This window comes from Myotis nattereri (assembly GCF_964212035.1).
Source record: "Myotis nattereri genome assembly, chromosome: X".
NCBI lineage: Eukaryota > Metazoa > Chordata > Mammalia > Chiroptera > Vespertilionidae > Myotis > Myotis nattereri.
The window spans coordinates 118,817,389-118,882,738 of NC_138078.1; the positions used below are offsets into that span (position 1 = coordinate 118,817,389).

The 65,350-nt window shown below is 42.8% G+C and overlaps 1 protein-coding gene and 1 pseudogene across 2 annotated transcripts; both read left to right on the forward strand.

The window, feature by feature from the left end:
• Window positions 1-598: 598 nt before the first annotated feature.
• Window positions 599-40,801, forward strand: OCRL (OCRL inositol polyphosphate-5-phosphatase). Its single transcript, XM_081081304.1, has 18 exons — window positions 599-710; window positions 797-958; window positions 6,995-7,096; window positions 7,855-7,969; window positions 9,100-9,216; window positions 9,319-9,506; window positions 11,773-11,884; window positions 14,399-14,508; window positions 15,977-16,112; window positions 19,392-19,502; window positions 20,334-20,499; window positions 20,766-21,001; window positions 31,025-31,048; window positions 34,664-34,780; window positions 36,344-36,428; window positions 37,314-37,441; window positions 38,190-38,301; window positions 38,483-40,801. The coding sequence occupies exons 1-18, from the start codon at window positions 625-627 to the stop codon at window positions 38,608-38,610; spliced, it is 2,235 nt and encodes a 744-aa protein (XP_080937430.1). The 5' UTR covers window positions 599-624; the 3' UTR covers window positions 38,611-40,801.
• LOC308511284 (V-type proton ATPase subunit e 1-like) lies at window positions 31,469-31,711 on the forward strand (annotated as a pseudogene). The gene has a single exon. The product of its transcript is annotated as a V-type proton ATPase subunit e 1-like (transcript).
• Window positions 40,802-65,350: the final 24,549 nt, after the last annotated feature.

The following is a 65,350-nucleotide window of genomic DNA, read 5'->3' on the forward strand; positions in this document are numbered from 1 at the left end:
CCAAAAATTTCTATATGTGACACGGCACCAGAGTTAAGTTAGGTTTTTCAAAATGCTGACACGCCGAGCTCAAAAGGTTCACCATCACTGTCCTATGGAGTGGTTTTATGGAGTCCATGCCCACTGATCAAGGTGCACTCCTGATCCTTTCCGTGGCATGTTAGCTCTTCAGGAGCCAGCTTAGCAGTCTGGTTTAAAAAAAAAAAAGCAAGCTCCAAGGCCACACTGCCTTGGTTTGAATCCCAAATTCTACAACTTACTAGTTATATGACCTTGGTCAAGTTGCTCAACAACTCAGAGCTTCCATTTTTTTTTCTGTAACATGGGAAGATTTTAAATAGCACTGACCTCACGAGGTCTTTCTGATAATTAAGCAAGATAAGATATAATTCCTTACTATCAACCAGGCATTGTGCTAAATCTTCAATAAATGTTAGCGCTCATTATTTAAGGTTCAAATTAACTGTTCTAGTTAATGTGTCAATGCTCAAATCAAACCCACTGATCAAAGCAAAGCCCTATTTGTCCTGGATAAGTTGCATGTTATCCACCCCCGACCCCCTGGTTTGATGATGGATTCTGTGTCCTTCAGGGCTTCTTGGATTTGAGGATAATTTTTCAGTTATGAATTTGGAGAAGAAAAATTCACAAAGTCAGCCTTTTGGGGTTCACCGGGAACCTCCACCCCCACCCCCTTCAGTGAGCAGAATGTAAGTCCTATGTCAAAACATATTTCCCATGTAGAAGACTTCTATTTTAGGCAGTTAAACTTTTGGATTTCTCATTTATTTGCTAGGCTTCCACGTGACAAAGAAGCTACTAACAAGGAACAGCCCAAAGTGACCGATACCATGCGGAAGCTCTTTGTACCAAATAACCAGTCTGGGCAGCGGGAAGGTCTCATCAAACATATCCTGGCAAAGCGAGAGAAAGAGTATGTCAACATTCAGACTTTCAGGTAGGTCTGTCTTGCACTACTGAAGTATAGCAGAAAATGGCCTTTTGATATTTAAGGTATTAGTTTAATTAGCTTAATTAAGAATCAAGGCATAATGAAAAGGAATGGTTAACTGATTCAAGCCCCTATGTCACGCGTGTCAGAGGTGACACGCGAACTCATTTTTTTTGGTTGATTTTTCTTTGTTAAATGGCATTTAAATATATAAAATAAATATCAAAAATATAAATCTTTGTTTTACTATGGTTGCAAATATCAAAAAATTTCTGTATGTGACACGGCACCAGAGCTAAGTTAGGGTTTTTCAAAATCCTGACACGCTGAGCTCAAAAGGTTCGCCATCACTGCCCTATGTCTATCCAAAATAATACAAATGCCACAATTTCCCTTGGATTTTCTAACTACTAATGATACTATGTCTACTAATGTTTCTGTCTACTCTTAGGGAACCAGATCAAGCTTACATGTACTAGAGCAGTAATTTTTAACTGGTATACTTCAAGAATTTTTAAAACATGCAATACCCAATTATTTAGTCAGGGACACTGACCTCTTTTCCATTAGATCATCAAATAAAAACATGACAACAGCCAACACAACAAAGCCGTCTAGTGTGAATGAATCAAAATTATACCTATTTTTCATCAGAGACAAAAGTATATTGTTTATCGTGCTGCAGAATTTTAGTAATTACTTTATGTGCCACGAGATGAAAAAGGTTGAAAGTCACTGTACTAGAGAATTGTCCCGTAGCACAGTCCATAAGCAAGTGTGTTTATCTATCTGGCCTGCTGAATTTTTTTCCCACCAATATTGGAAAATTAAAGTCCACCATAACCACTAGATCTTAACTTATTTACTTTGGTAGTTAACTAAAGAACATTTTACCTAATCCTCTTGGTGGGGAGGTATGTCAGATCAGGGGTGGGCAAACTTTTTGACTCGACGGCCACAATGGGTTCTTAAACTGGACCGGAGGGCCGGAACAAAAGCATGGATGGTACATAGATAGTATTTGAAACCAGAGAGACAATGTGATTGCATAGAGAGCTGTGCTATCAGATAGTATATTAGTTCACATTTGTAGTTTGCCCATGGCTGTCTTAGATTCTTTCCTCTATATTATATTTTTCATGTCACCCTTACATGTTGATATCTTCTTTTCTGGATGCAATGTGTGGTATGTGGTGTGGCATGGCCTGGTGTGTATTCCAATGTACAAAGCAATAACACTTTTCTTTATTTGTGAACAGCATGTACCCTTCTGTTCCAAGATTCCAGTCCCATCTGCTATCCCATTATGCCTCATTTATTCTAATTCAATCATAGTTATATCCCTATGCTAAAACCTTCAGTTCCTTATAGTCCTCATGATGCTTATATTTGTATGTAAACAGTTAAGACAATCAGAAGTTTTCCCCCACAAAACTATATCTTACTTCCAGGATTACAGATACCTGTAATATATGTGACACGGCACCAGATACCTGTAATCCTGGAAGTAAGTTTTTTAATTCAAGCACTAGTGGCCCAGGGTAGGGGGTCCCTCAGCCCAGCCTGCACCCTCTCCAATTGGGGACCCCTTGGGGGATGTCTGTGGGATCAGGCCTAAACCAGCAGTCGGACATCCCTCTCGCAATCTGGGACCACCGGCTCCTAACCGTTCGCCTGCCTGCCTGCCTGCCTGATTGCCCCTAACCCCTCTGTCTGCCTGCCTGATCACCCCTAACCTCTCTGCCTGCCTGGTCGCCCCTGACTGCCTCTGCCTCCCTGATCGCCGGAGTCCGGGGTGCAGGTGAATGGGATTCCTGGCTGGGAGGCTACTGACAGCAAGCTATCCAACGGCCGATTCTGCAAGGAATGGGGCTCCCTCCTCCCTCCTGTCAGGGTCTGGTTTGAAGGCCAGTCACGCCCCCAATTGCATGAGACCAGAGTTCCACCATCCCCCAGCCGACCGTGGCCCACAGCCCCCTCCTGCCATGGTATCCTGGGGACCACAGCCCCCTCGGCAGTCAGTGCTGGGTCACTGCGGCACCCATGGGAGCGGGTTGGGGGAGGGACCGAGAGGTCAGCAGTTAGGCCCACTCGCCAGTTCCCGCCCACCTGAGCCTGCTGCATGTGCCACCTGGCATTTGGTCGTCCCTTAGGTCGATTTGGACATTACGGACCCTGGCTCTTTATATATCTATATAGATAGATAGATAGATAGATAGATAGATAGATAGATAGCTGTTACAAAATAGTTATCCATATATATTTTTTTAATTTTTTTTATTAAGGTATTACAAATGTGTCTTTATCCCCCCGTTGTCCCCTCATCCCCCCAGTCTTGCCCTCACCCCCTGTTGCCTGCATCCATCGCTTATGCTTATATGCATGCATACAAGTCCTTTGGTTGATCTCTCCCCCTAATCCCCATCCTCCCCTACCTTCCCTCTGAGGTTTGAGCATCTGATTGATGCTTCTCTGTCTCTAGATCTGTTTTTGTTCATCGGTTTATGTTGTTCATTATAGTCTACAAATGAGTGAGATCATGTGATATTTATCTTTCTCTGACTGACCTATTTCACTTAGCATAATGCTCTCCAGCTCCATCCATGCTGTTGCAAACGGTAGTAGTTCCTTCCTTTTTTCTGCGGCATAATATTCCATTCCATAGATGTGCCAAAGTTTTTTAATCCACTCATCTGCTGATGGGCACTTAGGCTGATTCCAAATCTTAACTATTGTAAATTGTGCTGCTATGAACATAAGGGTGCATATGTCCTTTCTAATTGGTGTTTCTGGTTTCTTGGGATATATTCCTAGAAGTGGGATCACTGGGTCAAATGGAAGTTCCATTTTTAGTTTTTTGAGGAAAACTCCATACTGTTCTCCACAGTGGCTGCACCTGTCTGCATTCCCACCAGCAGTGCACGAGTGTTTCTTTTTCTCTGCATCCTCGCCAGCACTTGTCGTTTGTTGATTTGTTGATGATAGCCAGTCTGACAGGTGTGAGATGGTACCTCATTGTTGTTTTGATTTACATCTCTCAGATGATTAGTGACTTTGAACATGTTTTCATATGTCTCTTGGCCTTCCTTATGTCTTCTTTCAAAAAGTATCTGTTTAGATCCGTTGCCCGTTTTTTGATTAGGTTGTTTGTTGCTGGGGTCCAGCCCCAGCAGTCCAGGGGTTCCCAAAGGTGTGGACGGAGTCGGCGAAGAATGTTTTACACAGAGACAGCATTCAGAACTCTCTAGCTTTCCTTAGTCTCTGTGGATCTTCCTGTGCCTGGCTGAAGCCACAGAGAGAGATCCCAAGGCAAGCTGAGCCTTTATTTTGTAGTGAGAGATAAACAAGGTAGTGGTTACCAAAGTTACACTGTTCTTGTGAGTTTCACTTGTTTTTGTTCTTGTGAGTTTCACTTGTTTTTGTTCTTGTGAGTTTCACTTGTTTACACCATGGTTATACTTCCGGCACTTCCTCAGCCCATTAGCTTCCCAGATAAGATCTAGGGGAGTGTTGCAAGGTCAAGCCTAATTATGCTAAGAGGACGGTGCCCTCTAAGCTGGGAATTGTTTGTGACTTTGCCCACAGGTCAGTCCGAGGCTTAACCCTATATCGGCTCCCCACAGTTTGTCTTCCTTTTGTTAAGTTGCATGAGTTCCCTGTAAATGTTGGAGATTAAACCCTTATCAGAGATATCATTGGCAAATATGTTCTCCCATGCAGTGGGTTTTCTTGTTTTGTTGATGGTTTCTTTTGCTGTGCAGAAGCTTTTTATTTTGATGTAGTTCCATTTGTTTATTTTCCCTTCAGTTTCCATTGCCCTAGGAGCTGTGTCAGTGAAGATATTGCTATGGCATATATCTGAGATCTTGCTGCCTGTGGATTCCTCTAATATTTTTATGGTTTCCCGTCTTACGTTTAAGTCCTTTATCCATTTTGAGTTTATTTGTGTGTATGGTGTAAGTTGGTGGTCTAGTTTCATTTTTTTGCATGTGTATGACCAAGTTTTTTAGGACCATTTATTAAAGAGACTGTCTTGATTCCATTGTATGTTCTTGCCTCCTTTGTCAAATATTAATTGAGCATAGTGGTTTGGGTTGATTCTGGGTTCTCTATTCTATTCCATTGGTCTTGATATATAGCTTGATATCTGGTATTGATATCCCACCTACTTTGTTCTTCTTTCTTAAGATCGCTGCAGTTATTTGGGTTTTGTTTTGTTTTGTTTTTTATTCCAGACGAATATTTGGAGAGTTCTTTCTAGATCTGTGAAATATGCCGTTGGTATTTTAATGGGGAGTTCATTGAATTTATAGATTGCTTTGGGTAGTATGGACATTTTAATGATGCTGATTCTACCAATCCATGAGCATGGTATGTTCTTCCATCTGTTTATTTCTTCCTCTATCTCTTTTTTCAACATCTTGTAGGTTTCTGAGTACAGGTCTTTTACCTCCTTAGTTAAGTTTATTCCTAGGTATCTTAATTTTTTGTGTGCAATGGTAGATGTTTAGTGATTTCTCTTTCTGTAAGTTCACTATTGGTGTATAAAAATGCCATGGATTTCTTGGCATTAATTTTGTATCCTGCTACATTGCCAAATTCGTTTATTAAGTCTAATAATTTTTTGATGGAGTCTTTAGGGTTTTCTATGTACAGTATCATGTCACCTACGAATAATGGCAATTTTACTTCTTCTTTTCCAATTTGGATGCCTTTTATTTCTTCTTCTTGACTGATCGCTATGGCTAGTACTTCTAGTACTATGTTGAACAGGAGTGGTGAAAGCTGGCATCCCTGTCTTGTTCCTGTTCTTAAGGGAAATGGTTTTAGTTTTTGCCCATTGAGTATGATGTTGGCTGTAGGTTTGTCATATAAGGCTTTTATTATGTTGAGGTATGATCCTTCTATTCCCACTTTGCTGAGTGTTTTTATCAGAAAAGGATGCTGGACTTTGCCAGATGCCTTTTCTGCATCAATCGATATGATTATGTGATTTTTTTCTCTCAATTTGCTTATGTGATGTATCACATTTATTGATTTGTGGATATTGTACCATCCTTGCATACCTGGAATAAATCCCACTTGGTCGTGGTGTATGATCTTTCTAGTGTAATGCTGGGTCCGGTTTGCTAGGATTTTGTTGAGGATTTTAGCATCTATGTTCATGAAGGATATTGGCCTGTAATTCTCTTTCTTTGTGGTGTCTTTATCTGGTTTGGGGATTAGGGTAATGCTGGTTTCATAGAAAGAGCTTGGAAGTGTGCCCACCTCTTGAATTTTTCGGGATAGTCTGAGAAGGATTGGTTTTAGTTCTTCTTTGAATGTTCGGTAAAACTCCCCTGTGAAGCCAACTGTTCCAGGGCTTTTGTTTGCTGGAAGCTTTTAGATTATTGTTTCAATTTCATCAGTAGTTATCGGTCTATTCAGGTTTTTTGATTCTTCCTGATTGAGTTTTGGAAGCTTGTATTTTCTAGGAATGTGACCATTTCGTTGAGGTTGCCCAGTTTTTTGGAGTAGAGTTGTTTGTAGTATTTTTTTTACAATCCTTTGTATATCAGTAGGGTCAGTTGTTACTTCACCGCTTTCATTTCTGATTTTGTTTATTTGGGTCATCTCTCTTTGTTTCTTGGTGAGCCTGGTGAGAGGTTCATCAATCTTGTTTAGACTTTCAAAGAACCAGCTCTTAGTTATCCGTATTAAACACACTTACAGCATGACGATATCACTTCCCCATCAGTAAGCTCTCCCTTCAAGTATGAGTTTGGATGGAGTTGAATTGAAAAGAAATATGGCAGATCAATTAACTTTGTGTTTTTTAAATAGAGACGGCTCCTTTCTATAGGTTCACCTAATGTAAAGCTTAGAGAGAATAAGCTCACTGCGTTTGTGTTCTACATGCAGGTGGTTTTTCTTATGTTTGGAAAAACATTTGAGAAATTATGTTGGCTTATTTTGAACATACCATTGTATAGAAGTGATGAGAGAACTTCCATTGGTTCATTGTTGACATTTGTTTTTACTTTTTTTTGTATTATGTATTAGATTTTTTGTTGGAACTTGGAATGTGAATGGCCAGTCTCCTGATAGTGGGTTAGAACCTTGGCTGAACTGTGATCCGGATCCTCCTGATATCTACTGCATTGGGTAAAGAACACATTTGGACTTTCCTTTTGGCTGTATGTTTGGTGTTAATGTGAAATTTTGCCTTCGTTTTTTAAAAACAAAAACAAAAAACTTTGTGGTAAAATTCTGCTGTAGACTCTAAGTGAGAGTTATTTGTGGGTCAATTTTGTGAGATCAAAAATGAACAGATGTCTAAAATGGTATAAAGAAGCATCTAGTCCTCTTGAAATACAGAAAACTATATTCCTCACAGAAACTGAGACATGGAGTCAGTTCTAACAGTTACTATTTCTAGGATGTATAAGCAAAACTCTTCTGTATCCCTTGTGGAGAGCTGTGTGTATACATCTTGCATAGTCTGTGCATATACTTGTGGTGAGTCTTTTTTTAAAATATATTTTATTGATTTTTTACAGAGAGGAAGGGAGAGGGATAGAGAGTTGGAAACACCGATGAGAGAGAAACATCGATCAGCTGCTTCCTGCACACCTCGTACTGGGGATGTGCCCGCAACCCAGGTACATGCCCTTGGCCGGAATCGAACCTGGGACCTTTCAGTCCGCAGGCTGACGCTCTATCCACTGAGCCAAACCGGTTAGGGCTGTGGGGAGTCTTTTGAAAAGAAAGCTACTTATCCTTACAGATCACCTGGGTCAGCAGAGCAGTTCTATAAAATTTCTCTCTGTCCCATTTCTTTTTTCACCTAATGTCTCAAAATGGGACAGTAGGTAGTCAGCTATAATTATGGGATATGTATAGATTTTACATCCTCTTCTCAGATTCCAAGAGCTGGACTTGAGCACAGAAGCATTTTTCTACTTTGAATCCATCAAAGAACAAGAATGGTCCATGGCTGTGGAAAGGGCTTTGCATTCCAAAGCCAAGTACAAGAAAGTAAGTCACATTTAATTATCTTTTTAGTATGTGACTAAATAAAACTGTCTAGAATTTATTGTTATCTATAACTGGTTCCAAAAGAATGATTTAATTGATTTTTTTCTCATGTGTAATACTGGAATAGGGCAGACTAATCCTTTTTATACCTACCTTAGAAAAAAATTTCCTGAGCTTTCTGATTCTGTATTTTCATTGCTCGGTTAGCTTTTAGGAGAAAAAAAAAATTGTTCTTATAACAATAATTAAAACAATTACCTATAAAGCCACTGATTTGTGGAGTAAGAGTTTAAGGTTGAAATTGTTCACTGACATTGTCAGAAATGAATGCTTTACAGAAAAGCAGTTTGAAGCATGCAGATGCATAGGGTATGTTTTGGAATCAGAGCAAGAATACAAAGTGTTGTGGTATTTAAATGAGTTCTAAACTTGGTCATAAGTCAAGACTTAAGCAAGGTGGGCCAATTTGTTGGTCTTTAGAAGGCACAAGGTAGAGGCTACCATAAGAGTTGTTTTAATTGTAGGGTTACCACACTAAGACCTTTAAAAGGAGTTATCTGCCTGAGTAATTTTTATCTGTATCTTCTAACAGTTGATGTAGGTAATAAATATCCTGATGATGTTATTCCTCTCAAATCAGCCCCTGCCTAATACATATTTCAGACATATGTCTAGTTCTAGTTCACAGACTTAAGATAATCAAAATGACAGGGAAACTGGAAATTAGAAACTAGGAAGGAGGGAAAAAGGAACAAACTGGGATAGAGGTTTTCTCTTCACTATTTGAATTTTTAATATGCCGTACTCCTGATAGGCTAAAAAAAGTGATTAAAATAATGACTCTAGAGCTGAGTGCACTCATTGTGATTAAAAAGTAATTAAAATAATGGCTCTAGAGCTGAGTGCACTCATTGTCCCCCGAAGACTTTTAACTTACTGGTCAGAAGAGCTTCCCAAGAGAAATTTTGTTTCCTCTTCATGGAGGTCCACCAAGAAATTAGATGATTTGGATACAGGTTGGGTATTTGTTATGTCTTCTTGATGGAAATTTAGTTGTATGAAGTTAGATATGTGGTATCTAAAAAGAGTGGTATTAACATGAACTCTTTCTAACACCTTGGCTCTCATAGGTTCAACTAGTTCGCCTTGTTGGAATGATGCTCATGATATTTGCCAGAAAGGATCAGTGGCAGTATATCTGTGATGTTGCTACAGAAACAGTTGGAACCGGAGTCATGGGGAAAATGGTGAGTTCCTTTGGAAATGAGCTTGATTATTACTTATGTCCATGTGAAGTTCAGTTGCTGTTTGTATCTTTGAACTAACTGAATAATTACTCTTGCCAACAGGGAAACAAAGGTGGGGTAGCAGTGAGGTTTGTATTTCACAATACTACGTTTTGCATTGTCAATTCCCACCTGGCTGCCCATGTGGAGGACTTCGAGAGAAGGAATCAAGATTATAAGGACATCTGTGCACGAATGAGTTTTGTGGTCCCAAATCAGGCCCTCCCGCAGCTGAACATCATGAAACATGAGTGAGTGGTTAAGTCTCCTTTAGCCTTGGAATAGTAGAGCTGAGAAAAGAATAAGCATGGTGAGAAACTGTAGAACTTGAAGATTAAGGGATTACCATTTAGGGATAGAGTCCCAAAGAAGAGGGGGTTTGGAGGAATAGATTCATGGAGACAGAGAAATTAGATGCTATCAGAGGAAAGGTTAATTCTGTTAGGGCATCTCAAGTAATGCAGGAAGGGTCTGTTCATTGGAGTCAGCTTTTATTGTTTTCTAATTATAAAATAGAAATGTTTATTGTAAATGTAATAAGGATAAGATTAAAAGTAAAAATCCCTGATTTCTTATCCTCTACTCTCCCCAGCCAATCCCTCTCTCCAGAGGAAACCACTACTAACAGTTTGGTGTGTATCCTTCTAAGTCCATGCTGTCCAATATGACAGCCAGGAGCCAGGGGTGGCTGGGGTTCTGAAAAGAAGCTAGGCTGAGCTGAGATGTGCTATAATCATAAACTATACAGTGGATTTCAGAGACTTGGGAAAACATGTAAAATATCTAAAATTTTTAGTATTGATTACATGATGAAATGATAACGGATATATTGAGTTAAATGAAATTTATTGTTGAAGTTATTTTCACTTGTTTCTTTTACTTTTTAAATGAAATGATTACAAATTTACAATTACATTTGTGATGTGCATTGTATTTCTTTTGAATAGTGCTGTTCTAGACTTTTTTCTATGCACATACAAGCACATACTTATTATATGGGACTATATTGTCCTATTTATTGTGGATCTCTTTTTAAGCCAGTATATATAGACCTACATTGTTCTTTTAATACCTGTGAATCATTAAGAATACGGGTAGTGGAGATTTAAAGACCCCAATGGATCAGTATGAGAGACAGTTTAGTGAAGAATGGGACTTAATAAGGATAGAAGCAGAAATCAATTGAGGAATGGGTTGGGTGGTAGAAAATGATCAGTTGTAAAGAAATTAATACTGGTAATTGAAATTCTGAGAGGATGATGTGGTTTCGAATAAGTGGTTTGAGATGGGAATTGTAGGAAAACAAAAGATAATCTCGGGGTAGTAGAATCAATAGAGAGTCGGGTAACTGAGGAAAGAGCACAGATCTGGGGCAGGGGCAGAAGGATAGTGATGTTGGCCTGTTTTCATATTGTCTCAATAATTAGGATCAGGTGGAATTCTGTTTCACAGTGGTAAAATCAAGGCCTTGGCATTAACGGTCACAAAGTTACCCTGAAGTTCCATAAATTTATTTCCTCAGGATTCCAGAAATTCCGTGTTGCACTTAAGATTGGCAAAGAGACTCATTGAGTGCTTGAGTAGCTCACAGGAGAATCCATTTGGTATGGTAATTTCAAGGTCTCACCTGTGGGGTTCTCAGCACATGTAGGGGTCTGTTGGTGTGATTGGGAGCCTATAGATCCCAACATATTTCAGTCTCCTTTCTGCTTGGGATTTGGAGCACAGATTTGGGGCAGGGGCAGAAAGATTGGCTGCAGCAGAGAGCCCTGGACCCACTTTTCCCAGTGATCCCTGCCTGGGAGAGGTGTCACTCAGACCACGCAGACCTTAGTGGAAAGCCTACAGAATCCAGGGCTTATAGAGACAGAAAACATTCAGATTCTCTTCCCTTAGAGACCTGGCAAGCAGCCAGGCAAAATTTTGAAACTGGTCCAGCAAATAAACTACATGCTTCTCTCAGGTAGTTAACTCCTTGGCTTCTGAATCCCATACATATACTGTGTTATTTCCTCGCCATTGTTCTTCATGTTTGGAGTGCCTACCCTCCTGCCTATTTTATAATCCCTAGTCCCTCTCAGGTATTGATAGTGCTTGCCCCTAAAGGACAATTTCAGCTTCAGGCCCTTGTCAGATAGTGACAAATCCTTATCAACAATCTGCCCATTTTTCTTCTCTGATTGATTTTTATGCTAATTATGGCTACTTCTGTGTATATATTTCTCTTTTTTAAATGTTTATTAAACTGATTGGGGTGACATTGGTCAGCATGAACATATAGGTTTCAGGTGTGAGTTTCGGTGTTACACGATCTGTATATTGCACCATGTGCCTACCACCCAAAGTCAAATCTTCTGTCACCTTCTGTTAGGACCCTCCCCCCCTTCCCTCTGGCAATCACCACACTGTTTGTGTTCATGAATTTTATATCCCACATATGAGTGAAATCATATAGTTCTTAGTTTTTTCTGACTGACTAACTTCACTTAGCATGTTCATATATTTCTTGATCCTCAGTGTGGTCATCTGGTTGGGAGATTTGAACTATAGACTTTGCATGCCTGATGCCAACGAAGTGAAGAGTCTTATTAGCAGGAATGATCTTCCGAGACTCCTGAAATTTGACCAGGTAAGTAAATTTTCATTTTATAGGTACTTTCTTAGATAGCAGATAAAATTGTTATGAGACAGACGTGTGGGAGGTGTGTCTTACTCTAGGAATAGATGGAAGGATCTCATTGTCTTGGGAAACAGGGTGATTAGTGATGCAGTGAATGCACACAAGGTTTGTGGTGCTTTTATGAAGCACTTAGATGGCAGGAGGTGAGATAGTGATAAAGAGTAAATATAAGGTTATTCATTAACTTTTTATCAAGAAAAGATTTGTGTCAATGAGTTGGAGGATGGGTGGGATGAATTTGAGAACATTTCCTGGAGGAAGTGGGCCTTCAGCCATGTTGATGTGGTTTGGCAGATGGAATAGGGAAAGCTGCTCTGATTGTTTGGCAGGCTCAGCAATAGTTTAGAGGTAAAAGGGAAGTCCTATAAGGGAATTGGGAAGCACAGAAGAGAAGTTTGGGACAAATAACACAGACTGTGGTTTAATGTGAACTGATTGAGGGGTTGGAGCTAGCTGAGTTATAGATGTTAAAATCTGTGGGGAAAGCATTGTTTTGGTAACATTTATATAAAACTTGATATTCTGGAACCTAGTTTTCTGTAAGTTTGCCTCGGAACCTGGCACATGACTTGAATTTTTGTTTCAGCTTATGAGTACTGGATGCTAAAAGTGAATGCTTATTTGACTGTCTTTAAATCCTTCCATGAGCCTTTTGATCTGACATACTAAAATTTCAGGTGTTTTGCAGTAGAATGGTTTTTATAGTGAGCCTTTCTTGTCTGTCTTCCTTCACATTGAAGTTGGTTGGCTAATTTCTTTGCATGGCTTTATCTGTTCTGCCTCCAAAGGGGTTATAGTTGGATTAAATTCTTCGTCTTATGTACTTCTGGTAAAATATTTGAGTGAGGATAACTTTCAAAACAATCTGTAGCTCTTCACTGAATTTGACTTTTGGAATTATCCAACATTTGTGTGGTATTTTTTTAAATCCTCACCTGACGATATTTTTTTCATTGATTTTTAGAGAGAGTGGGAGGACGGGCAAGAGACAGAGAGAAAAACATCATTGTGAGAGAGACATATAGATTGCCTCCCTCATGTGCCCCAATTAGGGCCAGGATCGAGCCTGTAACTAAGGAATGTGCCCCAATTAGGGCCAGGATCGAGCCTGTAACTAAGGTATGTGCCCCAATTAGGGCCAGGATCGAGCCTGTAACTAAGGTATGTGCCCTTGACCAGAATAGAACCTGGTGACTCTTCAGTTTGTGGGCCGACGCTCTAACCACTGAGCAACTGGTTAGAGCTGTGTGCCTTTTTTTTTTTTTTTTTTTTTTTAGAGAGAGAGGGAGAGAGAGATATAGCAACAACAGTGATGGGAGAGAATAATTGATCGCTGCCTCCTGCACACCCCACACTGGGGATCAAGCCTGAAACGTGGGCAAGTGCTCTGACCAGGAATCGAACCATGGCTTCCTGGTTCATAGGTCGATGTTCAACCACTGAGCCATACCAGCTGGGCATGTGTGCTTTTTTTAAAAGTAAAATTGTGCTAGATGGTTCTTGTCCAACTTCAGGGAATTTAAGAATATTCAGATTTAATTTTTCCATTTTACCTAACCATTATTACCAATAAATAATCAGCAGTGTGCTCATAATGAGCATCCTATCTGTTGATGAGTTTGCGTGCTATGGGAATTACATGATTCAATTCATAGGGTACAGAAATTTTATTTATATACTTTGATGGTTGCAAAGGCTGTGGAACTAACTACTTAGAAATGGCCAAGCTACCAGATTATCACTTATTAAGACTAGAGGCCCGGTGCACAAAAGTCGTGCACAGGTGCGGTCCCCAGGCCTGGCTAGCGATTGAAGCATGAGTGTCTGGCATGGAAGGGCAGGTCCCAGCTGACCTCGGGGCCCTGGGCAGGACCTGGGCCCTCAGACCCCCGCGTGACCCCTCCTCCTGAGTCATGGCATCCGAGTCCCCACAGAGATGCAATGAGCATGGCTTGATGCCGTGGGCTGGGGTGCAGTGTGGGCCTCTGGGCAATCTATCGGCACAGCATGGAAGCACAGCAGGCAGCACACTCTCTCCTGGCTGTCCTCGCAGACTGGCTCCTGCACAAACCCACAGGGAGCCTGACTGGCCCCTGTGGTCCTGGCAGCTGCAGTCCAGCTCATCTGGAAGACACCGTGGCACCTAAGTGTGGGGGCTTCCCCGACACACAAGCCCTGGCATCCCAGGGGAGGGTAGCAGGGGAAGTGAGAGTGAGCTCAGCGGACACCCCACATTCTCACCACACCTCTGTCCCTGTCATCCCCGCCCCAGGTAGCCAGCAAGAGGTCACAGCATGTCACCACCGGTGCCTGCCATGTTTTGTGCTCTCTCCTCCCCCCGGGTGGTCACTGCACGTCATAGGGAGCGGTCGAACTCCTGATCGAGGGGACAGTTTGCATATTAGGCTTTTATTACATAGGACAGTGTGACCCTGCTTATGTGATGCTTCTTTCTATTTGTAGCTAAATATTCAGCGCACACAGAAAAAGGCTTTTGCTGACTTCACTGAAGGGGAAATCAGGTTTATCCCCACTTATAAGTATGACTCCAAAACAGACCGATGGGATTCCAGGTAAAGTAGCAAAAGCCTCCTCGAGGAATAGGTTAAGGCCTGATCTTATTTCTGCCCCTCCATGGTGGTGAAGGGGTAGGAAATTTTTAGGTAATGCCACAGAAGCAGATTAAAACACCTATTGGTTCAGTGCTATTATAGAAGAGTTTTTAATTCACGTGAACTCAAAGATGAGCATATTTTTAAAAAGTATAACTTCTATATCAGGGCTGTTGCAGTCTTATGGGCTATCTGCAGTACCTTATTTTTTTCACCCTGGCAGACTTGCTTAGATTTTGACCTTCCTGATCTCACCCTTTTCCTTACCTTTTGCCCTTTTCCAAACTGTTTCTTAACTATTTGACTCAAGACACCAGAAAATGAAAACAAAGAGCCATGGAAGTTCTTCCAGCACAGTGGTTCTCAATCCTGAGTACACTTTAGAATCTCTTGGGGGACTTTAAAAAATACTGATGTCTGGGCCCAACATCTGCAGCTGCCAGAGAAAGCTGAGACCCGCTGTCTGGGGGCTCTTTGTTTCCTAATTACCCCTAGTAAAGTTCCATTGCCAGTACATTTCTGGTAACTATTGGTCTTCTACCTATTATCTATTTCTTTGTTTCCTAGCTGGCTGAGCCCCTGGACATATTCAGCTTCTTTAGAGTCAGGGAGCACTAGGGTGGGGAGGGAGGAGTCTGTGCTCCACAGAAGCTGGTCAGAAAGTGAAAGGTGACACTGGCAGAAGATCTGTACTCTTGGCCTTATTTCTTCCACTCACCTGACTTGAAATTCATCTGAAGAGCTACTGATAAGAACTTATTTGTGTCACCTTCTGGATCAGGTGTACAAGGTGTTGCTTATTTTAATAGAATGATGAATGGAATTTTTCCCCATCTTTGGTATTCTATGGGCTCTTAAGTATTCAGACTGGCATGCTTAGATGTTAGCTCATTTCTATTAGAAGCTAGACTTGTTCATAAAAATCCAGGTTTAAAGGAGAAATCCAATTACTCATCTCCAGGGAGTAAGCCCAGTCTAGGAATATAGTATTGGATTTTTAGATTTTTATTAGTTGTCTATTTATTGTGACGTATCATTATAGTTTATAGAGCCAAGGAAGAGGACATTTTCTGTATATAATCCTGACCTGAGGATATTTTAAGAAGGTACTATTATACTTTCCCCCAGGACAATGTCGTTGAAGATGTAATCCTAATCTTTAGGAGCACTGTTTATTCATTCATTAGATAAGTGTTTTATTGAACACCTACTTTGCAACAGATACTGTACTAGGGACTGGGAATTCAGTGGCAACAAGCGGACACAGTCCCTTCACAGAGCTTGCAATATGGTAGAGACGATAATAGTAGGGGTTGTTAATGAAGGAGAAGTATATAACAAGAGCGCCTAACCCAGGTTTGAACCAGTGTGGTAGGTAATACATTCTTGTGTGGTATGTTCTCATTATAATTCCTTTCTTTATTTGCAGTGGGAAATGTCGGGTTCCAGCCTGGTGTGACCGAATTCTTTGGAGAGGAACAAATGTTAATCAGCTTCATTACCGGAGTCACATGGAACTAAAAACCAGTGACCACAAGCCTGTTAGCGCCCTCTTCCTTATTGGGGTAAAGGCTTGTTTGTTTATTCATTTGTTTGTGTGTTAAGTATCTGTATTCTTAGAGCATTTTTAGACTCAGAACAGATCAGTATTTCAGTGAGCCATAAATGTTTCCATAACCAAACAGTCATTTGCAGCATTGAGAAGTTAGTACCCTTGACCCTCCTAAATGCGGTCTCTATGGCTCTTACACTACAGGCCTTTTAGTGACACAAATGTTTCTCATGCTGCATAATGGCGAGGGAGTAACCTTAGCCTCCTAAAGTCCTCATACATAAAAAAGAGAGGCTAGGTTTTAAAGGATGAGTGGCTTTTCTTCAGAAATAGTAAGAAGTTGAAGCATCAAGAGAGAGGTTCCAGGTGGAGGGGTGCTGATATCAGGAGCAAAAAGCACAGACTGGTCAGAAGATAACCAAATTTGTATAAATATACTGTACCTTAAGAAGCATATTCTACAATGAAGTCTTCCCATCCAGGAACACAGGTTTCACATTTCTCTTTAACTCCATTGTACGCTGGTCTAGGTAAATGGCCAATTATTTAACTTTTTGTTGTGAGTAAAGCTTTTGTTTTCATATTGCATATTATAGCTGTGTGTTATTAGTATGCAGGTTATATCTTGGGATCGTGTTGATTTATTACAGCTAGTACATTTATATGATTTCTTGTAGATTTTCCAGACCTGCAGTCATGTAATCTGTAAGAATCTGTATAGTGCAGTGCTTGATAGAATGGATTTTATAGCTAGAACTGCTTAGATTCAATTCCCAGCCCAACCACTTTCTGTGTAACCATGGAAAATTTGTGTAACATCTCTATGCCTCAGTTTTATCCTCTACAAAGTGGGGTTAAAATAGTACCTACTTATGAGGATTAATGAGGTAAGACATGCCAAACAGCATAGGAGGATAATTACTTTCCTCTGAGTATATGTTGATTTGGGGGGGTTTCTGAGATAGGTTATCACTAACATGTCTTATCCTACTCCTGCATTAAAGGGGAATGAATTTGAGGCATTTCTTTTATGTACAAAATTAGTTTTTTAATCTTAAAACAGATTCTAAATTTTATTGAGGCAATCATGACTTCACTTTTGTGCATTTTGAAATTTTAAAATAATAATAAATGTTCCTCAAATAGTAGCTAGTGTGTGCCAGGGACTGTGTAAGGCCATTTACACACATCTCATTTACGCCTTCCAATAATGCTTTGAGTTAAATATTTCTCATTTAACAGGTGAGCAAATGGAGAACCAATGCATTTAAATAACTTCTTTAAGAGCATTCAGCTAGAAGGATTGCTGAAATTCAAATCTATTAACTCTGTCTAACTCCCAAGCCTGCTAGTATAGATGTTCTTTCCACTACCCCACAATGCTTCTATAGGTCTAAAGAACTTACTGACTAGATATGCCTTCAGATACTACTTTTAGCCCACCTAATTTTTAGTTTGTACTTGTGGGCTACCCTGTTTTATTATTTGAGTTCTCTAAATCCACTTTTTAAAGGATGTCTTTCCTGAAACACTATCTTTATGATCTAATCAGTTATGCTTGACATTTTTGTTTGTATTTCTTTTTAGAACCTTGGACTATTTGTAATACTCCATACATTTTACTCCATAGCTCCCAGCAGGATATTTAAAAATTTTCATGCTTCCTGTATATTTTTGTGTGTCTTTAATTAAGGTCTATCTTTCTAGTTTTTACTACTTTTTAAATTACACAGGAATTCAAAAGTTCTTTCCCTTTAAAATTAAAAATATTTAAGCAAAATTTACAGATAAGGCTGAAGATCTTCAATTCCTTTCTATCCCTTTTCCCCCCTTTGACCAAACCCCCACTCCCCAGCTAAGCCAACTACCCTTATGAATTTATATCTTTCTAGACCAGCACTGTTCAATAGGTTTTTCTGTGATGATGGAAATGTTCTAGATCTATCCTGTCCAGTACAGTAGCTACAAGCTGCAGGCAGCTGTTGATCACTTGAAGTGTGGCTAGTCGCTAGTGTGACTTTGGGAACTGAATTTTTAATTCTCTTCACTTTGGAATAACTTAAAGGTCCCTATGCGACTATTATATTGGACAATACAGTTCTAGACCTTTACGCATGCTTTTCTGTTTATCCACAGATGTTTGCTCAGCTTTGATGTGTTTATTTTCCACATTTGCTTTACAACCTCTAACTGCCTTCATACTGAATTTGTCAAGTTTCTATTCTAAAAAGAAACTTGGATCTCAATAAGTTAAAATGCTGTGTTAATTATGTTCATTTTTGGCACTGATTTGTATGAAGTCTTAATAGTGAAAAGAACAGCTTTGTCAGGAAGCTGAAAGTGCTGTGTCAGACAGGATTTTTGATCTTTTGGTCAGGATGACTCGTTTGTTATCGTGCTTTTAGTCTAATCTAGGACATTTTGGGTCAGCTGTTTTCTAAAATGCCCATAGGCTCCATTTACTAGCATACCTTTATCATTATGAATAATCTGAGTGTTGATATCATGATTCTTGGCATTGTGCATTGCAGCTAATAGAGTTAAACGCTTTAATCATGTTTTCTGCTATTTCACCACTTTATGATCAGTTAGAAACAATAATAGGTATGTTTTGACACTGTCATTTTGTACAGTTCAGGAAATCGCTTACAAAATCATCACATTTTCTCCACCACCAAATAACCATGGAAAAAGAAACTATTCTTTTTAAATATGTTATTATTATTATTATTGCCAAGCTTCTTAGCACAGAGGTTTCACTTTTCCAAGAAGTTAATCGAGTAACGTTATTTTCATCTTAAAGTGTGTGATTCTGTAATGTTTAGTTTCATTTATGTTTGCTTTAGTGACTTTACAAAATGTTTTCATTGACTTTAGAGAGAGTAGAAGGGAGAGAGAGAGAAACATTGATTGGTTGCCTCCTGCATGCACCCTGGACTGGGATCACACCCACAACCTGGGTATGTGCCCTGATCGGGAATCCAACCAGTGACCTTTCGGTGCGTGGGACGACACTCAGACCAACTGAGCCACACTGGTCAGGGCTGCTTTAGTGATCTTTTAAAAATTGTTAGATTCTTAGAGATATTTGAGAGCTCATAAGACTAAAATAAGGGTCTCAGGCAAAAGTTTTGTATGGTGTGGGATAACAGAGTGTTGAGGATGTTGTTTGAACCACGGTTTATTTTAAATGATTGCTGTAATGACCTGTAATGATTGCTGTAATTGTTAGGTAGTCTCAAAAGATGAACTAGGAGCATGTAAGACTGAAAAGAGGTTTGTTTTCTTTCAGGTGAAGGTTGTTGATGAACGGAGGTATCGGAAAGTATTTGAAGATAGTGTACGCATTATGGACAGAATGGAAAATGATTTCCTTCCTTCCTTAGAAATCAGCAGGAGGGAGGTGAGCAAAAATACGTGGCAGCTTCTTCTGCTGCCCATGGTGGTTAGCACAGGAAAAACCATGTGACTTAGAGAAGGCAACAGAGCAAAAATGTTGAAGACAGTATCTGCTGAAGTCAGACTGCCTACATTCCAATCACAGCACTGCCATTTAGTAGATTTATGACCACGGCTAGTATCTTACCCTTTTAGAACTACAGTTTCCTTTTCTGGATAAAGGGGTAGTTGTGAGGATTACACAAGTTAATACATGTGAAGCTCTTAAAACAGTGCCTGGTACAAAATAAGCCCTCAGATTTTAGCTACTCTTATTTAATATTTTAGAGTTGCTGACTAAATCATATCTCAGGAACCCTGACCCAAGGTTAGGTTATCCTGTTAGGATCCCAGGAACAGAGTAGCCTAGAGAAGTAGCAAGGACTGCCTAACTCAGCGGTTCTCATCCTGTGGGTCGCAACCTCTTTGGCGGTCGAACAACCCTTTCACAGGTCGCCTAAGACCACCCTGCATATCAGGTATTTACATTACGATTCATAACAGTAGCAACATTACAGTTATGAAGTAGCAACGAAAATTTATGGTTGGGTCACAACATGAGGAACTGTATTTAAAGGGCCAGAAGGTTGAGAACCACTGGCCTAACTCCTCTGCTGGTGTGAGCATAGTAATATATGAGAGGGAATAATGTACATCTGGCTCAGTTGGTTAGTGTATATGACAGTTGCACACCTGATTAATAATTACCTCATTCTTTATTCATATTTTCTATGGAATAATCCAACTGACTTACTTCCCTTACTAGTGATGCATGTTTGTGTCTGTCCTTCCTCAGTTTGTGTTTACCAATGTGAAGTTTCGGCAACTACAAAAGGAGAAGTTCCGTATCACCAACAATGGACAGGTTCCCTGTCATTTTTCTTTCATCCGAAAGCTTAATGACAGCCAGTACTGCAAGCCATGGCTTCGGGCTGAACCTAATCAGGGCTACTTGGAGCCAAGTGAGTTTTTCCTTTACCATTGTCTCTGCTTGTGATGTACCATCTCCTCATGACTCCCATATCCCCTCCCTTTGTTTAACTTCTTGTTCTCTAACCACATGTCTCTTACCTTCACCGTCAGTGTATTGGGATACCTCTTTTTTGTGTCCACTGTCTGCTTTGTCACTTGATGATTTTTTAGAGGATATTCTTTCTGTTAGTTCTCATCCCCATTTTGTTTTCCCATTGGAAGTTTCTTTTACCATGTGTTATCTCTTACATTTCAGATGAGACAGTAGACATTTCCCTTGATGTGTATGTCAGCAAAGACTCTGTGACCATCCTGAACTCAGGGGAAGATAAAATTGAAGATATTCTTGTCCTTCACCTGAATGGAGGCAAAGATTACTTTTTGACCATCAGTGGAAATTACCTCCCTAGTTGTTTTGGTACATCCTTAGAGGCTTTGTGCCGAATGAAAAGACCAATTCGAGAAGTTCCTGTTACCAAACTCATAGACTTGGTAAGAAACATCCTAAGACATGAACCTCCTTTAGATACACTTTTCACAATACTTAAGTGATGTCCTCATTGTCTCTTTGCTTTCTTTTTTATTGGGGGGTGGGGTGGGACTGTGGGGGGCTGTCATGTGATAAATAAGAATGAGACTGTCACTCTAGCACTAGTTTCATTAGATTAAGCCTAAAAGGAAAGAGGAAAGGGTAATCTGTAATTGGCTCTTGTCAGGAATATAATAGGTAATATTAAAAGCACTGAATTAGATTAAAGGTTCCCTTCTCAAAGATATAATGCTTGTTTGTTACCCTCTTCATACTTCCAAGTCACTTTTGTATAAATTGGCATGTATATGAGGTACAGTAGGTGGGAGAAGCAGTATTATGCTCATTAAACATATGAGAAAACTGAGGCACAGAGACAGTAACTTTTCCAAGTGGAATAAGTTAAGACAAACCTATCACCCAGATTTCCTGACTCCCAGTCCACTGCTCATCACTATATCTTATCTAATCTAAGTCAAACTTGGCTGCTGCTTATTGCAGCCTAGGCCTGTATGTGAACCTCAGAATGCCTGCCTCAGAAGCCCTGGGGTCGTTACGCAAGTGCAGGTACCTCCCCCCACCTCTGGCAACAGAACCAGATTCTCAGGGTGTGAGGCCCAGGAATCTGCACATATCAGCATTCCAGAAGATTATAATGTTCACAGACGTTTGATACATGTTTAATGTGACTCTCTTAAGAAAAGAAAGGAGGAGGCTTTCCCCTTCCCTGTCACTAAGTTGTAATATTAGTGTCCTTATGGAGGAAATGCTTATATTATCTTTAGGAACATACATTGATTTAGTAACAAGTTCATCCTATTAAGTTTTCTTCTAAATGAATGTGTTGTTAGATTTGTGTGCAGACCTCTTTAGGCTATAAAAGTACATCCTTGATCTTTTGCCAAAGAAAAGTAGGTGACGTGACAGCCCTGCGTTATCACTACCATTAGAATTCACTTGATCCTTTTGCCTGGCCAGAACATGATTGTATCATCTAGCTAGAGGGCTGGGCCAGCAGGCAGGCTGCTGGCTTGTCTGCCTGTGATCTGTTCTGTTGCCATGGGATTGTTTTAGCTATGACTCAGATGGCAGATTAAAGCCCTTGAGTCCAGTCCCAGCATTCTTTCTTGGAATTGTACGTGTTTCCCTAGAGCCCTTATGACTGAGGGTATTACCCCCATCCAAGAGAAAACCATTTTCTTCAGAAATTCATATCCTGACATTCTGTTATTTTTCAGACTTGTTTTTTCTTCTACCAACATAGTTCTGTCTTTCAAATTTAACATTTAACCTTTTAGAATATATTCTAAATGAAGTTGTTTTTCTTTTTCTCATACCCTCTTATCTCCATTCCAAACACTATTTCCAGCTTTCTTTGTTTCAACTTTTTATTATGAAAATGGCAAATGTGCAGAAAAATTGAAAGAATGGTACATCCCTAGCCAGGTGGCTCAGAAACAGAAAGTTGGAGCTTCATTCCCTACACCAAAGGTTGTGGGTTTGACTCCCCATCAGGGCACATACCTAGGTTGTGGGTTCGATCCCTGGTCAGGGCATGTATGTGAGGCAACCAATAGACATTTCTCTTTCACATCAATGTTTCTTTCTCTCTGCCTCCTTCCTCTGTCTCTGAAATCAATAAAAACATATCCTCAGCTGAGGATTAAAAAAAAAAAAAAGAATGAAAACTCACATGCTTTACATACATATAGGAGTGGGGTGGGCAAAAGTAGATTTACAGATGTAATACAAATAAATCATACAATAATTGTTATACTAATACAAGAATAAACTCTATGTTGTGTACTCACAACTGTAAACCTACTTTTGCCCACCTCAGTATAGAGGGGTTTTTTTTGGTTTTGTTTTTTTTTGTTTTTTTGGCTTTTGCATTTGAAATTGGTGATATGTCACTTTCACCAGTGAATATTTCAGCCTGCGTCTCTTAAGGAATAGGACAACTTGTGTATAAGCATAGTAGTACCATTATTATGCCTAAGGAAACTAGGCAGTCCATATCTAGATTTCTCCAGTTGTTCCAAGAGGTTTTTTTTGTTTTGTTTGTTTTTTTGTAGCTTTCTTAAAGCCAAAATCCAATCTGGATTCATACAGTACATTTGGTGAGATCTTCAGTCTCTTTGAGAGCAGATCAGTTCTCCCTTTTTTCTTTAATGGATTTAAATTTTTAATTTTTAAGAGTCCAGAACAGCTGTCCACCATTTCCAAAATTTGATTATTTCCTCTTGATAATTTTTTTAAACTTATCCTTTTAAAAAAAAATGTTTTTATTGATTTTAGAGAGAGGAAGGGAGAGGGAGAGATGGAAACATCAATGATGAGAGAGAATCATTGATCAGCTGCCTCCTTCATGCCCCACACTGGGGATTAAGCCTGCAACCTGGGCATGTTCCCTGACTGGGAATCAAACCAGTGACCTCTTAGTTCATGGGTTGATGCTCAATCACTGAACCACACCAGCTGGGCTAAACTTATCCCTTTATACTCCCTCCTCCCACCTATTTCCTGTAAACTGGAATCTAGCTTTACTTTTGGTCAGAGTTGGCAAAAACGTTACAATATCCACAGTAATTGTCCCATATTAAAGTGACTGGAAGGAGCTCAACAAGCATACAATTTAAAATTTTTATTTAAAATATCAGGTAATTTAACCATGTTTGACCATGAATAGGAAGTAGCTAAAATCTGTAGTGGAGTTAATGGCTCTGTAGGAAAGCCTTTCCTTCTTTTTGTGCACAAATGATTCAAGGTTTAAAAAAGTAGAACCCTCATCAATTTTTCATTACAAAATTGCTGAGTTCTTATTAAATTGTATGTGTGTGGTCGTCATTTATTCTTTTAAAGCTTTTATTTTGTAGAACTTAGGGTTTTGATTCTTTTCACATCCTGTTGCATTTTTGCATTATTAAATTCCTGTATTTCATTGATGGGAAAATTATCCATATTAGTGTGGGCAGTAAACAAGAAATCTAACATTATCTGTACCCCAATCGTAATACCTTTCCCACTCTTGATTTTGCCCTTCTGAAATGCTTTGTTCCAAGTCCCAAGATGATATTTCATATCCCATGAGGCGACACTATTAATAATGGTACCTGTTGTCATCTTTGTATTATTTACTCCAAATTTTGAGTGAAACCAGACATGAGTTCAGTGTCTGTGTTGACTCTTCATGTACCATTTATTTCAGAAAGATTCTTGTGCCAAACCCTCTTGGCATGAGTACTTTCACTCTTCATTCCAATCTCAATGATAGTGACTTTGCCCCTCTAGAATAGTTGGGATTAGCCCAAGTGGCAAGGAGAACCTGTTTGTACTTATTTTTATTCTTTTTCAGAATTAAGATAAGACTTTTATGGTTTATTAAGATTAGCATATAATCATCAGTATTTACTTATTACACAATGGATACAAAATACTATGGAATTTATGTGGGTTCTGTAATTTTGTGGTAATGAAAGTTTTCTTGTATGTAGAATATGGCTAAATTCTAAATCAAGGTTAATAGGGAGTTCGGTTAGAGATAATGTAAACATTAACCACCTTCACTGGCTAATGTCCAGTGTGTTTGGGAAGTCAATATTTTGGAATGTCATTTAGAATGAGCGTTATGGAGCTTGTAATTTGTGTTAATAATAGATCCCTTTCCTGTGCTGTTTATTCAAGCCCTTATATGTTATAAAAGCTTATTGATTAACCAGCTAATCTTTGTAAAAATCAATCTCAAAATCAGCCTATTTTGGCTTTAATGAATATTTCGTGCATGTAGCATTAACATAACTAGAAATTAGTTCAGCACCTAAGAATAAAGTGGACTAGGAAAGTGTTTTGGGGTATGTTCATGGAACAGTTTTGAGTCAAGTCCAAGTATTTAAGAAACGTGTACTAATACATTAGGTAAGCAGTCTCTTCCAGGCATAAGGACATAGTGCATTAAGGTTGAAAGATGAAAGTGAAAAGTTGTAAGATTTCCTTGGGAAGAGTGGATATTAAAGATAAGAGTGTGTGGAGCTGGTTAGGTAGGGTGAGGGTAGGGGATAGAGAGTCTCAAAGTCATCAGATGAGTTTATAGGAGAGCCAGAGAGCATCTAGAGCCAGTAGGAGGCTTTGATGAGTGATGTGAGCTTGCAAATGGACACATTAGGAGGAACATTCCAGTGTTGCTTGTAGACTAGACTACAAGTTTGTAATTTGTGTTAACAATAGAAATCTTGTAATTTTTCACTTTTACCTTTAACCTTAATTCACTATGTCCCTTATGTAGAAGAGACCAAATTTGAATGCACCAGATCTGGTTTAAGGTTTGACTTGTAAATACAGAGATGGGACAAGTTGAGTGATGGGTAGACAAACTGTACTTGCTTGGGGTCATGTCTATTAGGAAAATAATATCAAAAATTTAAAATAACAAGAATAACAACTTGGTGGTTAATTCATCTTCAGTGATTTCTCTACTAGGTGTTTCCTTTGTATTACTAATCTAACCACCCATTTCTTATCCTGTGAGGTGTATGGTTTGTGTTTCTTCTCTTTAATTTCACATGAAGCAATCCTTTCTAGAACTTCAGTATCATTCAGTTTCCTACTTTTAATTTCTAAATTTGAATCTGCCTCTAAATGACTCTTTTAAATTATTTTAGCTGCATTTACTACTGGGAAAATTCCTCTCAGAGTGATTGCTGGGGTAAAGAATGATTTGCTATACATTTGTAGTGTGCCAATGTTGCCCCACTGAGGAAATCCTGAATGAGGTTCCCTTTTTTAATGTGGTCAATGGTGTAGCCTTTTGCAGAGAGTGGGCAGGTCAGTTGAACTAAGTAATTAGCAGTAACCATAGGACTACCTTACGAGTATGCTGTTTGTTAGTGGGGGCTAAGTGGTGCTTCTATTTTCAGACTTGGGCCTAGTGTTGAAATAACTGTAATTTACATCCACTTTATGCCTGTAGCCAGGGAAGTAAACTCACAATGTAAATCTACTGCCTTTTGATTGTTCTTTCAGAGATTGCTCTTGTGTATACATTCTCTTTTAAGATATATATATATTTTGCCCTAACCGGTTTGGCTCAGTGGATAGAGCGTCAGCCTGCAGACTCAAGGGTCCCAGGTTCGATTCGTCAAGGGCATGTACCTTGGTTGCGAGCATATCCCCAGTAGGGAGTGTGTAGGAGGCAGCTGATCGATGTTTCTAACTCTCTATCCCTGTCCCTTCCTCTCTGTAAAAAATCAATAAAATATATTTAAATGTATATATAAAATTATCCGATTTGTAGGTAAGGTATTTACTCTCTCCTTCTTGGCACACCTTGATAGCTTTTTGACATACACTTTGCCTTTATATCCTTATCCTTTCATTTCTTCCTCTTCAGGGCTGTCAGCTTGGTCTTTCTGTAATACAACTTTGGGGCCTGTCATCTCCTTGCTTAAAGGTAGTCAGTGGCTCTCCCATGCCTGCTAAATGCAATCCAAATAGCTTTACCTGTTGCTCAAGGTCCCCCCAAAGTCTGACTTCAACACACCTTTTCAGATTTATTTCCCACTATTTTTGTCCACATCTTCCCATGCTCTCCACAAACCTACTGACTAAATTTTCCCCAATCTCACCTCATTATTTACCTTCTCTACACTATTGTTGACTTCTGCCCTTTACACTTATAATGTCCTCACTCCATTGCTACCCTTTAAATCTCTGTGAATCTTTTAAGGGCTAGTTAGGTCCCATCTCTGTTGTGAAATGTCCCCCAACAGTCCCAGGTGAAAGCTGTTTCTCCTTCCTTTGAATGCTGTTTTATTTGTTTGTTGGTTTTAACCATTTACTGAGAACTCATATTTGTAAATTATAATAATACTAGAGGCCCGGTGCACAAAAATTTGTGCACTTGGGGGAGAGGTGGGGTCCCTCAGCCTGGCCTGTGCCCTCTCACAGTCTGGGACCCCTCAGGGGATGACCACCTGCTGGCTTAGGCCCGCTCCCCGGGGGATTGGTCCTAAGATGGCAATCAGACATCCCTCTGGCAGCCCGGCAGCCCTCGGGGGATGTCCACTTGCCAGCGGGGAGCAGGCCTAAACTGCAGTCAGACATCCTTAGCGCTGCTGAGGAGGCAGGAGAGGCTCCCACCACCACTGCTGTACTGACAGCCATCAGCCTGGCTTGTGGCTGAGCAGAGCTCCTCCCATGTGAGAGCGCCCTGACCACCAGAGGGCAGCTCCTGCATTGAGCGTCTGCCCCCTGGTGGTCAGTGTGTGTCATAGTGACCAGTCATTCCCAGTCCTTCTGCTGTTAGGGTCAGTTTGCATATTACCCTGTTACTATATAGGATAGAGGCCTGGGCCATGGGTGGGGTCCGGCTGGTTTGCCCTGAAGGTTGTCCCAGATCAGGGTGGGGGTCCCACTTGGGTGCCTAGCCAGACTGGATGAGAGGATGATGGCTGTTTGCAGCTGGTCACACCCCCTTCAGGGTGGGGGTCCCCACTGGGGTGCCTGGCCTGTCTGGGTGAGGAGCTGAGGGCCATTTTCAGGCTGGCGGATGACTGAAGCTCCCAACCTCTCCTTTTTTTTATTTATTTTTTTTATTCTGGGATTTATTTACCTTCTATGGCTGTCACTGGAGCTGAGAGCCGGCTTTAGTTCTGAGGCTCGGCTCCAGCTCTGAGACCTCGTCTGCTGAAAGCAGGTACCTGGGCTTTGTTTAGCTTCTATAATTGAAACACTGTTGCAACTCCAGCTCTGAGGCCCGGCTGGCTGAAAGCAGGTTTCTGGGGATTGTTTAGCTTCTATAATTGCAACATAGTTGCTTAGAGTGCAGCTCAGAGGCCGGCAGCGGCAGGAGGGGAACTGTGGCGTCCTCCATCACTGGAGCAAGCAAGCCTCCTGTTTGCTTCAGCTGCCTGACTGCCGGCTGCCATCTTGTCTGGCAGTTAATTTGCATATTGCCCTGATTAGCCAATGGGAAGCGTGTTGGAGGTACGGTTAATTACCATGTTTGTCTATTATTAGATAGGATAAGGCCATCAATTTTGGGACTTCTCACCCCAACTCAGTTGCAAAACCAAGAGAGGGATTGTGTGTTTCTTCTCTATGGCCTCATTTCTTCTCCTCCCCACCCTCCAGAGGCATTAGCACAGTGCCTGGTACTGCTAGTGGTTGCTGCTCAAAGAAAACTTCTTTGAGGGCCTGGTTTGACAGGTTAGTATATAAAAACTCTGCCTAGTTTTACTCATCATATCATGTGGCATGTATTCGTGAGAGAGAAAATTGAGTGTGTCAGACAGGCTAATTCTCTATTACTAAGTAGTCTACACTTGTTTTCATTTTTATTGAATTTATTGAGGTGACACTGGTTAACAAAATTATATAGGTTTAGGCACACAATTTCATTTGTACACTGTATTGTGTATTCACCACCACAAGTCAAGTCTCCATCTGTCACCATTTATCCCCCTCCCTTTACTCTCCTCCACCTCCTTCCACTGCCCCTCCCCCTGGTAATCATCACACTATTGTCCAAGTCTGTGAATTTTTTTCTGGGTTTTTTTTTTTTTTTTTGCTCAATCCCTCCATACCTCTATTTTGCTTGTAAGTCGTCTACATTTTTTAAAAGGCTGTGCTCCAAAATTAATTTAAATTAGATGTTTGGCACTCAGAATTAACTTTGACATTGAAAAGTATTATAATTATCTATAATAATAAAAGCATAATATGCTAATTAGACAAGACGGCCAAAGGACCTTCTGGACGAAGCTAGGACTGTGTTGGCCGAGGCAGCCCCAGCAGCTGCGAGGAATAAGCCCTGCACAAATTTTGTGCATCAGGCCTCTAGTAATACTATAAATACTTCATACTTACGAAGCACTGTTACTCTGATTATTTTTATTTTGTTTTATATGTGGTATTTAAAAGCCCAGATAAACCCACAAAAGAATGTTTAATTCATAATATATCTATTAATACTAACAACCTACTCGCCATAAATCATAGCCCTTTGGGGGAAATGCACTCAACATTACCACTCGAAATGCCAGAGAACATACTCCACCGCTCACTCAGCCCCAGTACATCTCTGGTAGCAACATGAGACAAGATTTCTCCTTTTACTATTAGACCTTAGACGTGTGATTTATACTCAAGTTCTTTTTTTTAAATTTATTTTATTATTTATCTGTTTATTTTTCAACATCATTTTTTTTTTATCCTCAACTGAGGGTATTTTTCCATTGATTTTTAGAGAGAGTGGAAGAGAGAGGGAGAGACAGAGAGAAATATTGATGTGAATGAGAGAAACATCGATTGGTTGCCTCCTGCACTCGTCCTGGAGCCTGCAACCGAGGTACGTGCCCTTGACCGGAATCAAACCCAGGACCTTTCAGTCCACAGGCTGACACTCTATCCACTGAGCCAAACTGGCTAGGGCTATACTCGAGTTCTTGGTGGCCTGTGGTGGGATTGGAAGGATTCCTGTTGGGGGTTGCTGGGAAGGTAGAAGGAGCTTTGAGGGACCCAGGCCTTCTGTTGGCCTACTGTCCTACCACCGCTGGGTTTAGGCTGCTTCTCTGTCCCTATGAGATAAATTTTGTTATCCCTGTTTTAGAGATGAAGAAACTAAGGATTTACAAAGTTTAGAACTTGCTTAAGGCCTGTAGAAAATTAATAAGAGAACAGAGATTTGTGCTCAGGACTAACACCAATGCCTGTACTCTTTCTGCTAACTATGCTGCCTTGTAACTAGGGTTTCTCACTGTCTTTAGCCTACTATGGAGTGGAATACGTTCTCACCGCTTTTCCTTGCCTCTCTGTCCAGGAAGCAGTCAGATTCTCCTTTTTGAGTTGTCTAAGGGAGCATAGTGGTAATGATTGTGGAGTCAGACCTGAGTTCTAATCCTCTCAGAGCCTCAGTTTCCTCATCTGTAAAGTGGGGATAATACTGACTTTGCACACATGTGCAGAATAAATGACATTGTGTATGAGCACTTTGCACAGTTCCCACAATATGGCAGAAGCTCCCTAAGTGGTGGATGTGTAGTTATTGTTGCTGTTATTGGATTGTAATAATAACACAAAAGACAGAGATGCTTAGAAAGCTTTTTAATTCAGCGCTTCTTCCCTCTCCCCTGCTTTTCTTTTTTCCTCTTATGTTCTATAGGATAAACACAACAGGGATAAAGATGGATGTTCTGGCCCGCAAAAGATCTGAAGTAGAATTAATTTACATTTTAGAGGGACCTACATATTTGGGGACTCTAAGGTCCTTTGAGGAGGGGAGTGGCTATGAGGAGATGGAAAGGAGTGTGGCTAGCCAGAGTAAGAGGAATAGCAGTTGAGAGGAGAGAAACTTACCACCTCCTTCTGAATGACCACAATCAGGCTCACAACCAGATTTTTCCATTGAAGTGGCTTTAGGGCAGGGATGGGGAACCTTTTTTCTGCCAAGGGCCATTTAGATATTTATAACATTATTCGAGGGCCATACAAAATTATCAGCTTAAAAATTAGGCTGCTATATTTGGTCAAACATTTAATTAACTCACCCCTCATGCCTTGGCAGGGACAGACCAAATGATTTCGAGGGGCTTATACAGCCCGCAGGCCGGATGTTCCCCACCCCTGCATTAGGGTGAAGAAAGAAGCTGCACAGTGCAGCAGCAGGGCCTGCCTCCAGGCAGCACAGGAAAAGGAAACATCAGGGCCATTCGACCAGGTCAGCTGTCAGCTGCCAAAGGACACAGAAGTCTAGGACTGCACATGAATGTTTCTTGAGTGATAGTCTCAGTAAACTGCACAAAAATTTAATATGCATAATAGAGAACTTTGCATATAAGAATTGTTTCACTTTCGACAGTCATGATTTATTTGAATTTAAAACTGTTTAAAGCTAGTTGAGTTCTAATAATACTGATCTGTTTCTAATTCTATAAATTAATTCTAATAATTTTCTATCTGTCAATGACTTTCTTTTCCTGCTCTGCTCTCAGGAAGAAGACAGCTTCCTAGAAAAGGTAATGCAACCTATGCTTTTCCCTGTGCTTGATTAACATTTAACTGTGGTCCTTGGAATTTGTCCCTAGGCTTTCCCATTTCAGAGACCTCTGACTCTGTGAAAATCCCCCAGAGCTGGCTTTTAGTGTGTCTGAAGTACAGGAAAGATACTAACTCTACCAGTCAAGTCATTGAGACCCAGGACATAAAAGCAATAGACTCAAGGTTCCAGACTTGTATTTTTGAAATGAGAAATAACTAAAGAGCTGTTTATGCATCTGAAAATTCATGAGATGGTGGAAGGTACCACTTAGCTGTCCTCCATTTCCAATGATAATAAAACCAAAAGTGTGTTGCTCTTGCACTAAGAGTGACTTGGGTCTTCCAGGTGGGACCCAAGTGCGGTGGTGGGGCAGGGACTAGAAACTCCGGTGGCTACCATGGTGTACAGTGGTTTCACGGTGCCTCTGATCGTGATAAGCATGTTCTGGATCATCGTCGGTCTCCTGGTGCCCTGGTTCATCCCTAAGGGTCCCAACCGGGGAGTTAATCACCATGTGGTGACCTGATCAATTTGCTGCTCTCTCTTTTGGCTGATTGCAATTCTGGCCCAACTCAACCCTCTCTTTGGACCACAGTTGAAAAATGAAGCCATCTGGTATCTCAAGTATCACTGGCCTTGAGGAAGAAGACCTGCTGCCCAGTGCTCAGCCATCAAGCCATCAATCGAGAATTCCTCTATATGTACAGTCACCTCCACACCTGGGCCACCTTCCTTTGCTCGCCTGCTCTGGCCATCAGCTGCCTTAAACACGCACACCACAGTTGGCCATCTTATTCTCCAGTGCAGTATTTTCCTGTTAGCTTTTTTACACTTTGATGAATTATATGCCTCCTTAATCTAAACTGTGCTGACGCCATCAAATGTTTAGGCACTCCTCTGAAACAGAAGATGCTCTTCTGGGAAACACGGCACTCTCCTTGGGACCTGTGGATCTGAAGATGGCTCCTGCCTGCTCGTGACATGGGAAGAAGCAATGACGTGCTTAAAAGCTGTCATGAGACAGTAAGACTCCAGTGCGGCAGCCGGTAGCAGAACATGTTCAAGGGGAGATCTGTCCCGACAGTTACACCAAAGTATATTTTCAGGATGAATTTCTTACTTCTGCCATCTTTTGGAATAAATTATTTTTCTGCTTTCTATGGAAAAAAAGTTATTTGGGATTAGTGATAATAGTGATTAATTACTGAAAGAATACCCAGATCTGGTCAAGAAATAGAGCATAAGAATAAAATAATAGAGCTGAATGAGTTCATAAGGGGTCATCTGGTCCCACTCTCTGCCTTTGGACAGGGTCAGGTGTTTTCTCCATTCTGTTGATAAGGCAACTAAGGGCCAGCACAATTGAAAAACTCACCGGAGTCATACTGTTCCTGACATCAAGGGTGTCAGGAGTGGGGGGCAAAGGAGACTAGAACCAGTTCTCCTGAAAGCTGGTGAAGCGCTCCTTTTGCGGCTTTCCGCCTCTTTGAACTTGAGAGTGCCTGGCTCCGTACAGGGCTATCAAGTAGAGAAACAGGGGCTTGAAAAACATTCTTAAAGCACTTTCACACAGTCACTAATGTGACCACCACATTTGGTGCAGTTAAGACCTTTTTGTGGTGGGGATGTACTGTTTTTGTACGTTAGTTATTAGCACTAGCGTTACAATGTGTGGGCTCATCACACACTGGATGTGTCTTGTTGAAAGAAGACAAATGTGCTGGTTTCCCTTTGAAAGTTAAGAGCTCAGGATAATTTGTGGACTTTTAAAAAAGTATTATTTCTTGTGCATGAACTTTTTCTAGACTTCAGAGACCTCAAGTGTGCCATTTTATATTATCATACATGAATTTGAAAATGGATAGTGGATGTTGTATATAACCTACTGACATTTTATTAACCTTTTTAAACCACTAAGGATTGTGACGGTTCTGCTCCCAACCTTTTCCTGTTAATAGCAGACCATGTTCTGTCTTTTCATCTTGGACAGTGCCTGTGTTGCCTTAATGCCTTAGTGCAGGAAAAAGTGCCGATTGGATTTCAGATTTTTTTTTATGAGTATATGAATCAGTGCTGAATAATTTATATATGGTAAGTTTGGTGGCATCTTCTACAGAAGTTGTACTTGTGTTGCATTTGGTCCAAAAAGTGAACAGAGTGCTTTATGGACAGTGTTTTGGCTTAAGTACCATGTGGATGCCTGGATTAAAATACAACCAGAAAGAAGTTAGAGGATGAGCCGCTGTTAGAAGTTCTGGCAACTCTAGGGAACGTGAATATAAAGTAATAGAAGCCCGGGGAGAAAAGAAAGAAATGAAGCAAAATAAATGTGAAGAAAATAGATTTTAAATGGTAACCAGCTGCCATGCTCCCTTCTCTTTCTCATCTCCCCCAGAAAGACACGGGGGCTTTAAAAGGTCACCAGTGCTTATAGAAGAACAAAATGTTAAGAGCCCTTAGCTCTGCTCTGGTGGACACAGTCTCTGGAAGTAGTAAAATGTTTCTTTCTTTCCCTTAAAGCTACATGGCTTGGGAGTTGTACATGGAATTTACAGAATTTCCTAAAGTTGAATATATATAATATATGACCGTAAGCTGGAGGAGGAGGATGGGGAAAAGATGCAAAAAAGTTGTTCACTGTTTTCTCCACTAGGATTTTTATGAAGGCTGCCTTCAGATGCCTTTTAACCCATTTCAGACATCTTTTGATATAATTTATATTTGACTATATAAACATAAGAAAATTGAGTTTATTCACACACCACTTTCAAGTTCAGATTTAGTTATTGATCCAATTTATGTCACTTCTGTGTTTTTCCTCTTAGATTCTTTCAGGAGAACCTAACAGATAATAGGAAGATAGGTGAAAGGTGTCAAAGCCCTGAGAAATTTTTGCTGAGCTATTAATATAGAAAATAACTTCTGGACTCAGACCCTAGACTTTTCATTGTATTTCTGGCTCTTGGTATGCTGTATTCAGTTTACTATTTTTGGATCTTAAGGCTTATGACTTTTAGTGCCTTAAGATTAGACCTTCTGTCAAGCCTGAAATAATTCATGCACGTAGGTCTAATGTGGAGAATTGTATTGAATTCCTGAGGACCAGTGAACCTCATTTAAATCAACAGTGAAAACTCTAATATTTGTGGTAAAACCTGAAAGAAGAATAAGTTAAAAGTCAACAAAAACCTAAGTAGATGCTGCTCTCTCAGAGTACTGTGTTGACAACTGTAATTTAATGGTCCACACGTCTCTGGTGGTGTGTGGACTCTACCGTGACCGAGTCGCTGGAGTGCTAGTTCTCAGTGTCACCCTTGAAAGGGTTTATAGCACACAGTGCATCCAAGTGATAAACCTAATAAACCCAAATGGAATGCTTAATGGTTAAGTGAAGCATCTAGAAAAGGAGATCCTTTAACTGTGGGAATCAGTATCAAGTACCTTCTGACCAGAGGTATTCCCAGTGAGGGAGGAAAAAACCCCGCAAATATATTAACAGATGAAGATCAAGTTGTACCCATATAAGCAGGATTTGGAGAGTAAGTTACAGACAAAAGTTTTTATTGAGACCCTTTTGATTCTCATCTCTTAGGAGAAATCTCTTCTGCAGATGGTTCCCTTGGATGAAGGCACCAGTGAGAGACCCCTTCAGGTCCCCAAGGAGATCTGGCTTCTGGTAGATCACTTATTCAGATATGCCTGTCACCAGGTAAGTGAGAGTGGGCGTGCTCTACAACTTTGGAAGGTCTGTGAGTTCAGTGGGAAATGATCATACCTCACATCACTCTAGAGCAGTAGTTCTCAACTTTCCTAATGCCGCAACCCTTTAATACAGTTCCTCATGTTGTGGTGACCCCCAACCATAACGTTATTTTCATTGCTACTTCATAACTGTAATTTTGCTACTATTATGAGTCGTAATGTAAATATCTGATATGCTATATGTGCTTTCTGATGGTCGCGACCCACAGGTTGAGAACCGCTATTCTGGAGCTTTTAACTGTCCCAAGATACCTCCACATGGCAGCACTGTCAGATCGTCTGGGCACATAGAAGTATCCCTATTTACAGATGTGAGAGCTAAAGCTTGCAGGTTAAGTGATTTACCTAAGACCAGAGCATAAGCATAGTGGCAGAGCTGGGTCCCGAACTGAGCCCGCCTGTCTCCTGGCTGCACACGCTTTTCCCTGGACCACTACGTACCTGAGATCATGCCTGCTTTTGCTGTCGTGTAGGCATTGCAGATTTTAAAGTTTAAAGCAAACTTCAAGCCCATTTTTTAAAATTTGGTCTTCATTTTTCTTGTAAATCTTATCTAATATGCTAGTCACCCCCAACCTATTTCCCCCAAAAAGAGAAATCTCTTGGGACCAAATTGAGCAGCAAGGTTTGCGATGGACATGCCATTTACTCCTATCCCAGCATTCTGTAATACGGGTCTCCCCCGCTATCGGGAGCATTCCTGTGAAACCTTTCATAAGCCAAAATGGTGTAAAGAGAAGTAATTACCATTAATTTATATGAAAATATTTTTGAATGTTCCCAGACCCAAAAAATGACCTACCAAAGCATACCAAATAACACATAAAACCTAAAATAACACTAACATACAGTAAAATGAGGAATGCATAAATAAATGGAGATGAAGCACAGATGCTCACAGACAGTTCAAAGCTATGGTGGCTTAATGCTGAGATGCTGATGCTGGGTGTGGTTTGTGGGGAAGGAGCTTGTCCAGGCCACTCGCATTGCTTGGGTGTGGGATGCCTGTATAATAGCTTGCTGCAAAACAAACACTGAATGCTATTTTTGTTTCTTACATTTTTTCAGAAAAGCAAAAAATTGTTTTTGGATTGCTTTCAGTTAGCGAAAACAAGTACTAACGTAGGTCTTTCGTAAAAGCAAAGTGGCATAACGTGAGTTTTCAGAAATGAGGGTACCTGTATCTTTGAATGTGGTCTTTAGACTCTGTCTTCTACTTGTCAACATGGTAGAACTGGGAACACCTGGTTTCCTGATCTAGCCATCTAGTCCTCTGCCATATCGGGTACAGGCTAAAACTTTTGAAGATAATTTTCAGGTTTGAAATAAGATTTTACACAAGTTATAGAGATGACAAAGAGAGCACGCACCGTTGTCACACCTCCATTCCTAATCATGATTATGCACACCATCCTTCCCTTTACTTCCTGCTGCTCTCCTCATCCCTGGGTAGTCTTCAGAACCTTTGGATTATTTTGCCTTGTTCCATTCCTTGTGACTTCTTTGGTAGGAGGACCTGTTCCAAACCCCTGGAATGCAGGAAGAGTTACAGCAGATCATAGACTGCCTGGATACCAGCCTTCCCGAGAAAATCCGTATCCTTTTTGACAAAGGCTTAGGAAGCTGGATGAGTACTTGGCCAAGCTCTTCTTCCCACCTACATTTGATGTTTGTGCTTCCATCTTTTCTTCATACGTGTCTTTTATTTTATTCTTTTATTGTTTAAAGTATTACAAATAGTAGTACATATGTCTCCTTTTTCCCCCATTGACCTCCAGTGTCTTTTATTATAAGGTAATCATTGACTATACAGTTGTTTCTCAGTTTCTTTTATGAAATTTTGACCTTTCTTTGTATCAGACTCTTACTGAAAAGAGTCAAGGGTAAGTTACAATGACTTTTTAAAAATGTATTTTTATTGATTTCAGAGAGCAAGAGAGAGGAAGATGTAGAAACATCAATGATGAGAGAGAATCACAGATCAGCTGCCTCCTGTATGCCCCACACCGGGCATATATCCTCACCAGGAATTGACCTGTGACCTCCTGGTTCATAGGTTAACACTCAACCACTGAGCCACGCCAGCTGGGCAATAATGGCTTTTAATAAGTACAGAAAATAGGACCCACAGCACTGGTACTGTTCTGCTTCAAGCAATTTATCACTTCTGCCACCAGATGTCCTGTCACTATGACAGGGAGGAGGATGGGATGAGTTTCCAGGACTGACCCAGTGTGGACTGTCCTTCTACAGGCTACATTCCCCTGACTCTCAAGTTGGCCCAAACCTCCCAAGAGTCTGATCAATTTTGTCACAACTCAGCTGCAATGTACATGGACCAATAAAATAATCAAACCCCAATTAGGATCAGTATGCCCTGAATAAGAGGAAGAGAGCAGTTGTTGAGGGAGCTTGAGGAGGGGAGCAAATCAGGTGTGTCCCTTTTCCTGGAGTTCCTTTCCCTTTACTTGTCTATCCAGCTGGCAGTAATCACTCTGTGGCTGAAGCTCTGCTAATTTTCCTGGAAGCCCTGCCAGAGCCCGTCATCTGTTATGAGCTGTATCAGCGTTGCCTTGACTCTGCTCAGGATCCCCGGGTTTGCAGACAGGTAAGTTTTATTGCTCTGAGGATGTGTTTGGGGCAGGCTCCCCCATAAAGAAACCATTGTGTTTATAAAGCCATATGCGCTGCCAGGCACATGGTAGGATGGCTCTGGATCTGTTTTTCATGGCTTGACACCAGCATTGAGAGTTGGAACCCTTAAATTTTAGGTTGTGTTATTTCCTATTATATTTTGCACCCTCTTCCAGTTGGCCCATTGAGTAGGTGGATACCTCTACTGTGGCATAAACTTGTGGAAGCTGATCACACATGGGATTCTGGCTGACACTTCTTCTGAGCCTTCTTTTTGTCTGCTTGGTGTAGCAATAGCTGAGAATACCTCTGAATCAGATTAGTGAATGTTGGGAGGAGTTCCCATCCATACTAAATGACATTGCCGAGAAAACTATTCAGCTTGACAGATGCCATGGGTACCTGACATTTTCCCATCACGAGGAAATGAGAAAAGACCAGATTAACACCGACCTGCTTGTGATGTGAGGTGTGCATGTGAATGTGTGATGATGGCATGGCCTGGTCATTGAGTGGATGGGGGCCAAATAGTATGACCATTCTGACTTGGAAATTATTATTGGGCAGGTACTGTGTTGGTCATGAGTAAATCAAGGAGGGTTGTGACAGATGAATGGGGTCCTGTAAAGGTTGGATTACAAACTACTTTTATTGCAGCTATGGGCTCTTCTTACTCCCTTCGAACTGTTCTCCTCACTGCCTACCCCCTTTTTAAAAAACAGGTGATTTCCCAGCTTCCAAGATGCCATAGAAATGTTTTCCGTTACTTGATGGCATTCCTTCGAGAACTCTTAAAATTCTCTGAATACAACAATGTCAGTGCCAACATGATCGGTAAGACTACCTAATAAGAACGGCCACAGTGGGTGTTGGTCAGAATGTCCTTAGTGTCCAGGCACAGGACAGTCACTTCCTTCCCACTGCCCCCATCCCCTGCCCCCCACCCCCATCCCCGAGGCTTTGCTTAAGTTGTGTCTGACAGGGTTTTTTCCCTTTTCTTTCTCGTGCCCTCTAGCTACTCTCTTCACAAGTCTTCTCCTAAGACCCCCACCTAACTTGTTGGCAAGACAGACTGCGAGTGAACGCCAGCGCGCTGTCCAGTTCCTTTTGGGTTTCCTGCTGGGGGGCGATGAAGACCAGTAAGCCCTTTCTCTTAACTACACTCCGAGATTCTAGAGGTGGAAGATCTTGGACACCAAGTATTTCAGAGTGATTTGCAAAGTCATGTCACAGGAAGGGTCTATTGCAGAATTTTGAGGCATGAAAAAGGAAGAGTTTCCTAATCCCTCCCTTGCCATATCTTACACAGTAAAGTACTATTAGACTTATATTGCCAAGCCAAAGTTACCATATTTTGGTGTTTTTGTGTTCTCTCTTTATAAGACAAAGAGTTCTGTATTTACACACCTTTACCTGGGGATGTGTTTGTTGCCCCCTGCCCAGCTGTCATGATTGTCCTTAGCACCCTAGGCCTAGATTCTGTGATGTTCCTGTTCTAGGCCTACAAGCACTACTTGGTGTAACTCAGACTTGTGTGTAGTCCTTCCTCTAAAGCACTTTTTCCCTACCATCCCCAGTTTGCCTCTTTGCACTCTACTAGTGCTATCACATCGGAGGAAGTCAGAGTGAGGCTAGTGACTCCTTGGGTGTCCCCAACAGTGAGTTAACGTTCTACGTGTTTTTGTTACATGCATTTGTGCATTTCTACTACAGTGGTATCCATATGTCTCTGTAACATTGGCCTTTTCATGGATCTGCACTGGGTGGAACCATATTCTCTTGTCTCAGACCTCATTTTGTAGCAGAACTTTAGGACTATTAGAAATAACATTCCATTGATGTGAGAGAATCAGAGTGGAAGCACTTTGAGTTTTCACAAGTGAAAACATTCATGTTTGACAGGTCCTGCTTCCTACCATCCCTTCTCTTTTTCAAATTTTACATGAGAACTATGGGACCCATCTCCCACTTAGAAACACTTACACCACATTAAAAAAGCTAGTCTGCACCTCAAGCAGGCCTTTCTAGAGATATTTCTCCTTTCCCTCAGCAAGAGTACTGAGGATTGAGGATCATTCTGGGAACCCCTTCACTAGTCTCCTGACGTACGAGGGTCCAGTGTCGCCCCCTCCCTCATCAAGGCTGACTGGACTGTACAGCCAGCTCCCTTTGGCTCCCAGCCACTTTGTCCAGTGCTGTTTAAGAGAGATTGTGCAATGGGGCCAGCTAAGCACCTTTCTCTGCCACTCAATACAACCCTCTGCACTCTTCATTTACTCAAGCTCTGTAGGGCAGGCAGCCTTTAAAAAAACATTAATCTATGTCGGTTGGCAAACCAGCTACTGACTGCAAAATTACCTGATACAATTGGCTTTCTCTTGTTTTCTTTCATTAAAACCACCCTGAGTCAACTTACTCTTGCCTGTTACTATTAGATTCAAGGAGCCTAATGGACAGGCATTGTGTCCAGTGTTAAGCATTGACTTTTAACTCTGGCATATCAAAGGAGAGAGCCAAGAGAAACAGCACAACTGAATGGTTCTCCAGTTCCACCATCTCTTATAACTTGAGGTTTTTGGGGAAAGAAAACATACATATCTTGTGATAGACTGGTTAAACCCTTTCCTGTCTGGGACTTATGGTACTAGGAATCAAATTATTGGTGCCAAATATCTACAGATCTGATAGATTAAAGGCTGAGTGTTGATGTAGTCAATGGAAAATGGTGAACAGAACGCTTTTGTCATCTCTACTAGGCCAGAAAGCCATCACAGGTGAGGCATATTATAGAAGCTGGGCAAGGTCATAACACAAAGATAGGGCAGTGCCTGTCCTGGGAACTGTGTGCAGCATCCTAGCTCTTTCCTCATAAGGCAAATGCACTTAGTTCATTGCCTCAACCTTTTTCCAGCTCTGGTCCTGAGATGTACGCATGGTTGAGAGTTTTAGACAATCTCTAGGTAGAGGAGACAAGAAATAGAGCAGACATAAGATATCTGCCTCCCTACAGTGCCTCTAGCACCCCAACCTCTGATTCCTAAGTACCTCCAATGTATTAGTGACTAACACCTCTGAAAGTAAGGAGTTCAGATCTAACTGTTAGGGAATGACTGCATCTTTGGTTTTAGGGAAGAAACAGTTCAAACTCATGTGGTAATGTTGCATTAGTCTCCCTTTCACTGTTTTCTGATTCTTATTCTGTAATTGTTACATTTCTCAAACATGTTTTGGTCACTAAGCAAAGCTGCTAGTGGGATTCTGTATTTTGTGTCATCTTTTTTTATTATAATTTATTGCAAATTTTTTTCTGAATAAATATATGTTGTGTGAAAAATTTTAAGTGTGATGTTGGTGAGGAAGAACTGAGGAGGGAGCCTGATGTCCCTGGGTCCCAGCTGACTGTTGAAGTCCCCACAGCTATGCCTGTACTGTCATTTCCTGTCTTACAGGGAAATATCAAGAGTTCTCAGTATATTTGCCCTTGGGCAGGAGAAGCAGCTGTATGTTTTCGGAGGCTAATAAAGAAGTCAGTGCTTTCAGAGGCCAGCCAAGGATCCTTATTTTAACCCTGGGGATTCAGGCAACAAAGTAATCCTGCTCAGAGAAGGAATGTTGAAGGAATGTTGATACTTAATGCACATAAGTGTCACATCAGGTCAGGTCCATGAGAACTCCTGGCCCAGAAATCTGACAAATCCCATTTTGTGAGAACCCAGCTGTCCTTGCCGACATAGCCTCAATAGTGTCTACATAACTCCAAAAGAGCCTGTTTTCACATAATTCATTTTGCAACTTTCGAAAACCAGTTTTGAGCTTTATCTCTTGGGGTGATGAAGTCCATAATTCAATACTTGGGGGAGACTCTAATATGAGCTCTAGCATTTTAGGAGGAAACCCCTAACTTGAGCATTATGCCTTATTTCCCTGCTATCTGCATAATGAACTTGCACATTCTGATTCCATTTCCTTTGAGACTGAAGAGGCCTCAGCTGGAGGTTTCTTCTCAACCAGCGCCCTCTTCCAGTTCCTTTTCACTGTGAGCTTGACCCTGATGAATGTGCTGACTCAGTGTTGTCACGAACAGTGTTTCTAGCTCCACCCAAAGCCTTGGCAGAAGAAGGTGGAGTTTTTTGTTGTTGTTTTTTTAAAATATTTTATTGATTTTTTACAGAGAAGAAGGGAGAGAGATAGAGAGTTAGAAACATCGATGAGAGAGAAACATCGATCAGCTGCCTCCTGCACATCTCCTAATGGGGATGTGCCCGCAACCCAGGTAGGTACATGCCCTTGACCGGAATCGAACCTGGGACCTTTCAGTCCGCAGGCCGATGCTCTATCCACTGAGCCAAACCGGTTTCGGCAGAAGGTGGAGTTTTTTGGGGGTTTTTTTCGGGGGGGTTCCCCCCAGTGGATGGAGACTGACACCCAGCAGTTTTTTACACAGCAGCAGGCAATGTGGCGGAGCAGCCTCAGTGACTGCCTTTCCAGGTCTTAGAAACTGCATTCCCGGCTGCTGTTCCAGGAGCACCATTAGGGCCTTTCTGACTGCAGGGCAAATTGAAGACCTGATTCTTGGTATAGTCTAATAATCTAAAGCCACACTCTACCACCTTAAGTTCACAAAGTGTTACAGAGAAAACCTTAGTGATGATCTAATCCAGTCTCATTGTTCTTATGGGCAAAGTCAGGCTTAGAGGGGACAATGAGAGACTTAAGATCACTTAGGTTTCATTTGAATGATTGCACAATATATACATACCCATCCCCCCTGCCCCTCGAAAAGCCAGCCATACAAAGAACCTTTGAAGCAAAGTAAAGAGTGAATGCAAACGTCCTGAGGCAGCAAGCAAAGCATTTTGCCATTTTTAGGGGACAACCAGGCAGAACACAGGGTGTGGGTGAGGGGGTGCTGGATGAGAGGTGGGCAGGGGTTTGATAACTCAGGCCTGTGGGGCCCAGGGCAGGAGGCTGCCTTTCATTCAACATGTAATAGGAAGCCATGGATGGCCTTACACAGGAGTGACATGATTTATGCTCCTTCCCATAACCTTAATAATAGTAATAATAACCAATAACTAGAGCTATCACCTATCCCAGGTGGTGTATTAATACATTTTACCTCACCTTTGGCCTTGACAACCACCTTATAGAGTACTACTTTATCTCACTTTCATAGGTGAGTCTCAGAGAAACTAACTTGGTACTTGGCTAGTGGCAGACCAGAATATGACCCCAGACCAAAATTTGACCCTTAAATGTAGCTACTATCTTCCCAGCTTGAGTGGAGGTGAAGGTGGGGATGCACCTTAAAAGCCCTCTCTCGCCTGGCCTGCCAGTGTGGTTCAGTGGTTGAGCGTCAATCTATAAACCAGAAAGTCCCATTTCAATTCCCACTCAGCGCACGTGCCGGGGTTGCAGGCTCCATCCCCAGTGTGGGGTGTGCAGGGAGCAGCCAATCAATGAATCTCTCTCATTGATGTTTATATCTCTCGCTTCCTCTCTGAAATCAATTTCAAAAACTGGGTGTGTTTTTTTAAAGTCCCCTCTCTTCTACCTGTATCCCAAGATTTCAAGTCAGCTAGACAATCTTCCAGGAGCTCAAATTCAACCTGACTTTGAACCTGATCAGCTTCTCCTGGCATCCTCTTTTCTCCTATCACCCAGGCTTGAACCCTTGGTTATTTTTGGCCACTGTCCCACTTCTAATCAGTCACCAATTGCAATTCAACAAATAGTTATCAAGCACCTGCTAAGTGTAGGCCACTATGTAAGGTTCTGAAAGAAACCTAAGTGAATAAGACTGGTCATGAAATAAGGTACATAATATTTTTTAAACAAGGACAAAGGAAGGAAGAGGAAGGGAGGGGCAAAAGGTATGATGGGCCATCCACAGAAAAGGGGCCAAGGTCAGGTCCTTTATCGTCCCTTTCCACTACTCACTTCCCATAGCCCACCACCAAATTCAAACCCTCATTACCTCAGGCCTGGTGTAGTCCCCCTCCTTTTAAATTTTTTCAACTACAGTTGACATTTAATGTTATTCTGTGTTAGTTTCAGTTGTACTACATAGTGGTTAGACAGTCATACTTTACAAAGTGGTCCCCCGATACTTCAAATACTTCAAGTACTATGGCCCCGTACATAGTTATCGCAATATTATTGACTATGTTCCCTATGCTGTACTTTACATACCCGTGACTATTTTGTAACTGCCAATCTGTACTTCTCAATCCCTTCACCTGTTTCACCCAACCCCGCAACCCCCTTCCCCTCTGGTAACCATCAGTCTGTTTTCTGTATCTATGAGTCTGTTTCTATTTTGTTCATTCATTTGGCTCTTCAAATTCCACATGTAAGTGAAATCATATGGTATTTGTCATTCTCTAACTCAGTGGTTCTCAACCTTGGCTGCACATTAGAATCACCTGGGAATCTTTTTAAAATCCTGATTTCTGGGCCTCATCCTCCGGAAATTCTGTTTCTTTGTTATGAGGTGGGGCCACAACATTAGTAACAAAGAAACAGAATTTCCGGAGGATAAGGCCCAGAAATCAGGATTTTAAAAAGATTCCCAGGTGATTCTAATGTGCAGCCAAGGTTGAGAACCACTGCTCTAACTTACTTCACAGCAACTGGGTTATCCCTTTTAACCCTTTCTCACCAATTTCTCAGCTGCCAGTAACTCTCCCTTTTAGTCTATCCCACACACATCACTGCCAGACTAACCTTCCCAATGCACTGCTTCGACATCACTCCCTAATCAAAACCCCTCTGAGGCCCTAGCTGGTTTGGCTCAGTGGATAGAGTGTCAGCCTGCAGACTGAAGGGTCCCAGGTTTGATTCCAGTCAAGGGCACATATCCGGGTTGCAGGCTCGATCCCCAGTAGAGGGTATGCAGCCAGTCAGTGATTTTCTCTCATCATTGATGTTTCTCTCTCTCTCCTCCCTTCCTCTCTGAAATCAATAAAAATATATTTAAAAAATTAAACCTCCGAGCCCCTTAACCCCACTTACCATAGAAGTTTGAATTCTTCATCCTGGTATTAAAGCTCTCCTTGACCTCTTCCACTTAGCTCTCTGAATCTCCCACTCAACTTCTCATGCCCTCACCTTCTCTAAACTCATGGACACTTTCTGCTTTGGCTCAGTGTGTGCCAGCCACCTGGAACCCTGTAAACCCTATCTCTATCACACCCAAATGTTACCTTCTCCAGGAAGTCTTTCCCCATGACTCCTGCCTCCCCTGAACAGCTAGAACCTTCCCTTTTTACCACTATTTTAACACACCAGACACCAAAGGGTATGGCTGCCCGCTCTGGGACTAGAAGCTTTGTGAAAGTAGAAACCAAGGATATTTTGATTTTCCACGTGAAGCCTTGCACAGAGCAAGTGCTCAACAATATTTGGTTAAAAATAAAGATTGTCCCTCAAAGCACTTAAAGACACAAATCGTATACAATTGATGTCCCTGAAATGTGTATACATTTAATTATTCACACAGAGCTCCTTTAACTTTAGAGTATTGCATGGATAGTACTTAGTAGGGTATATTAATATAGTCCAAGAAGAGAATAGCTTTTAGCAGCCAATACTATTTTCTATTGTCTTGTAGGCAACAAAATCAGCCCTGCTGAATTTGCTTTTTAAAAGTGATTCTCAAGGTTCCTCAAAAAATTAAAAATAGAACTACCATATGATCAGCAATCCAACTTCTGGGAATATACCCAAAAAAATTGAAAACAGGGACTTGAACAGATACTTGAACACCCCTGTTCATAAGAACATTACAATAGCCAAAACCTGGAAGCAACCCAGATGTCCATCAACAGATGAATGGAGAAACAAAATGTGGCAATATGCATACTATGGAATATTATTCAGCCTTAAAAATGAAGGAAATTCTGCCACATGCTGCAATATGAATGAACCGTGAGGACATGCTAATTGAAATAAATCAACCAGTCTCCAAAAGACTAATACTGTATGATTCCACTTAGATGAAGTACCCAAAAACTAGTAGAATTCATAGTAGCAAAAAGTAGATTGGTGGTAGCCATGGGCTGGGAGGAGTGGGAAATGGGAAGTTGTCATTTAATGGGTAGTTTCAGTTTTGCAAGATGAAACATTTTGGGGAAAGGTTGCACAATGATGTGAATATATGTCACACTACTGAGCCATATACTTTTAAATGGTTAAACAGTAATTTTTTTAAACCACAATTAAAAATTTTTATCATGATTAAATTTTAAAAAATGATTCTCAAAAGGCAAATAAAAACATTCAGTAGCTTCCTGGAATTCTTTTTTTAATATGTATTTTTATTGATTTCAGAGAGGAAGGAAAAAGGAAAGAGGGAGAATTATTGATGAGAGAGCCCTAGCCAGTTTGACTCAGCGGATAGAGTGTCAGCCTGCGAACTGAAGGGCCCTGGCTTCGATTCCAGTCAAGGGCATATGCCCGGGTTGCAGGCTCGATCCCCAGTGTGGGGCGTGCAGGAGGCAGCCAATCAATGATTCTCTCATCATTGATGTTTCTATCTCTCCCTCTCTCTTCCTCTTTGAAATCAATAAAAATATATTTTTTTTAAAAAATAAACATTGATGAGAAAGAAACATTGATCGGCTGCCTTCCAGATGCCCCCTACTGGGGATCGAGTCTGCAACCTGGGCATGTTCCCTGACCAGGAATTGAATAAGTGACCTCCTAGTTCATTGGTTGATGCTCAATCACTGAGCCATACTAGCTAGACTTCCTGAAATTCTTATAGGACCCACAAGTCCTAGCAGTTCTGAGTGTCACTACTCCATCTTCCTCCCACATTCTGCCTCCCCCATTCTCTTGGCTTAAACCATGAGGGATGTGTGTCCCTAACCGCTCTCTGCTCCTTCTTGCTATGGAGCCAACTCCTCTTGTGCTACATTCTCCTCACACCTCCTCCAGAGCATGCATCAGAGTTTGTAATTATACCTTCACTAGAGGCCCAGTGCACGAAATTCATGCAGTGGGGGAGGGGGGTGTCCCTCAGCCCAGCCTACACCCTCTCCAATCTGGGACCCCTGTGGGATTGGGCCTAAACCGGCAGTCAGACATCCCTCTCACAATCCGGGACTGCTAGTTTCCAACTGCTCACCTGCCTGCCTGCCTGATTGCCCCTAACCACTTCTGCCTGCCAGCCTGATCACCCCCCTAACCACTCCCCTGCCAGCCTGATCGATGCCTAACTGCTCCCCTGCCAGGCCCATCACCCCCAACTGCCCTCCCCTCCTGCCCTGGTTGCCCCTAACTGCCCTCCCCTGCTGTCCTGGTCGCCCCTAACTGCCCTCCCCTGCTGGCCCGGTCCCCCCCAACTACCCTCCCCTGCTGGCCCAGTTGCCCCTAACTGCCCTCCCCTGCTGGGCTGGTCCCCCCTAACTGCCCTCCCCTGCAGGCCTGGTTGCCCTCAACTGCCCTCCCCTGCTGGCCTGATTGCCCACAACTGCCCTCCCCTGCCAGCCATCTTGTGACTGTGGGCACCACCATCTTTGAGGGTGGGGCAGTCAATTAGCATATTCCCTCCTTATGGGCTGTGGGCTTCGCCATCTTTGTGATGGCGTGAGGGTCAATTAGCATATTCCTTCTTTATTAGATCGGATTAATTGCTCAAGGTCACTCTCTCCCATCACGTCAGGAATTCAACAGTCATAGTCCACTTTATTTCCTTTTTCTTTTTTTCCCCATGTCCTTATTATGGTACCCCAGCACATACCCTAATGCATGGGACTAAAATATCTGTGTCATCTACAACTCTAGTGTCAGCGAAGGCAAGCAAAATCATGCGTGTCTGCTGCTTGTCAAACAGTAAACAAGTGTCACCTTCCAAGAAGCAATATAGCAGTATGTAACAAGAGCCTGGAAACATTCATAGTAGTAATTTGCTTCTAAGAAATTACCTAGAGGAGCACAAAGGCATAAATCCATAGAGGTTAATCCCAGCATTATTCATTAGAGCAAAAAACTGGAGGCCCAGCCAACGTGGTTCAGTGGTTGAGCATCGACCTATGAACCAAGAGGTCATGGTTTGAATCCCATAGGTGGGGGCACATGCCCAGGTTGCGGGCTTGATCCCCAGTGGGGGGCATGCAGGAGGCAGCCGGTCAATGATTCTCTCTCATCACTGATGTTTCTATCTGTCTCCTTCTCCCTTCCTCTCTGAAATCAATATAAATATATATATTTTTAAAACTGGAAACAATCTGCATAGCCTTCAGAAACGAAAGGTGGGAAAACATTGTAGATTTTTATGGATCATGTGTATGTGTGGTGATGGATGTTAACGAGACTTTTTCTGGTGATCATTTCAAACTATATACAAATATCGATCAGTATATTGTACACCTAAAACTAATTTGTCAATTATAAATGAATTATATGTCAATTATATCTCAATTAAAAATATATTTTTATTTTTTTTAAATATATTTTATTGATTTTTTTACAGAGAGGAAGAGAGAGAGATAGAGAGTTAGAAACATCGATGAGAGAGAAACATCGATCAGCTGCCTCCTGCACATCCCCCACTGGGGAAGTGCCCACAACCCAGGTACATGCCCTTGACCAGAATCAAACCCGGGACCTTTCAGTCCGCAAGCCGATGCTCTATCCACTGAGCCAAACCAGTTTCGGCTAAAAATATTTTTAAAGTTTCAATACATAGGCACAAAAATGGTGAAAGTTGATGCTCCATTCTGTAAATAATAGTCCCCTCTAGCTAGTAGCATTGTGGTGGCTCCAGAATGTCATTCAAAGGGAGGCTAGGGACTCTGTCTTGAAACTGCAAGTTGCCTTCACATAGCAAGCAGAATTTATCCTTAAATTGCATGTGCATTTGGAATGACTTTGGGGGTGCTGGTGGAGATTATGGTAAAGCCCCCAAGCCACCCTCTGCTGCCAACCTAAATGATTTTTTTAACTTTTACTTTTTGTGTGGTTTTTTAAATATTTTACAACTAGAGGCCTGGTGCACGAATTCGTGCATAGGTGGGGTCTGGGCTGGCCAGGGGGAGGGGCATGGGAGGTTGGCCGGCCAGCCCTGCTCCCAATCAGGGTTGGGGGGTGTGGGCTGATCGGGGGCGGGGCCGGTTGGGGGAAGGGGCTTGGAGAAGACCCACTGAGCTGGAGCTGAACATGGGCCCCAGGCTTCCCAGGCTTCCCAGGGAGGATGGCCTCAGCAAGGAAACAGAAACCACCAGAAGGCTCTGCAAACAGGCTCCGAGCTCCCTTTGGTCAGGCGGAGTCAGAGCTGGTATCTGTGTGTACATTAGATACAGCCCGGCACTCGCCTTTGTCTGTTGGTCAAATCCATTGCATCGAAAAACTTGTTCTCGTTCTTCTCTTTGGGCCCTTGCAACAAACACAGGCCAATTGGAAGACATGGGCCCCAGTGGCAGAGCCAGGCCCCACAATCACCTGGAATTTAGGCCTGAGATAACTGGGTAGCAATCTTCACAGAACAGAGCACACTGTTTTAGAGTCTTAATTCTCCCCTAAAATGTGCCCAGCTGCTCCTCTTTAGCAGGGATAGACTGAACTAAGGAACCAAATACTGAGTTTTCTTTGAGGTGGAATCCACTGGGAGCCGGCTGGTAGCAAGGACCCTCTCTCCCCAAGCTCGGGTGCTCTGAGTGGGTCCGTTTCTGGCAGTGCCGGGTCCTGGGCTGCTGGTCGGGTGGCAGGTACACAGGGTTTCTCTCCACCGCCTTGCTGGCCTCCCGAGCAGTACCCTCCGGCTCGGTGTGCTAGGTGGCTGTCACTAGAGCTGGGACTTGGAGAGCAAAGGAGCTAGCCTATGGCTACAGGGACCCACAGGTGGCCAGGCCATGCCCCCCACCCCACTTCTCAGTCTCACTCACGTGGATCAGACCAAAGCCCGCTGCCCAAGACTGGCGCCACATGGGGAGGGTCACTACAGGGAGAGTGGTGCCCTGACCTGCCAGCCTTGGTGACGATCATCTCGGTGCCCAGCTGATTGAATTTGTCCCACAGAGCCTTCATCTCAAGCTGCATGCTCACACTGGCCACCTTTGTGTTCTTCTTTACCAGTGCCTTGGCAGTGTGGCACAACTGGCCCCGGGGCCGTTGGGCTCGGCAGCAGCACTGGTGGCAGCCGACACGTCATAGTGACTGGTCATTCCGGTCATTCTGTCATAATGGTCGCTGGGCTTTTATTATATGGATGAGCATGCATTACTTTTTATATCAGAAAAATATTAAAGAAAATATTATTTCATAAAAGAAAGAAACATCTGTGTGTTGGAATGAATGGACACAGTGTCTTGCTCAGGCATGTAGGCAGCTGAGAAGGCCTCAAGGGCACAGAGCGGGGCCCACTCCGCCTCGCTCCCTCGCATCTCAGGCGTGCTCTGTTCTTTGCATCTACAGGCTTCTCTCCTCTAGCTTCAGGCAGGTCAAGGTCCTCTGGGTTCCCTGGCCACTCAAGGTCCCATTTGACCATGGGCCTTGGGACTACAGAGGGCCTGGTATTCTAAGCCACGTCCATTCACAAGGCACAAAACTGTGGCCCTGACTCTGAAAAGCACAGATCATTTGCCAATTGTATCTGTGACCAGCAGATGGCAGAGGAGAACAATGTTCCCAGTTATGAGACTGGTATATAAAGCTGCCCTTCCCTTTCTGGTTTCGTGATTTCCCTCTATTTTGAGGAATTTGACTGACTATTCTCCTTAAAAATCTACTTGTAGCCTAAAAAGTCAACAAGAACATCCACAAAACATTTTTTCAGAACTAGATTGAAATTGTCTAAAGACCATGGAAGTTTCAGCCCCAACTTCCACTGAAAACTAGAAGGAACTAAATAACATTTTCCTCTCTTGCTTCCTTCACTGTCCTCAATGCTCCATGTTAGAAACTTTCAGTGAGGGTGGGGGGGGTAATTTTTCTGCTGAAAGCTGATGAGTTAGATCTTCTCTGGAGAAAGGTGAACTGAAAGGAGGGATGGAGGTGATGAAACAGCTGGAGGAAGGGGAGGTGCAGATGTGAATGGGAGGAAACAGAATGATCCCTGGACAGATGATTGGAGAGGAGGTTGAAAGAAAGGAGCCCAAAAGGCTTGTTATGAATTGAATTGTGCGCCCCCCCCCCCCGCACATCTCCCCGCCCCCCTAAATTTCATATGTTAGTGTCCTAAACTTCAGTACCTATGAATGTGACATTTGGAAATAGAATCATTGCACATGTAATTAGTCAAGTAAGATGAGGTCATATTGGAGTAGGGTGGGCACTAATTCCATATGACTGGTGTCCTTATAAAAAGGGGAAGTTTGGACACAGACACACAAATAGGGAGAAAGCCATGTGTAGATGAAGGTACAGCCCTAAGCGGTTTGGCTCAGTGGATAGAGTGCCGGCCCTGGGACTGAAGGATCCTAATTCTGGTCAAGGGCAGGTATTTCAGTTGCAGGCCAGATTCCTGGCCCCAGTTGGAGTGCATGCTAGTCGATATGTCTCTCTCACATCAATGTTTCTATCTCTCCCCTCCCTTCCACTCTCTCTAAAAATAAATGGAAAAGAATATCCTCGGGTGAGGATTAACAACAACAGAATAAAGATGAAGGTAGAGATTGGGATGATGCATCTATAAGCAAGGAACAAACACCAAAGCTGTCCAGCAAACCACCAGAAGCTATAGGAGAGGCCTGGAACAGAGTCTAACTCCCAGCCCTTGGAAAGAACCAACCCTGCCAAAATCTTAAAACTATTTTTTTTTATATTTTATTGATTTTTTACAGAGAGGAAGGGAGAGAGATAGTTAGAAACATCAATGAGAGAGAATCATCAATCAGCTGCCTCCTGCACATCTCCTACTGGGGATATGCCCGCAACCCAGGTACATGCCCTTGACCAGAATCGAACCCGGGACCCTTCAGTCCGCAGGCCGACGCTCTATCCACTGAGCCAAACCGGTTTCGGCCAAAATCTTTTTTTTTTTTTTTTAATTCTCACCCGAGGATATGTTTGTTGATTTTGAGAGAGAGGAAGGGAGAGAGACAGAGAAACATCGATGTGAGAGAGAATGAATGTGACATTTTTTAAACATCTATCAGTTGCCTCCCATATGCGCCCTGCCTGGGAATCAAACCTATAACCCTTTGGTGTACCGGACGATGCTCCAACCAACTGAGCCACCCGGACAGTGCCCTGCCAACACTTTGATCTTGAAGTTCTAGCCTTCAGAACTGTGAGAGAATCACCCTGGATGGGTAGCTCAGTTGGTTGGAGCATCATCCTGATACACCAAGGTTGAGGGTTCAGTTCTCAGTCAGGGCACAAACAAGAATCAACCAATGGCCCTGACTGGTGTCGCTCAGTTGGCTGGAGTGTTGACCCCTGCACCAGAAGATTGTGGGTTTGATTCCAGGTCAGGGCACATACCTAGGTTTCAGGTTCGATCCCCAATCAGGATGAGTGTGGGAGGCAACCAATTTATGTCTCTCTCTTTCTCTCTCTCTCTCTCTCTCTCTCTCTCTCTCTCTCTCCCCCCCCCCTTCTTCCCTCTCTGGAATCAATAAAATAAAAAATCAACCAGTTAATACATAAATAAGTGGAACAACAAATCAATGTTTCTCTCTCTCAAATCAATAAATAAAACATTTTAGAAAAAGAACTGTGAGAGAATCCATTTCTGCTGTTTAAGCTACCCAGTCTGTGGTACTTAGTTACAACAGCCAAAGCTCTCTGGGACAAATGAGATGATGGAAGAAAATGGACAGAATTCCTTCACGTGTCCCCAGGACTGTATGACAAGTAGACAACTGGGGACCCTGAGGGAAAGGGAAAGAGAACATTTGAGGCACTTAAGACCTAAGCTGGTGTCTAAATTCTTGCAGAGGTTCAACCTCAGACCCTGAGAAGTGTGTGTGTGTGTGTGTGTGTGTGTGTGTGTACATATATATATATATATATATATATATATATATATATATATATATCCTAATATGCAAATAGACCGAACGGTGGGTGTGGCAGCAGGTGGCAGAGCACCAAACATGGTGGACATAAGCCCCAGTGGGATGGTGGAGCAGGTGAGCAGGGTGTGCCAGACCAAGGCAGGATGCTGGTCGCTGTCATCAGGGCGAGCCTCTAGTGGTTACTGAAAATTCTTTGCTCCCGCACACCACAGTCCCACCCAGTGCTCACACCTGCTGCTGGTGCCCAGCACTGGCCCTGATCGCTCAGTGCTGTCAGTGGTGAGAGCAGTGGCTGCTGGCCCTGATTGCCCCTTAGGGCTTCTCTACCTCCCCCTGCTCCTGAGGGGTGATTGGGGCAGCAGCTGCCACTCACACCCACTGATGGCGCTGGCCCCGCTCACACCCGCTGCTGGCACTGGTCCCCATTGCTCTGCGCCATCAGGGGGTGCGAGTGGGGCCGGCACTGTCAGTGCATGGGAGCAGCGGTGGGAGTAGGGCTGCCGGCAGAGAGGGGACCAGGGGCTGCAGTGGGACGGGCTGTGCAGGGGCATGAAGGATGGGCCGAGACCCGCCCCTGTGCCCACTGCAGCCTTACGGCCCACAGTTCTTTTCAAGGTGCATGAATTCATGCACTGGGCCCCTAGTTTATTATAACAACAACAACAAAGTGCTTTACATGTATTAACTTTGGTAGCCTGAGTGACCACCCTATGAGGTGAGTATTATTATTCCCATTTTACAGATGATGCACATGATAAGTTGTATATTTCTTCAAAGTCCTGGACCCAGGAAAATGGGGGCCAGGACACCCAGGGGCCATGGCAAAGGCTGATGGCCAAATCCTGCTAGAAAGCAGAGCACATGACATATCTAGGGAATGGCTCATTATCTCCACCCAGATGGTGCTGGAGATGCCAGCAGTGAGTCAGTGATCACAGTGATCATTCAGCTTTCCCACCACAGCCAGGGGTGTCCCCAAGCCCCCACAGCAAGTGCCTGCAGTCAGGGGCTGCATTTCCTGAGACAGGACCCTTAGAAGACTTTTTTAGTTACTCCAGACCAGCCTTGCACTCCAGTCCACAAGGTCATCTGAGGCCCTGATGTCTCCCAGCTCCCCTACTTGGGGCATAGAACCTTGGCTCTGGCCACACATTCACAGGCTCTGATGTTAAGGGGAGAGAGGGTGGACATTTGATGGGTTCTTTCTAACTGGCTGTAATCCCAGAAAGGGTGGTGGCCTGCTGGAGAGATGGGCAGCCATCCTCTATGGTGGCCAGGCTCACTGTCTGGCTGGCAACATGCCCACTGTGGGGAACCCAATTGTGAGACCCACCTCCAATTTTCTGGGTGGGGATGTCCACAATCAGGTGAATGAGGGGTTACTCAAACACAGCTACCTTTATATGTAGGGTAGTGTCTACCAAATACAGAAAGCTGGGGATTTTGGAGACCCTACCCTGTTCCACCTGGAGCTTTCTCCTGAGTCCTGCCAAGAACGAAGACCTCAGGACCTAGTTGTTCTATTCTTCTGATGGCATCTTGGGCCACCTCTCTACCAGCAGGCCCACTGAATAGATGTGTTGTTCAGATCCCTAAGAGCTGAGGAGTGCCATTAGCACCCCTGATGGATGGTCACCAGCATGGGGAGGATCCCTGTGCCCTGCCAGGGGAGAGGTCAGGAAAGTAAAGCTTTCCCAATGGTCTACAAACCATCTCCCATTTCACCTCAGCCTGCAGTGTATATCTGTGACCATTGGGGGGCACTGTTGGGTCACAAGATGCTCCAAGAAGCCAGGCCACCATTCCAGTCCCAGCTTTCTGGGGGTGAGAAAGCCCAAAGGAAAACCTGTGGCTTTCTTCCATGTTTGGGAAAACCTGTGGCTTTCTTCCATGGTACGAAGGAGCTGTCCTAGTCAGTCGTGGAGGCATGGGCTGGGCGCCTCATGCTAGCTGTTGCAGAGACTGAAGGGGCCCTAGTTTAATTCCAGGCACCAGACCCTGGCCAATTAGCTGGACCAAACAAGAGGTGAGACAGAGGAATCAGACAGGAGGCAGAGGGAAATCTGGATATCTTTGCTCTTGGGTCCAGGGGTTTTCTGTTTTAGGAGAGGCTCTTTACCTCAGTGTGTGGGGTGGTTAGGCTTGGGTGCAACTGGAGGACTCAACACAGAGCAAGCAGCCCAAACTAGAGATTGGGCATTATGTGTGACACCTCTCTCTCACCTTCCCTCATCCACATCACCCCCAAGTTCTTCAATTTCTATCTCCTGCATAACTTTTGAGTTTTTCCACTTCTATCAAACCTACTTCTACCTCCACCCTAGTCCAAGCCTCTATCATCTCTTTCCTTGATGACTCTAAGACAGGGTTACCAGATGCTGGATGCCTAATTAAATTTCAATTTAAATTTTCTTGAAATATATTTTTATTGATTTCAGAGAGGAAAGGAGAGATAGAAACATCAATGTTAAGAGAATCATTGATCGGCTGCCTCATGCACATACCCCACTGGGGATGCAACCCACAACCCAGGCATATGTTCTGACCAGGAATCAAACCGTGACCATCTGGTTCATAGATCAATGCTCAACCACTGCGCCACTCTGGCCAGGCTAAATTTCAATTTTAGATACACAAAAAATATTTTTTAGTACATCCTATACAATATTTGGGCTACACTTATTCTAAAAGTTTTTCTCTATATGGAATGCCTATTTCATAGGCATCCTGTTTTGTTTTGTTTCTAAATCTGGCAACCCTCCCAAGAGTCTCCCCAGTCATACACTTCTACAACCTATTCTCTACAAAGCAACCAGAATGAACTCACAGAAATTCATGTTTAACCATGTCACTACCCTCCTCAAAGCCCTCCAAGGATTGCCTACCACCCAGGGATCAGGTCCAAGCCCTCCACATGGCACACAAGTCCCTCCATGCCCTGACCACCAGCCAGCTCTCAACTTCATTTCCCACTGTCCTACCAAACCCACCCTATGGCCCCAGCATAGTGTGGGTTGTTTAAGCCACTATGACTGTGGTAGGACAGTGGGAGATGGGTCCCTTACATGTATACCCATGCCTTCACACACCTACCTCTACCATGAAGGCTTTTTTCCGTAAAGAAATCAGTCATCAAACAACCACCAGCTCTTCTTTCCAAGCTCTTCCTAACATGTCTCCTTTTCCCTCAAGCCAAGCTTGCCCTCCTTGCATCGCATAATGATCTTTAAAAGAGCACATTTAACTATACCAAAATGATCTGTGTGTGTGTCTGCCCCACTAAACTTCAGCCCCCTTCAAGGAAGGGCCCTACTGTTATACATATTTGTACCCAAAGTGTACAGCACAGCACCTGGCCCACAATAAGGCATTCAATAAATGTGTGAGGCATGAATGAATCAGTGAATGAATGAGTGAACGTAAGTGATTCTAAATTTCCTAAAACCTAGAAAGGCCACTAACAGTGACTGCAGTGATAAAGGAGGACACCAGGGGGCAGAATAACCTTAGTTTTGTGTGGCTTGCTGGGGGAATGGTACAGAAACATGCCTGTCTGGCACTTGTTTCCTCTCTTCAGTTCCAAGGAGAGTTTTTGTTGGTGTTTTGTTTTGTTTTGTTTTTAAATCATGGAAACACAAAACAGGAAGGGACCTTAAGAGACCATACAAACCAGCCCTCTGCTTTCAGGAGGTTAAAAAATTCTTTCCATTTCCATTTAATACCTGCTTTCAGGTAGTAAAAAACATTCTTTGGTTTGTCACAGATCGATCATAGAAAAGTCAGGAGATTTGCTCCGAGTTACTCAGCGACTGAATTATATATAGGCTGTGTGGCCTTGGATAAGCCACTTCCCATCTCTGAACCTCAGTTTCTTCAGATATTAAGTAGAGATGATAACACCTCCTTCGGGATCTGAGTGGATCAGATGAGATAGAATATAAAAAATGTGAGCTAGCAGAGGGCTTCCTAGGTGGAGGTATACAATCAATATTGGTTATAGCTACTGTTATTAGGAGATCAGCAAGCATTACAAAGGGAAAGGGGAGTCAGGGAAGGTTTCTTAGGGGGGTGGAGATTAAACTTGATCTTGACTTTGAAAGAGGAGAATTTGGAGGATTTGGAAGGTCAGATAGAAGAAGATGCTTGTAGGTAAGTCTTGCCAAGCATTAAAAACAAACAAACAAAAAGCACGAAGGCCCCAAAGTTCACTTCCATCCTCCTTCATGGATGGTCCAAACAAAGGTCATGTGGGTTGCCTGGCCCCAGAAGGGCATACCAGTGAGAAGTCACAGGGAAACTGAAGTGGTGAGATGACCCTCCTGTCCTCCATGAAATTCAAACTTCCTCACAGCAGGGGAGGGCTAATCCTGGACCAAGCTGTGTGGTCTGCCTCCAATTTGTGACTCGGGGTGGCCCCCAGAGGCCCTGGGTCTAACTCCCCAACCTCCCCTGAGAATTGGTCCTTAAGAATGTGCTTCCTGGTTGTCCCTGGATAAATGAGTGTCACCCCTTCCAGGGAATTAGTCTGCATTTCAATGGGAGCTTTGTGGAGACAATACCTTCCCTCCCAAAGCTTCCCAACTTTTGAGCAGCACGAGCTCTTGCTTTCTTATTTGAAACTTGAATGGATTCCTTGAGCAGTTTATATCTTCATTGTTGGCTGAATCCCAGGACCCAGGAAGCACAGTTTACTTCTGTCTGAATACACAAAGCTCCCTGGGTCCACACTCAATCTCGCAGGCAAGCAGGACCAGAGGGAGAACAGCTAGTGGTGCCCATCTACTTTGGCTCTTGTTTGGACAAACATGGTATACATGTCCTTTCTCTGCTACTGTGCATTGGTCAGGATTGACTAGGTTATGCTGCAATAACACAGAAAGTCAGAAATCTCAGTTGTTGAACACCAGAAAGTCTTATTGCCTTTCACACAAAGTCTAATGCAAGGTGGGTGACAGATAGCTGGGCTATGGGAATGTGTGGTCGCCAAGATCTCCACAGCAGGGAAGAGAGAAATGGGGAAACTTTGTCTTAATCAGCTGGAGCTGCCATGACAAAATATCACAGCCATGGTGGCTTAAACAATAGAAATGCATTTTTATCTTACAGTTCTGGAGGTAGGGAAGGCCAAGATCAAGGTGCCAGCCAATTCAGTTCCTGGTGAGAGCTCTCTTCCTGGCTTTCAGATAGTCATTTTCTCACTGAGTCCTCACATGGCAGAGTGAGCTCTCTAATGCCTTCTCTTATAAGGTCACCAATCTTATCAGACCAGGGTCCTACTTTCATGACCTCGTTTAACCTTAAGTACTTCCTTAATCCAAATGCAGCCACACTGAAAGTTAGGGTCTCAACAGATGAATTTGGAGGGTTGAACGGGGGTGGGGGTGGGGGGGCGGGAGGGGGCATACAATTCACCAGCTCTTAACTGCCTCAGCTCAGAAATGGTGCACATTACTTCTGACGACTCACCTTTGTTCAGAATTTATCACATGGCCCAAACTTAACTGCAAGAGAGACTAGGAAATGTAAGGGAACAAATGGATTTCTGTATAGCCAATCTTTGCCACACACTCTCTTCTGGGCTGAGTCTTGCTAAAGAAGGAAAGTCTTCAAGGTCAGAACAACAGCTCTGAGAAATAGGTAGGAAACACACATGACTGGGACTGTTTGTCAGGCGGTTCAAGGAGCCAAGACCTGGAACCTGATTCTGAATAGGATTCTAGGGGGCGGCAGTGGGGGTGGGAAGGTAGGAAACTTGTCTCAGGATGTGAACACAAATATTTCATCACAGATGTATCAATAGATGCTCAAGAAATTCAAATGAATTGGGCAGAGACCAGGCTTTTGATTCAATTTTTTAAAATTGACATATTGATTGTTCTCCCCCCGCCCAAAAAAAAGCTCTCATTCTTTTTTTTTAAAATCTTTTTCCACTACATATCAACATGAGCAAGGCTAACCAAGTGCTATCAAATTGGATTCTTCAGGAACCTGCTCTATTGGCAAGATAATCCTGCCCAGTGGGCTGCACAGCCATGGTTGATTTCTAACTTGCTGAAGAGTCTGTTCTTTTAAACAGATGATTTCTGTTCATTTGGAAGGCAAATATCACCAACTCAGCCCAGCCTCCATGTGGACAAATTCAAAGTTTGAATTGGTGAGGTAAAAAATAGAGAGGGTTTGCTGTTCTGAACTGTCCATAACCATGATGGGAGCAGGCATGACTGGATGCCACATCTTTCCTCCATTTCCATAGCATGTAGGTAATTGAGCAATATGTTTAGACAGGTTGTTTTAGGGAAATATTTTGGTCATCTGAGGTTGCTCTTTAATGACCTACCATACTGTGGCTTATAGGGCCTGCCTACTGCTCTGACCTCACCTCTCTGCCTTATAACTCGGGCACAGTGGCTTCCACTGTGTTCCAAGAGACCCCCCCCACCCAAGCCCTTTGATGCCCTGCACTTGCTGTTCCTCTGTCTAGAATGTTCTTCTCCCAAACCTTGCAGCCTGCTTCCTCTTCATCTTTCTGATCTCAGCCCAAATGTCGCCATCTCATACAGGCCTGATTACCCATATAAAGTCATAAAGTCTTCCAGCCATCCACCTACACATTTACTCATTATCATCACCCAATTTATTTCTTTGGTAACAATGATCACAGTTTGCACCTACCTGTTTCGATGACTTATTTACTTCTGAATGGCTTGGAAGTGATTTCTCAGGGCTGGACTTACTAGACTGTGATTTTCCCCAGAGGAAATAGGGACTAAGGTTTCTATATCCTTGATCTTCCCTACAGAACGGAGGGACATTGACAACTCGTATTTAGCAATATTTGAGTTCTAAAGTAGCAGGAGAGTTACTAAAGCCTTGGGTGGAAGTCACACATGATATATAATTGAGTGCCTGCTGTGTATACATGTAACACTCACAATGCTCTAGGGCTCTAGGCAACCTTGGTCCTTGCTTTGCCTTCAGCGAGCTTGCAGTTCCTATGGAAGACTCATAACTCAAATAATTACACTACATACTCCTACTCATCATCATCATTATACTGATAGCAGTAATAATAGTAAACTCATGTTGTGCTTACATATTTTGTTCTGTGCATAGGGTAGGGGATATGAATCCTTTCCTATGGAGACACTTACCATCTAGAAATAACAGTACAAATAATAAGTGACATTTATATAGTGCTTGTTCTGTACCACGCATTGTTCCGAGCACCTTACATCTACTAAATCATTTAAGCCTCACAGCGACCCTATGAGGTAGGCACCATTTTTGTTCCCATTTTTACAAACAAGGATACTGGGGCTCAGAATGGCCAAGTAAGCTGCTTAAGGTAACACAGCCAGTGTGAAAGAAGCTATTATTAGCCACTAACCAGGGAATTCCCCTGTTTTTGTTGTGGCTGTTGTTGACCTCCGTTGCTTAGGAAGTGTTATATCAACTCCTACTGCAGTTTAGATCTGTTTGCTGATAGTGCTGATAAACAAACAATGCTGTAGGAGACCTGTGTTTGCCCAGAGCACTGCTGAATTTTCTCATTGATTTTTTATGTGATTGAATAGCTTTGAACCTGAGTCAGTGAGGTCCTTCCTGAAGAGTGGGGCTTGCCATAACTGATCTTGGCAGGGAAGTCATGGTTATAAGAATTTTTCTTTGTTCTAAGTTAGGCTCTCACACTGGCCAGCTTAATGGCTATGTTCCCAAATGTCATGCCTCTCCCTCAGGAATGGCTGAGGGCATAACAATGTAAATATCACATTCTGTATAGTGCTCAAAAGAATTGAAATCAGTGAATTCATTCACTCAACAAATTCTTCTTGAGTGCCAACTATGTTTAAGGTACTATTTTTGGAATTGGGACTACTGCAGTGAGCAAAAGAGTTTGCTTTCACGGTCCATACAATGTGATAGAGACAGACAATAAAGAAAATTAATAGGTAAAATATGACATTTAATGATAAAATGCTCCTGGAGAGAAAGAAAGCATTGAAGGAGAATAGGGAAAACTGGGGATGGGTGCAACTTTAAGTAGGGTGGACGGAGTAGGCCTCATTGAGAAAAGGACTCATGAGCAAAGATCTGAAGGAGGTGAGGGTGTTCCTACAGCCTGGCTGAAGGCCCTTATATACACAAGTCTTTGGGCATTGGCCTGGCTTGCCAGTGCCCAGTAGGTGGATCTCCTCTCTTTGACTTTATGTTCGGCAACTGTTGGCTGGGGCTTGGCACAAGCAGTTCTGATCAAGGACACCCACTCTCCAGGTACCCACTCACTCTGCCAGGGCTCGGGAAACTGCTGTGCTGAAATGATTCCACCCCCATGCCCCTCCTGCAACCGATGGACCAGGTGGGCAACTGCAAGAGTCTCAAATAGGCAACCCCCCTCCCTCTCCAGAACGTTATCAGTTCCCTGTGAGACCCTCAGCTGATGTCTGTCCTTCTAGCTCTGCATTTTTAGTGTGAAGGCAGTCCTGACATAGACCCTCCTTCCTCCAACCCCCAGAAACCTGTGCTCTGTAGAGTCACCTTCCTGCTGGGGGTTACAACGTTTACACTAAAGTGGTTTCCAAAATCCTGGATGTACGTGTGCATGCACATGTGCATACGTTTGTGCACTGGAAAGGGAGCTGTATCTCAGACCTTCACATTTCATCAATTCATGTCTTTTGCTTTGAGCACAGGACTAATGATGTCATAGTTATGGGTTCCAGTTTCTTTTATTCACTCAACACTATAAGATAGGGCTATGAGTCTTACTCTAGCATCAGGTTGACTTGAACTTGAGTACAGTCGTCCCCCCTCATCTGCAAGGGACATGTTCCAAGACCCCAGTGAATGCCTGAAACCACAGATAGTACCGAGTCCTATGTGTACTGTTTTTTCTTGTACATACATACCTACAATAAAGTTTAATTTATCGATTGGCACAGTAAGATATTAACAACAATAATTAATAATAAAATAGAACAATTATAAAAATATACTATAATAAAATTAAGTGAATATGGTCTCTCTGTGTGGTAATCCATCTAATAACTGAGCCAGATACTAAGTGACTAATGGGTGGGTATCATATGCAACAGGATCTGCTGGGCAAAGAGATGATTCATGTCCCAGGTGGGATGGAGCAGGACAGTGCAAGATTTCGTCATGGTACAACAGCATGAAATTTAGAACTTATGAATTTTTTATTTCTGGAATTTTCCCTTTAATATTTTCAGACTGTGGTTGACCATGGGTAACTGAAACTGTGGAAAGCAAAACCACAGACAGGGGGGACTACTCCACTAGTCCATCCATATACTTGTTCTATGATCTGAGACAGGTCATGATTAACCTCTCTGAGTAGGCATTTTCTGTAAAATGAGACTAAAAGGCAACGCTTTGCTCATAGGGCTGTCAAAATTAAATGAGATAGTCCTTACAAGGTGCCTAACACAGAGCCTGACACATAGCAGGGGTTCCACAAATGGCAGCTGTCATTCCTATTAATTAGCAAGGACTTACTGAGCAAGCACTGTGTGCTGTACACTGTGCTAGGTGTGGGAGAGTTAGAGGGAAGAATTCAGAGATGAGTCAAAGGCCAACTTGGCTCCATTCCCCACCCAGCCCCTAGTCCAGCCATCTCATCCATGAGACCTTACAGTTGGGTGTGCAAGCACCTGGTGTGGGTCCCACAGAGTCCAGGAGGAGAGTATCATTGGCTCGGTGTACCACCCATGCCCCCATCCTTCCCACTCGCACCACTGCTAGAGCCACAACTGAGTGTGAGTTCAAGGCCACAGGCAGAGCAGGGCGTGCATTTCTAGGTGTATATGGGACAGGGGGTGGGGCGCCAATGCTGTGGAGATTTTAACTGGGTCTCTGCTTTAGTTTCCCCTCCTCAGCTTCTCAGCCACTGGCAATTTGTCATCACTATCTACCTTTTATTGGAAAGTGGCTTGCTCTCTTCATCAGAGACTTCCTATCATCTTCGTGCCCTTTTCTTTTTTGCCACCTCCCCACTCCCTGATTTTACACTCTCTGATTCTGGTCTCAGTCACTACTAGCCTCAGTGGTCAGTGGATCCCTCATGTTAATGGGGAGGCTCATTGCATGTCTTACCAGCTTACAGGGCATGATCGGCCCATTGTTGGGTATTGTTGGGAAGAGGAGGGAGGGGAAAGAGAGTAAGAAAAAAGAGGACTTTGCCTCTGCTCTGGCTGATGGAGAATGTCATCTCCTGCAGGAGACAAGGAAACCCAGTGTGAAACTATGCAGCCTACACGTTATGTTGTGGAAGAAGAGGATTAAAAACAGTGAGAACCAGGGTGGAGGAAGTGGGACTGGGGCTGGACTTTGAATGAGAGGAAGGATTGGGATGTGGTGGGCAGATTCAATTCCCACCAGGTGGGATGCAATCAGCTGCCTGAGAGCTGGTAGCAGGGACCAGTAAGCAGTGAGGCGTGAAGGAGGACAAGAGGTAAATCATACAGGTGGGGGTCAGAGGTAGCAGCAGAAGAAAGGTACAGAAGGGCCTTTGGCTAGACAGTTGCAGAAGCCATGTGGGCAGGCCTTTTTCTCCAAGCCGTATTCTGTCCTCTTTTAGTCTACATTTTTGGTACCACTCCCCCTACCCTTTTCCTTCTTTGAGTCTCTCTGTGGTCCTCCTCCCTTTCTTTCAAGTCTCAGTTATTTCATATGTAAACTAAGGGTTCTCCTACTGGAGGCCGATGGTGTCACCTCTCCTGCTTTCCATTTCACTTCTGAAATCAGATTCAGTAAGAACCGGTACCTAAGGGCTGCTCTCCATGGCCTTGGCCCTGTTGGCACTGCAGATGTTTGTTCCAGAGTGGAAGCATGAGGGGCCAAGCCTTGGGTGTCCTGTTCTTATTTGTTGTGAGTTGTTTCACTTCTCACCCAGGCTGGAGATGGGCGAGAATGCCAAGACTAGAAGTTGCTTTTCTTCCAGAATCAAATGGCTTCCTCTCAGCACCAGATTGTTTAAGATGAGATGGAAGCCAAAAGATATCTTTGATGTTGTTCAATTGAGAAATCCATCAGGTGGGATCGAGGCTGGAAATACCAGAGTGAATAGCTCCATCCGTGGTAGCTTGTTGGCAGGAGTGCTGCCTGGACTTGGTTTTTTTTATGACAAACATTCCCTAATATAAACACAGGCATAGCGGGGAATAACAACAGTCAGTCCCCAAACAAACAAAACAGGAATAGGACCTGCCTTACATGGGTGATGGCTCTCATTGCAATGATGCAGCTCAAGGGGCCTTCACTGTGGAATTTCCTGCCTTGAACGTGATGGATTTTCCATTCTTGTCCCTGAGTGAACACTGGCTTTAGAGCTTAGTAGATGACAGTAGGGCTGGGCAAGCTTCCCTGGAAATGGGCAGCACTGTCTCAGCTGGGTCTGAGGGGCACACCTCCCTTCTTGAGTCATGCCTGGGGTGAGTGCTGCTACTGTACCCCTCAAAGTGTCATGAGACGCATTGCCCCCAGGTGCCTGAAAACTTAGTTTGAAACCACCTTCCTTCTGTACTCCATCTTGGACTACCCTCTTCACGCACCAAACACTCCAGCCATAACAGACCAGTCTCTGCTTTTCATGAGGGGGCCAGCCATGCTTTCTTGCATCTTCTCTGCTTACTCTATTCCTTGGACCACTCTGACCCCCTCAGCCCCCACCATTTTTGCCCATCCAAGAGGCAGTATAGTATAGTGCTTATGAGCATAAACTGTCTAGGTTTGATTCTAGATTCCATTGCTTGCCATCTGTATGGCCTTGGATAAGTCAGTTAACCTCTCTGTGCCTCCATTTCTATATCTGTTAACTTGGGGGAGATAAAGGCTCTTCCCTGGATCGTGGTTAGCCTTAAATGAGTTACTGTTTGTAGTGCACCTAGGAGAGTATCTGGTACATAGTAAACACTATATAAAGTATTAAGAATTAATATCCAAATCTTACCCCTTTTCAAACTTCTGCTCAAATGCAATCTTCCTGATCCATCCAAGTGGAAATGCTTTCTCCCTAACTTCCCATGGTCTTTTGGCTGGATTTGTCCTTGGAAACTACTTGGTGTCATAACAATGTATGCACAGGCATCAGCTACCTGAGGGCTGGGACCACTTCTGTAACTTCCACAGGACCTTACACCCAGTAGGTGCTAAATAGATCCTTGGTGAATGATTGAATGGAGTTGAGAAGGGGGGATAACAGGGGGAGAGCACAGCTGCTCTTCAGTCATGGCTGGCCTCCCCATGAGAAGGTGAGGGACCCATCACCAGCAAATTATGATCAGGCCTTCCTTGTGAGCATGGGCAAGCCTATGGCACAAGTCCACAGGGGATAGCGTGGAGGGATGCACCAAGCAGCCTCCACCATGTTGACACCCTGGACCACATAAGGGCTGCTCTATGCCCACTCTAACCCTAGGATTCTCAGTCTACAGTATGGCCAGATCAATCAGGAACTCCGAGCCAAACCCTACACATTTCTTTTCCTCAAAATGCAACCTACTGCTCCCCTTCCCATATAATTGGCCCAGTTCCTGCTGACCTTGGGCCTCTAGATGCTGCCCACTTTCCTTCCCTCATTTCCCTCTTGGCCAGGGATTGTGGACACATCCAGCACCTTTTTGAGTCAGCCCCATTGTCTACTAAGGCTGGATTTGAGCCTTACCAGGGTGCTGAGCTATATTCTAGGTGGACCCAAGCTCTCCCAAATACCTTTAACTGCTATATTCCTATTTTTGTTCTTTGCCTGTGCCATCTCTTGCTGAAATGATTTCTCTGTGGGATTTTTTGTATACTTCACAGCATGTAGTATGGTGGGAGTGGAGGTTGACTTTGCACATAGTAAAGACTTCTTTAATTCTTTTTTGTTCAATTGCTGAATTAAGGGGTGAGAGGAGGGAAAT

Excerpts from the sequence above, each read along its gene's own strand:
- OCRL (XM_081081304.1), top strand. The coding sequence starts at position 625 with ATGAATTTGGAGAAGAAAAATTCACAAAGTCAGCCTTTTGGGGTTCAC. Across the intron at positions 711-796 it reads CCCCCTTCAGTGAGCAGAAT|GCTTCCACGTGACAAAGAAG; the intron begins GTAAGTCCTATG and ends TTTATTTGCTAG. Across the intron at positions 21,002-31,024 it reads TTACCAAACTCATAGACTTG|GAAGAAGACAGCTTCCTAGA; the intron begins GTAAGAAACATC and ends CTCTGCTCTCAG.